This window comes from Pinus tabuliformis, chromosome 1_2 (assembly GCF_031772625.1).
Source record: "Pinus tabuliformis cultivar Carrire ecotype Pingquan chromosome 1_2, CPIR1, whole genome shotgun sequence".
NCBI lineage: Eukaryota > Viridiplantae > Streptophyta > Pinopsida > Pinales > Pinaceae > Pinus > Pinus tabuliformis.
This window is the reverse complement of record NC_142298.1, coordinates 627234044-627306132: the sequence shown is the minus strand read 5'-3', so window position 1 is coordinate 627306132 and position 72089 is coordinate 627234044. Positions and strand designations below refer to the sequence as shown.

The following is a 72089-nucleotide window of genomic DNA, read 5'->3' as shown; positions in this document are numbered from 1 at the left end:
TCACTTAATTTTATGTAGATAAAAGTTAATTATTTTTACTTAAATTACAGTGATCAACCTGAAAAGGATTTTTCCCTTTCCCCTCAATTTTGGGATTAGTTTCAATGTTTTTTAAATGGAATAATGATCTCTTCGTCAGTAAAATATTTCCATGTTTTATGTGGTGGGATATTATCAAGCTCCATGTGATAGGTGCTCCATGTGATAGGTTGTTTTGTATGGTTTGTTTTTTGTATTGTTTTTTTGTTTAATAATGGATTTCTTTTATGTTGAGATAAGTTTAAATTTTAAAATTTGTTGAATAGAAGAATGATTTGCTCATCAGTGAAACACTATCAAGTTTCATGTGATAGCTTCTTTTCTTTATAAATGCCTCTCACCTTATACCGTCCTTATTAAACTTTCACTTAAAAAAATGATAAATACTAAATTCCAGACAAATCAATTTATTTACATTCTATATATTTACATTCATAATCCTTATTAAACTTTCACTTAAAAAATAATAAATACTAAATTCCAGACAAATCAATTTATTTACACACTATATATTTAGATTCATAATTATTTTACCTTTTATAGTGAGCCACACAACCCAAAATATACTTCGAATTTTTATATATAAATATTTTTGTATGTAAATACAATTTTATGTTTATAAAAAAACCAATTCGCTTAATTATACGTGAATAATTTATACAAAAGAACAAATTCACTTAATTACATGCCGATAAAGATTAATTGTTTTTTACTTAAATTACAGCGATACGAAGCGTCGACAAGCCGAAAATGATTTTTCCGTTTCGCCTCAATTTTGGCACGTCCACATCTTTCTCTGTCCAAGAGGTTGCCAACTGTCTTTTTGTTCGTGTAGTCTTTATTTTGTTCCTATGTTAGTGCCACGTTGGTAATATGATACAGAGTAGCATTTATTCGATCATGTCAATTTTCATCGGAAACCTGGATCCGCTCTTTGTATTACCTGGCCTCTTCTTTACGTTTAAAGAGAATTAAAAAATGAACTTTCCACTCAGGTTTGAATGGTGACTCTTATTTCAAACCTTATAGCATTTTAAGAAGTTGTCTATAACGCGACTTTTTGAAAGCTTTTCCGGCGGGTTTTTCCGGTCAAAATCCGACAGGAATTTGACGGAATCACAAGTTTGATAGCTAGTTTCTGCACAATGAAAGCGTCCCAGGGGTTTTCGAGGGTGCTGAATCCAAATATGCAGTTAAAAAACCATTTTAACTGCAAGAAATCAAGATTTAACCTCAATTTCTTCCGCCGGATTCCGTCACCGGAATCTCCAAAAAGTCGCATTATAGACAACTCCGCATTTTAAATGCAGTCTGACATGGCCGCTACGCAGAGTATATTGATCTCTATTTTTTTCCAATGGCAGTGGCATGGCGGTGTGTTATATCGGGGTATCGAGTGACCATGTCAGACCGCATTTAAAATGCTATAAGGTCTAAATAAAAGTCGCGGGTTCGAATCACTATATTTAATCATCTGTAAAAGCAATTATGATATAATTATGATATCATGAAATATTAATAATGAAATATATATATTTTTCTGTCACACAATTTTCTGAAAAAACATGGAAAAACCATACATAAATAAATATATAAATATATATATATATATATATATATATAATATTTTCCGTTAATTCAATTTCGTGGATGACATTAAGAAACAGCAATCAATGAATTAAAATCATGCACCTATATATCCAAGAACATTACACTTTAAATTAAATTGTAAATTGCAGTGACTATAATAGTTTTTTCTTTAATCACTGGAAAACTCGAAAACTCGTTAGTTTTTTCTTTCTTGAGAAAAAAATTGCAGTGAACTAATTTACCGTACCGAACATATTATCTTTCCACCGTTGAATATATGAAAATGTATTTACTAGTTAAAAATATTTTAAGATTTTGAAAACGATCAATAAAAATATTTGAAGATTTTGAAAATTACCGATACAAATAGTTTAAAAAATCGAAAATGATCGATAAACAATACCATTCAATGCTACATCATTTCGACAAGGACTTCCACTTTGATACGTCCTTGTTTCGGTGAAAAAACGATAACCTCCGTAGTCCGATGCACGAAGCATATCTGCATAGATATTATTCAAATTAAAAATAATAATTACTTATCAGAATAACTAAATAATTTAGTGATTTGTTTGTTTTAATTTTTTCTAATTTTATATTATGTAAATATATCTGTACAAATTATGTTAAGTTTTTCATTTCTTTTACAACTCTCAGATATTAGTAAACTTTTAAACTATTATCATTGTTTTTTAATTTTTTGAGTGGTCTACGGGTGGATCTTAAAGGCAGTTATTCCGGGTGGTGGTCTAAGGGTGGATCCCACACGCAGTTATTCCAGGTGGTCTATTTGCAATGAGGGTGGTCTACTTGTAATGAGGTGAGTGTGAAAATCCAACACTCTCTCTCAAATGCAAATCGGAAAACCCGCAAGCTCCAATTGTTTCAGAGGTTAAATAGTGTTCATCAAATATCTTCATGAGACACCAACCAACAAGAAAGGTAATAGAAACTCTTCCAACTTCGCTCTCAGCGTTGCTTCAAGGATTGAACAATATTCATCAAATGTCTTCATCATACCACGACCAACTAGAGAGGTAATAGAAACTCTTCAACTTTGCTCTCCAGGGCTCCACGCTTTTGAAAGGAAAGTCTTAACCACGATTAATGCGTGGCCTTCCATTCAAAACTCTCAATTTTGTTTTGGCTCCTCCACTAAACATAGATTAGAGTTGATCTGATTGGTAAATAAAATTCAATGCTCGTAGAATATGAAATAGCTTCTTTAACACATAAAAACACATAAAAATAAATAAAAAAATTAACAAATAAAACACAGTCACTGTGTGAGCTCAAACGTGTTGTAAATCCCATATTAAATTAAATCATTAACTACATTTTTATATAGTAAAATTATTACTAATATAATTATCAATTAACTTTGAAACAAATCTACTGAAACTACCAATCTTCTGAAAGCTAATTTTGAGCGCTGACCTGCTTAATTATTTGTTTCCCTAATTTTGCACAGAGAACACGGAATCTGATGACTAATTTGTCAAGAATTTACATAACAAAATTAAGAATTATTCCCAACACTCCCCATTAATGATTAACGAGGATTTACTATCTTATCTCCTAGTGCCAAACTGAGCTTTTGCAACTGGTTTGATGAAGATATTAGCTAGTTGATCCTGAGTATTTATATGATTCAATTCAATATCCTTCTTCTGCACCAAATCTCGAATGAAGTGATATTTCATGTCAAAATGCTTTGTCCTACTGTGATGAACCAGAATCTTTGCTAACTTGATGGCACTTAAATTATCACAAAGATCACTGTAGGTTGAATTTGTTTTTCCCCAATTTCTTCCAAATTTTTTCTTAGCCAAAGAGCTTGTGTACCTGCTAAGGTAATTGCAACATACTCCGCTTCTGTGGATGAGAGGGAAACAATGCTTTGTTTTTTTGAGCTCCATGTAATCAATCCAGAAGCAAAAGAGAAACAATTTCCAGATGTGTACTTACGGTCATCAATACTACCTCCCCAATCTGAATCACTAAATCCAACAAGATTGAACTTTTCAAAAGAGTAGTAATGAATACCAAAATTTAGAGTGCCTTTCACATACCTTAAAATCCTCTTGGCTGCCTTCATATGTATTTTAGATGGATTTATCATATACCTTGAAACAAGTGTAACTAAATATGTAATATTAGGCCTTCTGTGGGTTAGAGATATCAAGCTCCCCACAATACTTTTGTAAGTTTTCTCATCAACTAAATCAACACCATCATCTCTACATAACACATCTACATGAGCACTTGGAGTAGGGGATGGATTACAATCAAGCATATCAAAGTTATTTAACATATCATGTGTATACTATGTCTGACAAATGAAAATCTCATCCTTACTTTGATAAACCTCCATTCCTAGAAAATATTTCATGATGCCTAGATCTTTCATCTCAAATTCATTCATCATAGAAACTTTAAATTTATCATTCATCTTAGAACTACTACCATATACAATAGACCATCAACATACAAACCTATGATTAGAATATCAATACCTTCTTTTTTGTAGTAAAAGGTAGGATCACTCTTACTTCTTTGGAAGCCATTTTCCTGAATGTATCCATCAATCCTAGCATACCACGCTCTTGGTGCTTGTTTGAGACCATACAAAGCCTTCTTCAACTTGTAGACATTATTCTCCTTTCCTTCCACTTCAAAACCTTGTGGCTACTCCACATATACTTCCTCTGATAAGTAACCATTGAAGAAGGCACTTTTCACGTCCATATGATGTATCTTCCGATTTTTCTGAGCTGGTAATGAAATCAACATTCTAATGGCCTCTTGTCTTGCTACTGGTGTAAATGTCTCTTCATAATCAATTCCATACTTCTGTGTGAATCCTTTAGCAACTAATCTTGCTTTGTGTCTTTCAACACTCCCATCACTATTAAATTTAGTCTTATAGACCCATTTGGTGCTAATCTTTTTCTTATCATGTGGAAGCTCTGTCAACTTCCAAGTGTCATTCCTTTGAATGGAAACCATCTCTTCTTAGATGGCTTTCATCCAAACCCCATTAGTACATGCATCTTCAAAAAATGATGGTTCAAAAGCAGCCTTGGCTAATAAAGCGAAATTGATTACCTCACCTATTGGGCTTTCTTCATGTGCTTGATTTTCACTCCTCTCATAAATATCACTCAATCTTCTTACCTTCATTGTAGAACTTGGAGAAGAAGTTGGACTTGAACTTGATATTGAAGAAATTGATGAAGTGCTACTTGATGGGGTTAACCCACTAGTTACAGAAACATTAGTGGGCTGCTCATGATTAATATCAACAATTATATCATCATTAAACCAAATTTTGTCTTCTCAACATGGCCTTTTTGATGACCATAAACTCTCCCTTCATAAAAAATTACATCTCTTGAGACAATAAGCTTGTTGGTTAGAGGATTATACAATTTGTAAGCCTTGCTTGTCTCACTATACCCAATAAAAATACATAACTCACTCTTTGCATCTAACTTTTTTCTATTATGATCAGGTACATGCACATAAACCAAAACCAAAAACTTTGCAATGATTAACATTATGCCTTTTTTCATACCAACCTTCATAAGGATTTATCTTTTCAAGTGCACTGGTGGGGCTATGGTTGAGGATGTACACTGTCGTAGCAATTGCATCTCCCCAATAAGAATTGCTCAATCCCTTAGTTTGTAACATGCATCTTGCCATTTTAACCATAGTACGATTCTTCCTTTCAGCTATGCCATTTTGTTGGGGTGTGTATGCCGTAGTATGCTGCATCCTAATGCCATTCATATCACAATAACTCTAGAAATATTTTGAGCAGAATTCTCCTCCACAGTCAGTCCACAAACATTTGATCTTGCACCCTTTCTCATTTTCTACAAGGGATTTGAACTTCTTGAATGTATCCAGGGCCTCATTTTTGGCCTTCGAAAAATATACCCAACAATTTCGTGAGTAATCATCAATAAAAGTGATGATATATGATGACTTACCCAAAATCTTAGTCTGCATAGGACAACATATGTCTGAATGAACAAACTAAAGTGGGTGATGAGCCCACCATGCAGTGCCCTTTGGAAACCTTTCCCTTGCATGCTTTCCTTTAGCGCATCCTTCACAAACCTCCTTATGCTCTTATACCTTGGGCAAACGAGAAACTAATGCATGTGAGGTTAGAGACTTCAAATTGTGAAAATTTAAATGCCCATACCTGAGATGCCATAACCAACTTGAATCCTCATAAGCCATATTTGCAAGATTATTGTTATGTTCATCAAACCTCAAGGGAAACATCCTATTTCTTGTCATAGGCACAAAAATGATCACCCTATTTCCCTTATTCTTGTCATAGATAGTACATGTCTTATTTTCAAGGACTACTTTATAATTTTTCTCACATAGCTACCCAACGCTCAACAAAATATGCTTCAATTATGGAGTATAATAAATGTCATGAATACTCTTTATATCTTCTTTTGTTTGGACCTCCATAACTCCTTTGGCAACAACCTTCAATGATTTATCATCACCAAGCTGAATCTTGGATTTGAAACTTCCATCGTTTGCTGAAAGCAATTTCTCATTCCCTATCACATGGTTAGAGCATCCAGAATCTAGGTACCAAACATCTTTACTAGTATTTTCACCTTTGGCATAGGATTAAAATAAGTGATCTAGAGGATACTCACCACTTTCTTGAGCATAGTTAGCATTTTTACTTTCATTCAATCTGCATTCTCTTTCAAAGTGGCCATACCCGTTACAATAGTAACATTGAACATTTCTCTTATCAAATATACCTCTACCTCTTCCTCTGAAACTACCTCTTCCTCTTGTGCCACTTCTTCCTCTACCTCTTGAAAATTTTTGGCTTTGCCATTTACTTTGACCTTGATTAGTTTTGGCACTATTGCCGCTTGCATCTTCATGATTTGTAATTTGTAATTTAGAGGAAAAAGCTTTCCCTACTGTTTCTGGGAAAACTAATGTCTATTCAGATCTGCTAGTCCCACTAAGACGGGTAGCTATCTTAGAAACAAGCAATTCAAAGTAACTTGTGTTTTCCTTTATGAGAGATAGATGAGAGAGAAGTAGAGAGTACCAACCTCAGTCTTTCGCTTGGCTCCTTGCTTGTTTCCTCTCTCCTTTGATAGAGCTTTCACCACTCCTTTCTCACTTGTCCCGCTTCAAAGAACAACTGTAGAGTCAAAGTAGAAAAATACCATCAAAGAATAGAGATCTATAACCATAAACAATGTAGAATCAGATGTACATTAACCATACAAATGCATACACAAATACAAGATTCAGAAATATACAAGTATATGGAGGAAAACTCAAATAACTTTATTGACAGAAGTAGTAGAAGAGAGGATTACAACCCAGCTGTCTGATCCAGCATCATCCTCCCAACATGAAAGCCCTCTTCACCTCATGAAAAGCAAGATCACCCAACAATACAATGTCTTCAAAGAGAAACCAACAACACTTCCTTACAAATTACAAAATTCCAGCCTTCGGATCTCTAGGATGAGGGATCCATATATAGATATTTGCAGGGGGGGTGAGTCATCTTCTGGGTTTTTGATTAGTGTCATTCATCTTATGGTTCTTGGTTCCACTTGGAGATTTCATGATCTCTTACTCATCCCTGGGCAAATTCAGAGAGGCAAGTGTCATATGAGCAGTTTCTAGAAGATTCTCTGGGTTTCCACCTAGCAAACTACCTCTACCATTTGTCTGCTCTCACTCATCGCACCCTACAGAAGGGATTTTCAGTATGCATCGCACCGTTTGTGTGTAGTAGGTGAGATGCATCGCACCCTCAGCATGGAGCAGTCTGTATGGTCCAGTTTTGACCAGTCCTGAGCAGTTTTTCAGGGAGAACTAGGAAATGATGTAATCAGTTGACCTTGATCCTTTAGGGTTTGAAACAACACTTTTAGGGGTTTATAAGCCCTTGGTTTATGGACATAATTGATTAGGGTTGTAGTGCCCAGATATGTCTATAACAGCTACACCTTCAAAAGTGTCCTTCAATATTTCTTCATGAGACATCAAGGATCCAACCAATTGATCAAACTGTAGTTTTGTCAAATGCTTACTTTCTTCCATGATTATGGCAACATGATTCCATCTATGTGTTAAAGATATCAATACTTTTTTAATTAAAACTTCATTACTTACAGTTTCTCCAAGTGTAGCCATTTTATTGACCACATCTTGACTCTCACACAATAGTCACTAACACTTTTAGCTTCTTGCATATTAAAATTCTTGAACTCTCACTTCAATGTTTGAATCTTGACCACCTTAACTTGATCACTACTTGGTAAGCTTCTTGTAGAGTCTCCCAAGCATCTTTAGCAGTTTTTTCTCCTGATATTCTAGGAAATAAGCTCTTATCAAGAGCTATCTGAATGTGAAACAAAGCTTGAGCATTCTTCTTCCTTGCTTCCTTTCTCGTTGTTCTTTCATTGGCTGTAAGGGCATTCTAATCAGCTAGCTCCTCATAACCTGATTCAACAATCTCCCATAAATATTTTCCAATTAAAAAGGTTAGCATCTTAATGCACCAATAATCATAATCGTTCCCCTCAAATTCTGGAATGGGCATCTAGTTAGAATTCGACATGATTAACTTTGGAGAAATTCCAATAATAAAACTTTAACCCAAAATAATTTTACCTTCTTTGATACCACTTGTAGAATATGAAATGGATTCTTTAAGCCAACTGATAAGCCAACATAATTATGAAGAAAATCACATAAAAAAAAAATTAACAAATAAAACACAGTCATTGTGTGAGATCAAACCTGTTGTAAATCTCCTATTAAATTAAACCATTAACTACATTGTTATATAGTAAAATTATTACATATATGATTATCAATCGACTCTTAAACAAATCTACTGACACTACCAATCTTTTGAAAACTAAATTTTGAGCACTGAACTCCCTAATAATTTACTGCCCTAATTTTGCACAGAGAACACAAAATCTGTTAACTAATTTGTTAGCGATATACATAACAAAATTAAGCATTATTCCCAACAATGCTTCTATTGTGCAGCAAAAATGATAGCAAATGTTAAATGCCACATAGAACCCAAACATATATAGTGTTTTGGGAAGTTTTAGTGTCTACAGATAAACATTTAAACCCCTAGAATAGTAGCTAAGTCTAGAACAACAGTGCAAAGCATTCTCTACCTTTTCTATAACCAATAGATTAAATAAGATAGTAAAGAAGCCTACCTGTAGCTTTCGCTTACTCCTTATCTCCCTTGACCAATTCTGTCACTCCTTTCCGTACTTAATCCGCTTGAAAAGTAGCTTCATAGAGACAAAAGACAAAAACCAATCAAAGCATATGATAATGATCTATTGATTAAACATGGAATGGAATCAAGTTCATAATACACATATGAAAGCATCAATGAACAATACAAACATATGGAAAAATATTTGAACACTTTATTAGTAAAAGGAAGAGTTACAATCCAATTTGCTTGATTTAGTGTCACTCCTCCAGTTCAATCCCATCCTCTCCTCACAACAAGCAAGACATTTTGACATCATTACAATACTTGAAACCAACTCAAGTCTCATACTAACAACATCTCCCTATAATTCAATGATTTCCAGCCCCTGATCACTTAGATGAATGTTCATTTTATAGGTGAATGTAGGAAGTTATGCCATAAATGGGGATAATGAATGCCCTCCCAAACTTAGGATTTAGTTCCATGGAGGAAGGGATAAAGGGATTGATGTTTCTTAACTCCCTCCCTCATCCAATTTTGAGCCCAAAGGAGTGGATAGCCTTGGGAAACTTCTAAAGGCATCCTATGGATAAGAATATTCCAAACCCCAATGCAGATTTCGCTCAAATTCGTCCAGCACCCTCGTAGTGTACTGGGCTGCACTGCAGTGCACCTTGGTAGTGTACTAGGCTACACTGCAGCGTACCCTAGTAGTGTATCTACCTGCGCTAATCCTCTTAGAGACAAGTTTTGGATGATTTCAGTCATAGAACTTCTTGGGAAGCTAGGCATTCTGATGGCTGACTTCTTTAGGGCATGTAACAACTGAATTAGGGTTTGTTGGGCCCTAAAGCATTGATCTATAAGATGGGAGTGATGTGCCCAAATGGATCTATAATAGTTGGCCCCTAAAGCATGAAGTCAAAAATATATATGTCGAGTGAAATCCTTTACCATGTGGAGAGGAGGTTGCGAAGTGGAAGGTGACTTGCATCAATTACAATACATATATCATGATAATTTTATTTTTTCTCATGAACTGCTGAGGGAAGGCGTACCCATGCTCAACTTATAAACTTTCATTACATGTACAAATATAGTCTTCTATAGATATAGACCCATGAATGGATGACCAGGAATGTAAGGCCATTGTATATTTGATTTAGTACTCTTGAAAATATCACATCGCAGATGGATGAAACTAGATTCGGGGTCTTCAATCTCGTTCAATCTTTCACTCAAGTACAAGTCTAACCATGTGAATAGATGATCTGAAGTCGAACATGGGAAGACATCATTTGATTACCAGCCAATAATGTAAGTCGTTAACAGATGCGAGAGGAATCCCCGATAATGATGATGACCCTGAAGGTAGAACAGTACATTTCGCATGGTGTGAATAAATGATTTGATGTCGAACACCATACAAAGTCTTTCGATCGAAGGCTAGTGATGTCAACCTTTCACCGGAAGCAAGAAACCTTCCATTGATGTATGCAAGCCTCAAGGTACTGAAGGGGTGTTTCTAAGTCAACTTCTTGGATAATGTGCTAATGTCGACAAGAAGCGACTCATCGTAGGAGGGCCTTGATGTATCCCACATCAATGACACAAAACGAGATAAATGATTTTGGAGATGAAAATCGACTAACGACAGAAGGTTCAAGAATGGTGGTCATGAAAATGAAGGTTTACGGTATTGCAAACGATGAAGTTTGAACTGAATGACTTCTCTTGAACATGTTGGCGACACTAAAATGAATTGGCAGCATTGACCCAAAACAAAGTAATGGATGGTATGATAAACCAACAGTGTGATAACCATCAAGTTGAATGACCCAACCCACATAGTCATGGTGATGAGGTGAAAGTGTCATGTTCAAGAGCGACTTGCTACATAAAGTGTTTGCCCCCTTTTCCAATTTTCCCTAGTCATTGTTGACCAACACCTCTTTATTTTTATCAATCTTGAGGAGGATAACCTATGCTTGTTGTATAATTTCACCCTTCAGGTGAATCCATCGCTATTTGATGCTTTAACGAGTCTAGTGAAGGTGAAACTCGGTCTTGTCTAAATGGACAAGTTTGTTGCTATTTAATGTTTTTAACGAGTTTAACGACAAAGATAACTTAGTCCTTTTCATGTTTAGAGAGTTTGAAAAGGGACGAAAAGGAAACTCCACAAGTTCTTTTTCGAAGATTTTTCTCTCAAGTCCGAAAAAGCATAAATCAATACGAGAGAGAACCTATTGATCCTATTTGATCAACGTATTCCTTTTTCATAGTTAATCTATCTCAGCCCGAAAAAGGGTTAAAATTATACTGAGTAGATATCAATTCCAATCGTTTAACGAGCTGGAAATGACAAGCACTCGGTAATCTTTTCATCTTTAGAGAGTCTGAAAAGAGCTTAAAGAGGACTCCATTTTCAAGAACGCGTGATGTCTAGGATAGCAACTACTTTCGGCGATGTTAGAACTTCTCAAAACATGTTGATTTATGTTAAGAGGTTGGCTAATAAGACCACTCATTGCAACTGTTCCTCAAAAATGGTAAAACAACCAAGTGAAAGTGTATGATCGGCGAAAGGGACAGTGGCGATGGAGGGAGAAAAAACCAAGGCTCATATGATGGAAGAAGCTGATAGAATGGCAATCACAAGGGTTAAAAATGGAAATCGGTTCATTTTTACACAAGCTTGAACCATAGGGAACTATGCTTGGGTTCAGTTTCATGTTTACACAAGCTTGAAACAAAAAACTATGCTTGGATTCAATTTTATTTTTACACAAGCTTAAAACAAAAAACTATGCTTGAGATTGGTTTACATGCCCCTAGCATGATGAAAGGGAGAGTCTCCTGTAAGCAGATGGAAGTCGTTGCGGTGAAGTAGGACGATTATCCGACACCTTTTTGGCTTCATCCAGATAGGGACAAAGGTGAATGGGGTGATTCCCTTCACATAACCTACAGGGAAACTTAGCTTTACCACTAGGTGCATGCCCCCCAAGATTCATTACATTCACCTAAGTAGACTACTCGTGGCTATTAAGTGGATGGAATGAAGGTTCCTTTACGAGATCAAGTGAAAGACTCGACTGGGATTTTACGAGATCTAATCAAAGACTCGAGTTGGAACTTGGGACCTTGTTTCATTTTTTAATGAGCTTGACACAAGACAAGGAACTCTGCTCGTACTCCTTGTTTCATTTTTTAATGAGGTTGACACAAGACCAGGATCTATCCTCATATTCTTTGTTTCATTTTTTAACGAGGTTGACACAAGACAAGGAACTATCCTCATGGGAGTTGTTTCATTTTTTAAATGAGGTTGACACAGTAAAAGAACTAACCTCATGGACTTGTTTCATTTTTTTTAATGAGGTTGACAGAGTAAAAGAACTATCATCATATTCCTTGGTTTCATTTTTTAACGAGGTTGACACAAGACAAGGAACTATCGTCGTATCCTTGGTTTCATTTTTTAACGAGGTTGACACAAGACAAGGAACTATCCTTATGGGCCTTGGTTTCACGACCCATACGAGGTCATGAAGGAGGGATCTGGTTCCAATGCCCCCAGTACATGATGTACAACATCACTGAATTGATCGTCAGTTGATGTAGGTATGGAACAGGTTGCCACATAATTAACCCGTGGCGGGGATGATACCATTGGTACAAAAGGACCAATTAGGGAAGATGGTTGACTAGAAGCCATATTTGGACCAGGAAATGAAAGCTGGTCAACGGTGACAATTCTGCCTTCATGCGGGAAACAAATCACTAGAAAGAGTGTTGAAACAATAGCTCCCATGTCATAAACATAGTCACGCCCAAGAAGTAATTTATAATCTAAAGGGCCTGGGACTACCATCACATTCAAATAAATGATTTTTCCTCCCAGTAATCGGTAACCGAGGGAGGATTCCTAATGGTTGACTGGTTCCTATGTTAAAATCCAATAGATTCTGGGTAATTGGCACAAGTGGTGGCGAACCGAGTGCTTGCCAAGTAGTTGAGGAAAGGATGCTCACTGATGTGCCTTCATCTATAATAGTACCAGATAAAATCATATTACAAACTTGTACTATGATATGGAAAGGCACATAAGAAGGAAGATGGAATCCTGTTAGTCAATTCCAATCAAAGGAACTGATTAGATTACTTGGTGGGGGTCCCATAGAAATGGGAGAATTAATCCCTTGAGTTACAAGAAATGGAGGATTTTCCTCCTGTCTTGATGGAATAGGAGGACTGCCCCCACGCTCATTAGAATATGAAGAAACAAAAAGACTTTGAGTGGTATCATATTCACTCTCTTCAGGAAAGGTATGATTAGCTGAAGGTGAAATCGGGTCAACTGTTACCTCAACCTTGTTGATTTTGGTTGGGTATAGACTCATAGGATTCACTTTCAGAGAGAGTGGGTTTGACCAATGGTTGATTTTGGTCAGTCAATTCATCAACTAGTGAAGGATTTAGGGAGAGTTTACTGTAACTAGATGGAAGTTTCTGCAGTGAAACAGGACAGTTATCCAACACTCTTTTGGCTTCGTCCAGATAGGGACAAAGGTGAATTGGGTGATTCCCTTCACATAACCTACATGGAAAATTAACTCTAGCCTTCTTTCCATGAACTTTACTACCACTAGTTGATGGTGTGTCACCAACATGATCTCGAGAATTTGACGACACAGGATGATGCGAATGGAAAGACCATTCTTCGAACATCCAAGGAATATCAGGACAATTTCGAAGAAGATGGTCTCCCGCACAAAGTTTGCATGGATATCGAACTTTGTGAGGCTTGATGGACGGTTTCTCATTAGATGTTTCATTCAAAGCAATGGTTGCTTGGTTGGCCCTCTGCTGAATTTGCTTCTTCTTCTTCTTCTTAGCCACCTAGTTACTAGTACCAATACTTTCATTAGGCGAAGAGGAAGAAGGGGAAGAAGAAACAACTGAGGAAGAAGGCAAAGGGTCAACATTAGGATCAACTGGAGGTTGATTTTGTCCGGTTAAAGGTGCACTCGATTGCGGAGAAATCTTGACATTTTGAACCAAGGAGGTTGAAAACAACCATACTAGCAAGCCAATGGTAAATCCCGGAAGGGACAATGTAGCCATATATGGAGCACCAATATTTTCGAAAGGAGGAAAAGGACTATGATTCCCATCAAAACGAATTCCTTGAGCGGTGGACTCCAGATTTGTTGCCATATGTTTCAACCTAAGATCAACTAAGGAGTAAGCATGGAGGATGTTATTTGTAGTCAATTAATTTTATTTTAATCAAAGTAACATAACACAACAAACGAGGGATAATCTAGGCAAAAGGTTTATCAAGCAACTGTGAACTGCAGAATACCTCCTGGCAAACCAAGAAGTATGGGCAAGCAATCTCCTCGAATGTTTTGTTCGGTGTATCACAGTTTACAAGGTGGCCGACTCGGTTACTTAAGGATGGATAACAACCTAGAGTTGTCCTCCCATATATACCCGAAGGTACGTGGAGGCCTAGTCAGTATAAGCACTGTCTAATGCAAAATTGCATAGTGAGAGCATTTCCATATACTTTACGTAATGTAACACCACCCTATATACCCGAAGGTACATGGACGAGCTATGATATACTCACTTACGTGGAATGAGGTATCACACTCGGGATGTATTGCAGACAAGTTAGCGACAACTGCTTTGTTTTACAATGTCGGAACACGTCTCTTGCCTAGACCTCTAAATGTTTTTCGTTAGGTGACAATGCTCCATTAGGTAAATTCAGATAAATTTTAAGTTGATCTTCTTTAGAATTTTCCTTTCAAGGTTCACCACGTGATGTATGTTGAAATTCCTAGGAATGTAACTATCATGATAAGCATTCTTTCCATTCAAGTTAACGATGAAAATCCTAGCTACTTAGGGACAGAGCAATCAGATTTCTTTTGATCAAAGAGCAAAGAGCACAATCTAAATGCAAATTCCCTACACTATTCCTATCAGCACACATAAGGATTTAGGGAGAGTTTCCTATAACTAGATGGAAGTCGTTGCGGTGAAGTAGGATAGTTATCCAACACTCTTTTGGCTTCGTTCGGATAGGGACAAAGGTGAATGGGGTGATTTCCTTCACATAACCTACATGGAAACTTAACTCTATGCTTCTTTCCATGAACTTTATTACCACTAGTTGATGGTGTGTCACCAACATGATCTCGAGAATTTGATGACACAGGATGATGTGAATGGGAAGACCATTCTTCTAAGATCTGAGGAATATCAGGACAATTTTGAAGAAGATGGTCTCCTGCACAATGTTTGCATGGATATCGAACTTTTTGAGGCTTGATGGGCGGTTTCTGATAAGATATTGCATTCAAAGCAATGGTTGCTTGGTTGGCCCTCTGCTGAATTTTCTTCTTCTTCTTCTTCTTCTTCTTCTTCCCTTTCTTCTTCTTCTTAGCCACCTTGTTATTAGTACCAATACTTTCACCAGACGAAGAGGAAGAAGGGGAAGAAGAAACAACCAAGGAAGAAGGAAAAGGGTCAACTTTAGGATCAATTGGAGGTTTTTCCCCAGCGGAGTCGCCAATTTGTTTTGGGAAGTTTTAGTGTCTACGGATAAACGCTTAAACCCCTAGACTAGTAGCTAAGTCTAGAACAATAGTGCAAAGCATTCTATAACCAGTAGATTAAATAAGATAGTAAAGAAGCCTACCTATAGCTTTCGCTTACTCCTTATCTCCCTTGACCAATTCTGTTGCTCCTTTCCATACTTAATCCGCTTGAAAAGTAGCTGCACAAAAACAGAAGACGAAAACCAATCAAAGCATATGATAATGATCTATTGATTAAACATAGAATGGAATCAAGTTCATAATACACATATGAAAGCATCAATGAACAATACAAACATATGGAAAAATCTTTGAACACTTTATTAGTAAAAGGAAGACTTACAACTCAATTTGCTTGATTAAGTTTCACTACTCCTGTTCAATCCCATCCTCTCCTCATAACAAGCAAGACATTTTGACATCATTACAATACTTGAAACCAACTCAAGTCTCACACTAACAACATCTCCCTATAATTCAATGATTTCTAGCCCCTGATCACTTAGATGAGTGCTCTTTTTATAGGTGAATGAAGGAAGTTATGCCATAAATGGTGATAATGAATGCTCTCCCAAACTTAGGATTTAGTTCCATGGAGGAAGGGATAAAGGGATTAATGTTCCCTAAATCCCTCCCTCATCCAATTTCGAGCCCAAAGGAGTGGATAGCCTTGAGAAACTTCTAGAGGCATCCTATGGATAAGAATATTCCAAGCCCCAATGCAGATTTCGCTCAAATTCGCCCATTGCACCCTGGTAGTGTACTGGGTTGCACTGCAGTACACCCTGGTAGTGTACTGGGCTGCACTACAGTACACCCTGGTAGTGTACTAGGCTACACTGCAGCACACTCTGGTAGTCTATCTACCTACACTGATCCTCTTAGAGACAATTTTTGGATGATTTCAGTCATAGAACTTCTTGGGAAGCTAAGCATTCTGATGATTGACTTCTTTAGGGCATACAACAACTAAATTAGGGTTTGATGGGCCCTAAATCACTGATCTATAAGATGGGAGTGATGTGCCCAAATGGATCTATAACATCTAGATCCAAAAATAGATCCGGAATAAAAAATTTGGAGAATACAATAAAATTGAAACCCATTTAGCTCATTACAAAATTAAAAAATTTCAAAAAAGAATTCAGTATGGAAAAAATCTAAGCAATGAACTTTTAACTAATTATACCCAAAAACCAAGCTCAAAAGATTGGTCATGGATCAAACTATAATGTCCAAAAGTCCATCGATTGAGTTGGTGGTATCCATGTCCATTGCAAAAGATGCGATCAACTAGCAGAGGCAAGACATGCAGGGTGTCTAGGATGTGGAAGATCTCTATCTTGGAGCGGTGTTGTTTCTAATCACTACAATCAACCATCCATGATTTGGTAAAGTAGGTGGAGCTCCTCCATGCAATGGAGGAACTCATTCGTACTCTCATTATGGTCAGACAAGACTTTCTCAACAAGTTTTCGATACGGTGGTATAAATCCACCATGTGTTGGTATTGATTGATTGGGACGAGCTCTTGGTGTGCCTAAATTGAAGACCCAATACTCCACATCCGCCATAAACTATGGCTCAAACATTTCATTGCTCTTGTCAACTAGTTTTTTCTCAATGTATGATAATTCATGTTAAACAACCAAAGAAGCATTCTCACAAAAATGGTCCGTTAATGCTCAAGCTTCAGACTGTGCTTGTGAGTTGTATGGAGGACCATAGCCCCCACCTCCTCTTCTGGAATAGGTTCTCTCCCTCGACAATGGAGAGAAAGAAGGGAAATTGCAAAGATAAGAACTAGAGCATAAGGTGGAAGGAGCCTTGGAGAGAGGTGAAGGAAACCAAGGGAATATGAGGTGAGAGTGCAAAAGAGAGCATGAACAAAAGGGAGATACATGAAGTGGGAATGAACTCTAAAATAGATATTGACTAGCTTGACATTATCAGACTCTAAGTAATAAAAACCAGATTTGATGGGGAATTGGAACCAGAGAAACCAAATGTTCTTTTCCAAATTAAAAAGCTAATCAACGGTTTAAACGCCAAGTATCCAATTCGTTAGCATTCAATCGCAAAAGAAACTTGTTACGATACATAAGAGACGTGCCATTAAATTTTAGTAATGTATAAACTCTTTTAACATCTAAATATACTATTATAACTATCTTAATATATTCAAATTATTATAATATATTAATATAATTATATAACTATTTATATTAACATTATTATAACTATTTTAATATATTAACATAATTATATAATTCAAATAGTTAGTAAAAATCAATAGATATAAAAAAATTAACATTATAGAATAACATTTTCAATATTATAAATAATGATAAAATTTAATTAAATTATAATTTTATTTTAATTTTTATTATTATCATCCATTATATATATATAATATTTTATGATATTATTTTAATAAATTAATTAAATTAAAGAAATATAAATAACATAATTAGTTTTGGAATAAATTTCAATGTTCAATCCTTAAGATATAATAATAAAATCAAATCTTACCATCCACTAGATAAATAACTGTCATAACTCAATTAAAATTCTAAAAATCCTAAACACCACTTAGTTACTTTTACAAAAATTTACTTCAATTTAAAATAATTTACTTTATCCGTAAAGGACTTTGGGCAGAATTAAAGTGCCCTCAATTTTTTACACTGAGCGTGGGATGGGTCGAAGAATTGTCGCCTCGATAGCAAATGACAGGATACGACCTAACGCGTACAAACTTGTAGGTTTCGAAAATTATGTCCAACCAAATACAATGTTGATGCGTCGCTCTCCTACTTTGCATGCTTCTGGTCCACCCACAGACAATGGAAGGGGGCCTACCACATAGTAATACGCCATATCCTCCCCTGCTCGTTTCTGCTGCACTAACAACCGAAATAATTACAATCTTTTAAAATATTCAATTATAAATTATTTACAAAATTCACATTTTTTAAAATTATGTATACAAAATCCTAACTTTATAAGGATATTTTTATATGTAAATACAATTTTATTTTTATAAAAGAACAAATTAACTAGCGTGTGAATAATTTATAGAAACTATCAAATTCACTTAATTAAATGCCAATAAAAGTTGATTGTCTTTTACTTAAATTACAGTGATCCGAAGCGGTCACAAGCAGAAAAGGATTTTTACCTTTCGCCTCAATTTTGGCAATTAATCTCTATACATTCGACCAAGTGGTATTCGACCAAGTGGTATTTTATTACTTGCTCACCCCCCTCAGCTTGCCCTTCCCATAAGAACTCCCTAATAATTTTGGCAATTTCACATAATATCCTTGTAGGATCAAGAAGGGCAGTAAACCCCCTCAGCCTGCCCTTCTCATAAGAACTCCCTAATAATTTTGGCAATTTCACATAATATCCTTGTAGGATCAAGAAGGGCAGTAAAAATATAATGAGAGAGTAGATAATACCCGCTTGATGAGACTCTTACATCCTATTGTGTTCATGAAATGACTCCCCATTGTTGTAACTTAGCTCTACATTTTGATATAACTCAAGACCATGCAAGGGAAGTTTGGAACTTTAAATATATTAGAGTCCCCATATAGTAAAACTTTTTCCAAAAACCTACGTGATTGAATCTATGAAGGAAAACTAGCTATTTTTATAAACGAGGAGTAATATTAAAAGAATGGATTTGCAACTTTTGATGATGAACAAGCCCACCGGAGGCTAAAATACACTGGTCCAAGACAAAGTTAAAGTGTTCAATAATAATTTTTTAGGCTTATGTCAAAAGGAGCGTAAAATTCACAAATTGAGAGTGATTTGTGCTTATTATGCATGAGACATATCTTATCCCCAGTAAGTTTCCATTTCTTCTCTCATGTTCAAGATTATTATGCATGAGACATATCTTATCCCCAGTAAGTTTCCATTTCTTCTCTCATGTTCAAGATTCCTACTCAAGGAGTCAACCATTGGAATATAAAGTAAAGGTGATAAAAGGCACCCTTGGCACAAGCCTCTAGTGGCTTTGAAAGATCCAGAGGAGCATCCATTCACCTTGAAGGTGGATATGCAAGCGAAAGAGATGAAAACCTCCACCCATTTTATGAATTTTCCATTAAAACCAAATTGAGAGAGAACCTTATCCACACGTGTCCTCCTTTTTTGTTGTTTCCATCGCTCTCTTTACCTTATCCACACGTGTCCTCCTTTTTTGTTGTTTCCATCGCTCTCTTTCTTTAGTTTTGTTTTCTGATCCTTTAACTTCTTCTTAGACTTCCTTGCAAAATGGTCATATTCATGGCATAATTTGTACTGAAATGAGAATTTATCATAGTCAATATCCTAAATATGAGACCAATTGTCATGGTTAAGATTTATCATTGTTGAAAGCCCTTTATCCAAATCCACCTCTATGCAAATCCTAGCACAAGCTTCAAGTCCTTCTTGGGGTTCCACCATATCAGTGTATTTTCCACGAGCATTCCCATTGTTGTGGACAGTCCCCTCATTCTAGAAGTGTAGAGAGGAAAAGGGAAGCTTGACCCAAACCAAAGCCGTAGATGAGAGATTGCATTATAGGTTAAAAATTATACTCCTAAGATCCACATATAACCCTTGGGCTCCCATGAAATAAAGGCCACTTTTGAATTTAAGGTCCAAGTTTGTTTTATCTTCACACAAAATTTGGTAAAAGCCTCACCAACATAAGGACATAGAGACCTTTTTTTAATCATGGGCCTCTATTTTTTTGTCAATCAGGCACACAGAGTCTTTGGTGACGGCCAAAGACCCATAAACTATTTGGTGACGGCCAAAGACCCATAAACTATCCTATTAATCCTATATATTCAAGCTTCATGGTAATAGGCCTAGATTGAGCAACGTTAACATACACCTTTGAAATATCATCAATCTTCTTTACGAATTTGCAAGTCTTGGCCTCTTGGAACTGTGGCCTTCCAACCACCAGCGAATGGAGCAAGAAGTGGGGGAAGGTGGAGGAGGGTCATCCCAAACACAATACCACAATCAGCGTGAGCACAAGTGAGAGACTCGGGCTGAGGCACACTGTTATTTTTTTTAATATATTTCTTTAAATTCTTTTCATTTTTCATTATTTTAAATATTTTGTTTTAATATATCTATATATATATATATAATTTTATTTTAATATGCGATTTTTTATTTGAATTTTTTGAACTTCAAAAAAAATGTTTTTCCTTTTGGTTAATTTTTTTCTTTTCAATTATGGTTTTTTAATCATTTTTTTTCTTTTTTTTACAAGTTAATTTTGTTTTTTTTGTTTTTTACATTTTTATGTGTTTTTTAATTTTATTTCTTTTTTATATATTTTTTTTACATTTGATTTTTTTTGCCATGTTTTTTATGGTTTTTTTTTTTCATTTCCTTAACGGTTCTTGTATAAGTTAGATTTTTAAATGTTTTTTTGTTTCTTATTTATTTCTTTTAAAGATTTTTATTTTATTTTTTTAATGGTTTTTATTGTGTTTTTTTTCCGTTTATTTATTTATTTTAATCCTTTTTTGTTTTTTAATTTATCTCATCAATATTATTTATGTTTTTTTTTTTTTATTTTTAAATTCTTTTCTTAAATTATGTTTTTTTTTAATATATATATATTTTTTTAATTTTTAAATTCTTTTCTTAAATTATGTTTTTTTTTTAATATTTTTTTTTATTCATTTATTTTTTATGTTTTGTTTTTATGTTTTTTATGTTTTATTTTAAATTTTTTGTCTTTTTATATATTTTTTAATATTGTATTTTTTTGGGTCATTTTTTTTTAAATATATATTTGTATTTACTTGTTATTTTTTTTTAAATTTCTTGTGCTTTTTAGTTTTATTTTTTCAATGTTTTAATATTCTCAACATATTTGAATGGACACATATGTCAAAATAAATTGTGTGTAGAACTAATAAGTCTAGGAGAACAACGTTTTGTTGATGGTGTACTTCGTTAGAGGTCGATAGGATTCTAGAAATGGCATTTCTTTTTGCATAATCTTCAATATGTTTGTTAGTTTCGATTTATTAAATTCAAAAGAAATATAATTTTAATATGAAATTATTATTATTATTATTATTATTGTTGTTGTTATAAAATGAAATATAGTTTTTAAAAAACAATTTGCAAATTTCAAAATCTTAAAATTATTTAAAAATAAACTATTTACAAAATTTCCAAAAAAATAAATGTTTTAATGTGGAGTGTATCAAAAACTCCAAAATCACATATAAATTCATTTGTTTTATAAAGATGTTCATTCATCATAACTGAAGTGTTTCCTATCCAGTGACTTCAATAGATTATATAAAAAAATATTATATTTAATAAATTGTTATTAATATGATAAACTTAAAGAAAAAATAAATTAATATAAATTAAATGACAATTATTTTTTTAAATCATATTAACACCATGAATGAAAATTGTTGGATTTTGAGGTTTTTCATAGAGGTGATATTTTATCATTAGTGTCATTCTTGGAATTTTAAGGCTTTTCAGAGACATGATATTTTATCTTTAATACTGTGCCTAAAAATCATTGGAATTTTAAGCAGATGTGATATTTTATCTTTAATGTCATGCCTACAGTGGGAATTTTAAGGCTCTTCAGAGTCATAATATTTAACATCATTACTAAAAAATGTTGACAATTTACCCAGGAAAAAAAAGACGTTATTCCAGCATAAAAAAAAATGGCTTTTACTTCCATGTTTAAAAAATGTTGAATATATATATATATATATATATATATATATACATATATTCTAGCATCAACACTTTTCGTTTTTAGGTTGTTTTTTCATTTTTTTTGGTTTTTTTATTATAGTTCTCCTTTTGAGGTAATAGTTTTCAGTTGATCAGTGACTTTGTTTTGCAAGGAGAAAGTTCTAATCAACCAAAAGGTGATGGTGGTAATGGGAGCAAGCCTCCACCTCCTCCTCCTCCTTCACCTCCATCTTCACCTCCTTCTTCACCTCCTTCTTCACATAGACCTACTCCTCCTACATCTCCAAGAGGACATGCTAAGTCTCCTTTGCTTAAGCTTTATGTCAAGTTTGAATTTCCAATATATAATGGAGAAGTAAATGCTGAAAAGTTGGATAATTGGTTTCGTCAAATTGAAGTTTATTGCAGGATTCAAAAGATTAATGATGATGTCACAAAAATCCAGCTTGGTTCTCTTCACTTCGAAGGTGCATCCCTCTTCTCGTGGGAAGCCAGAACTCAAGAAGATTTGAAGAAAAGTGGTAAAATTATCTCTTCTTGGAATGATTTTATAGCTGCATTAAGAATACAATTTTATCCATTAGCTTACATGCAAAAAGAAATTATGGATTAACAAAATTTTAGACAAGCTAAAGGTCAGAGTGTCCAATGTTACACACAAGAATTTAGAAAAATAACATTAATATTGGGTCTTGATTTGACCTCACAAGATACTCTCCTTAAGTATATAGGTGGATTTCATAGTTATTTGATTCATACCATATGTTTAATCCCAACAATCTAGATGAAATGTGTGTTCAGGCAACTCATTTAGAATCAAGAGGCAAGAATGTTCCTCAAGAGTCAAGCAAGAAACCCTTTAAATATGGAGATAAAGGAAAGGGGAAACTTAAAGGAAAACTTAAGAAGAATGCTACAACCAAGAAAGAGGGAGACAAACTTACTTGTAAACATTTTTCAAAACATGGCCATGATGAAGACCGTTTTTGAAATTACATCTAAAAATAAGACCAAGGAAGTTCAATAACGAAGGGAAACAAAAGTATGTTGCTAAAACTCAACAAGATCTAAGATCTAATTCAGGTGATGAAACCAAAATCACAACCATGGGAATGAAAGGTATAAATTCTAACGCAAGTATTAGTTCTTCTAACGAGCATGTTGAACCTCAAAATGGTAAAGAGATAAGTGATATTTTTCATATCAAGGTCACTACGGAACATACAAATATTAATAGATTATTTGATAGTGGATTTCAAGTCAATCTTATCTCTGAAGCAATTGTCAAGAAAATTAACTTGGAAACTACACCTCATACAAAACCTTACTCTTTGGTTTGTGTATGTCATGATGCCAACTTGCAAGTGACAAGAAAATGTAAACTAAAATTTTCCATCACTATTAATTTTATAGATGGCATAGAGCTTGATGTTGTACCACTTGATATTTGTGGGATTTCCTTAGGGAGTCCATATTTGTATGGAAAAAAACCATATTCCATCGTCATCAGAACAAATATCATATTTTCAAAGATGGAGTTAAGTATCTTGTTAGAGAACATCGCAAGAGTATGAACTTATCTCTTGTTAGTGTAGGTCAAATTAAAAGGCTTGTGAATGCTAGTAAGAATTTTGTGTTGTTGATGATTAAAGCTAAAGATACAACTAAATCTGAAGCTTTCTCAGGATGTGATTCTAAACTCAAGCATGTATTGGTTGAAATTGTTAATACTTATGACAAGATGTTTCAGGAACTTGAAGGGTTACCTCCAAAAACAGGAATCCAACATCAGATACAATTGCAGGAGGATGCACCACTTTCCAATATTGGCATGTATAGAATGTTAATTTTAGAGAATGCACAAATTAAGAAGCAAATTCAAGAGCTTCTTGACAAAGGGGTCATCAAACCCAACACATAACATTGTTGGTCTTTCATTGTTTTGGTTCTGAAGAAAGATGGTACATGGTGCACGTGTGTGGATTTCTAAGCTTTGAAAAATATCATAGTAAAGAATCATTATCCTCTTCCTTGCATTGATGATTTTCTATATCAGTTCAAGTATGTTGTTTATTTTACTAAGTTATACTTAAGAAGCAGTTATCATCAGACAAGGATTGTTGAAGGTGATATTTGGAAAATTGCTTTTAAGACAAAACAAGGTATGTTTTAATGGTTAGTTATGTTGTTTGGGCTTTGTAATTCACCTACCACATTCATGAGAGTTATTAATGATGTATTACAATCATTCCTTGATGATGTTGTCATAGTCTACTTAGATGATATTTTTACTTTTAGTAAGACTCATGAAGAGCATGTCAAACATGTAAAGCAAGTTATAGATGTCTTGAAAAAGGAAAAGTTGTATTTGAAGATGTCTAAATGAGAATTTGGGAAAAACTCTTTGGTTTACTTGGGTGATATTGTAGGAAGTGGTGAATTGAAGATTAATCTCTCCAAAGTTGATGTTATTTTTAATTGGCCTAAACCCAACAATGTAATAGAAGTTAGGAGATTTTTGGGAGCGACACAATATTGGAGAAAAATTATTACAAACTTCTCATTCATTGCAACACCATTACATGCTTTGATAAGTGTGAGGTAGGGATTTCAGTGCGGAGGAAAGCAACAAAAATCCTTTGACTCTTTGAAAGAGAAAATCAGTGTAACACCATTTCTAACACTTCCAGTTCTTAATCAAGCATTTAAAATTCAAACTGATGCAAGCGAATATGCTATGGGAGTAGTTTTTATGCAACATGGTAAGCCAATATGTTATCATTATGAAACCTTTTCCAATGCAGTGATTAACTATCTAACTTATGATAAAGAGTTGTACCCTTTGGTACAAAGCATGAAGAAATGGAACCACTATTTGATGGGTAAGGAAACAATTATTTGTACTGACCATCAACCTTTGCAATATTTACAATCACAATCTAAGCTACAACAAGCTAGACATTTCAGATGGATGGGATTTCCACAACAAATTCTTTTGGTTATCAGGTATAAGAAAGGTATATACAACAAATTTGTTGATATGCTATCAAGGCCTGTTGTTAATGCATCTATCATTCTTAAGCATATCTCAAACATGCATGAAAGTTATATTGAACAATATGCATAAGATGAAGATTTTAAATATGTTTATGCAACTTGAGTCAAGGAAATCATGTTGAAGTGTTAGATTATCATGTTCATAACAAGTTGTTGTATCATCTTGGCAAGTTGTGTATTCCACACGGTCAAAGAGTTAGTGTCATAAGGGAAGCCCATAATTATCTTATTGTTGGCCACATTGCTGTAGGCAAAATATTTTCTAAGTTACAGAGGTATTATTATTGGCCTCGTATGAATGAAACTGTATCAAGTTATGTAAAAGGATGTTCTACGTGCACTACTAGAAAACCAAATAATAAGAAATTAGATTTGTGCACTCCACTTCATATCCCTTCTCGTCCTTGGGAAAGTATTTTTATGGATTTTGTTAGGGGACTACAAATGTCTAGGAAAGGTCATGATTATTTATATGTTGTAATGGATCATTTCAACAAAATGTGTGTGTTGATGCCTTGTAAGAAACATGTTACAACTAAAAAGACTACAAAGATGTTCTTCCAAAATGTATGGGTTCATTTTGGGTTACATAATTTGATTATTTCTTATCAATATTCACGATTTATTGGGATTTTTTTTTTAAGTTTATAGAAACTCGTGGACAAAAAGTTGAAGAAGAGCACAAAATTTCATCCACAAACTGATGTCTAGACGGGAGTAGTGAACAAAACAGTAGTGCATGTCCTTCGAGGATACTGTGGTAAGCATCCTAAGCTTTGGGATCAGAATTTGCATTACATCAAACATGCCTACAATCGTGCCAAGAATTCCTCTACACAAGTATCTCTATTTGAAGCTTGTTTGGATTATTTTCCAAAGTCTTCTTTGGATTTCATCTTTGGAAAAGATATTGCAATATATGGGCATAGTTATGTGGACAAAGACAAGCATTTCATTGAAAAAATACAATAAGTCCATCACAGGGTACAAGAATAGTTGGATAGATGTCAAGCCAAGTACAAAGAAAGATATGATAAGCATTAGGTTGATCATGATTTCCAAGTGGGAGATCAAGTTTGGTTGTACATCAATAAGGAAATATTACAAGGTGAAGATAAAAAGCTCCAGTCAATCAAATATGGTCCTTTCAAAATATTAGAGAAGATTGGTAACAATGCTTTCTGATTAGGTTTACCACCTTAAATGAAAATTTATTATGTTGTGAATGTGGAAAATTTGATATTGTATGAGACTCCTATGATGGTTGATCAAGAAGGGAATGTTAAAATTCCATCTATAGAATATTTTGGTCTTGAATATTTAAATGAGTTGTAGGAAGACTCTATTATTGATAGGAGAATAAGAACTTCACACAAAGGCAATGTGGAGTATCTTCATGTGGGGCTCAAAGGTACCAATCCAAAAACATCAAGGTGAACAAAGATCGGGAAAGTGAGGGAGTTGTACCCTCACTTTCCTATTAAGTAAAAATAGACTTTTAGTGGTCCAAAAACTTCCAATGGGGAGGAGTGATCCCAGGGGATAAAAAACATGCACAAAAATTAAACTTACCAAAATCCCTCAAAACTAGCACCAAATCATAAATCTTGTCATTTTGATTCCAATGACGCTTAAATCGCCTCGATCCGACATCATATGAGGAAGTTATCGTGTTCCGAAGTTTTTGGAAAACAACAAAAAAATCAAAGTGCAGGGTTGATTGTCCATGTACAGACACCATGTGGTAGTATGTATGATGATGTAATGTTGATGTCATCCATTGACTGGGCAGTACAGGACAAAATCAAATACTAAACGTGGCATGTGTGTGAGGCAAAATTTGGGTTTTTTTGTTGGTTGATTCGAGACCAATCTTCTTGTTCCATGTGGCCCAATCATAGGGCACCACATGGCCCAATCAGGGAAGGACATATGGCCATGTGGCCCTCTATCTCTCATCAAAATTTTGGTTGGTTGCACTCCGCAAGGTTCAAACCCCTTACCTACCATCGACGAAGTCAACGTCGCACCATTGGACCAAACATGTTTCTCGTTATATGTTATTCGATGGTTTATATTTAAATTAATATGTTGGAGAGGTTGAGGGGATGGGAAGGTTGGTGAGATTGCTCGACTAGCCGAGACCATAGTTTTTGATAATGCAATGTAATCATCGGTGTAATGTCCGGGGGAGGGGTGTTGGGCACGTTTCCCATGCCGAAGGCCCAGGGCATATCATATGCACAAGATCGGGAGAGAGACTAGGGGAAAGCATGTGGCCTTTGACCCGTGCCCCTCGGTCCCATGTATCCATATGACTAGGCACGCAGTATTCAGAGGGTGCTTTGACAAAAAAGTTTTTAATTTTTAAATAATATTTAATAACCAATCAACATAATTACCGGTTGGAGGTGGGGTTGAACCCATGACCTCCGCCCAACTAATTTTGGGCACCACCAATATACCACAGGGACTTTTGTTGCAATAATAGAAGGGAAGAAACAATTTGCGGAGTAGTTTGCATACCAGATTGGAAAAATGACCATATTTTACTCATTTTTCAACCTTTTTCACCTCAAGAAGAGCCTAGGCAGGGGTTTTTGAGCATTTTGGACATGATGGAAATGTTTTTTTTTGCATATTGAAGCTTGGATGTGGATGGATTGAGCATTTGACAATATAATAAAGAGGTCACACTCGAAGTTGGACCTGAAAATGTAGCCGAAGAGGGGTGAACTTCGTTATCAATTTTTCTATGTTTGATGTTCCATGTTTCTCTGCTTTTAACTATTAAAATTATGAAAATACTTAAGTTTGTGTGCTTTTGCAATCATAATCCATTTCCTAAAAGACACAAGCTAGCTTGCAAATTATTGAAACCTTTACTTTTTATTTTTGGATCAGGCATCTTTGCAATCATCAAAAGAGTTTTTACGTGAAGAAACCCACCAAACATTAATGTTGTGATCTAGGTTGTCATTGTAGATGTGACACCCCATCATGAGATCTAAAAATAATGAAATGGATTTAATAAGAACTCTCTGAACTTCCAAAATCGCCTTACATTAATGCACGTTACCTTTTCCTCTTTTCCACACTCTCCTAATATTAACTGCAGATCCACTACATACAAGTTCAACAACTATCACCAAGCATAGAATTGTGTGATTGTGGCCGCTCAAGGACCCTGATATGACCATGTGTCGCTTGCCTTCCTCTCTTTCCTAAACAATGATGGATTTTTTTGAATTAAGACTTCTGTGATCCATAATAGTTATAACAAAATCTTTCAGTAAAAATCACATCAGAGATATTCTCATTGACATGTTTCGAACCAGCCAGTGTGATTCATCTTTAGGACAAGACGAGGAACCAAATCTAGGCAATGAGATAAATAGATGTAGAGAGTTGTTAACTAGCAGTTAGCAGGTAAAAACTAGTTTGACTAAGGCTAGAGTATCTACATCTCTTGAGGAACACCAGATCTAATTTCATCTTTGATACCTGCAAACATGCCTTTTCGAAAAGATTAACCTTGATAATAGTGGCCCTCTCGTGCAAGGTTGAAATTTTTGTATTAAGACTTCTGTGATCCATAATAGTTATAACAAAATCTTTTGGTAAAAATCACATTAGAGATATTCTCATCGATGCGTTTTGAACCAGCCAGTGTGGTTCATCTTCAAGACAAAATGAGGAACCAAATCCAGGCAATGAGATAAATAGATTTAGAGAGCTACTAACTAGTCATTAGCCGGTAACATCTAGTTTGACTAAGGGAAGAGTCTCTACATCTCTTGAGGAACACCAGATCTGATTTCATCTTGATATCTGCAAATGTGCCTTTTCAAAAAGATTAACCTTGATAACAATGGCCCTCTTGTGCAAGGTTAAAAATTTGCAATTAAGACTTCTGTGACCCATAATAGTTATAACAAAATCTTTCGGTAAAAATCACATCAGAGATATTCTTGTTGACGCGTTTCGAACCAGCCAGTGTGGTTCATCTTAAGGACAAGATGAGGAACTAGATCCAGACAATGAGATAAATAGATGTAGAGAGATGCTAACTAGTAATTAGCGGGTAACAACTAGTTTGACTAAGGGAAGAGTCTCTACATATGTTGAGGAACACCAGATCTGATTTCATCTTTGATACCTGCAAACGTGCCTTTTCAAAAAGATTAACCTTGATAACAGTGGCCCTCCCATGCAGGGTTGAAATTTTTGAGTTAAGACTTCTGTGATCCATAATAGTTACAACAAAATATTTCCGTAAAAAACACATCAGAGATATTCTCGTCAACGTGTTTCGAACCAGCCAGTGTGGTTCATCTTCAGGACAAGATGAGGAACCAAATCTAGGCAATGAGATAAATAGATGTAGAGAGCTGTTAACTAGCCATTAGCGGGTAACAGCTAGTCTGACTAAGGGAAGAGCCTCTACATATCTTGAGGAACAACAGATCTGATTTCATCTTTGATAATTGCAAACGTGCCTTTTCGAAAAGATTAACCTTGATAACACTAGCCCTCCCGTGAAGGGTTGAAATTTTTGAATTAAGACTTTTGTGATCCATAAGATTGTAACAAAATATTTTGGTAAAAATCACATCAGATATATTCTCGTTGACGTGTTTTGAACCAGCCAGTGTGGTTCATCTTCAGGACAAGATGAGGAACTAGATCCAGGCAATGAGATAAATAGATGTAGAGAGCTACTAACTAGCCGTTAGCTAGTAACAACTAGTTTGACTAAGGGCAGAGTCTATACATCTCTTGAGGAACACCAGATGGATTTGTCACAACCTCCAGAGTAAAGAATGGAGTCGTTGGTGCTAAGATATAGTGCATTGATGGAATATTTGTATTGTTGATTCATTGCAACTAGAGGATGTTTTCAATCTCCTGAGGCCTTTATCCAGATTTTGATTCTAGAGTCTACAAATCCTGTGTAAAAAAACCATCTATTGAAACCATAAGTGCATTAATGACATCGTTATGTTGTGTGAAAGATTCAACACATCTCATGTCGGAAGGTCTCCAGGTCTTCACCATCCTGTCCCAGGAAGTCGAATGAAAAAACCCATTTCTATCAGCGAGCAAAGCAATATAGTATCAAAATGTTTAATCTAGAGTACCTTCTTGTGCCTCCTGAAAATACTTCTTAGGTGGTATGACATTTATCACATAATCCTTCAAGGTTGGCATGGTGACCACCAACTTATATCCCAAGGGTTGTATATTCTCAGCATGTTTCCAAACTCTGATTTTATGATCTTGATGCATGTTGTATATCCTATAGCTAGAAACCAAAATACACTTGATAGCTCCATCACCATGACCAAACTTACAGTGTTCAATTAGCTTGGGATGTCTTCATACCCTTATGTCATTTCTAGAGGATCCACTGTAGAGGAGGTTGTGCACCATTGCTAGAGAAAACACACACCCACCATGACCTCTCAATGTACCTATGCATTGATAAACATTGTCTTCGAGGTTGCTCCCTAGAGGTCGATCTATTCCTACATAGGGGACCGAGCATATGCTACCTTGTGAAGAAAGACTCTATTGTGATTGGATGCTTAGCGTAAAAGAAATGTTTAATTCTGATATCAGGCTTGTTGTATTTAGACTGTCTTCAACCTTGCGATATGAGAAAACTCACTGGAGATGGAAGAGCCTCCTGTGATTTAGTTTTCATCTTTGTACCATTGAGGTTTATATTTGAAGAATCACTAGTGTTCCATAATAGTAAGGAGCTTTCTATAAAGGAAGAGGACATATTGTCAAATTGAAATTGAAAACCTATCATGCCGAGATAAAGAGAAGAAGTTGATCAAAGTTGAGTAATCCTCTTGTTTCTCGATGCATTTCCTTTCTCATTAAGTTTCTTAATGAAACTTGCAAAATGCATAGAATAATGTGTCAGATGTTGGACCACGGGTAGTGAACGAGAAAGCATGGGCCATGTGACAACATTATTTACTAGCACAACCATATAATTTAAATGGTTGGCAAACACCCATGAACATCAAAAAAATTACCATAAATAAAATAACCATTTCATATTAATTAATGCAATATCAATAAATTACTACAAATAATATCTAAATATTTAATAAATAATTATTTTTCTTTACTATATATTTCATTTAAATTTATTGATTTTAGGCTAGCCAAAAAAATAGAAATTTAAGAGAAAAATACTTAATACAACAAATTATCTCACCATAAATATATTTTTATTTTATTAATTATTTATTATTTTTCTAAGTCTGATCATAATTGTTAATTAATTATTTATTGTTTTTCTGAGTCTAATCATAAAATTATACCGTTATGAAAGAAATAAATTTTTAATAAATCTTATTAGTCATATTACTTCATCTATAACATAATTTAATATTCTATCTTAATAAGTAAAATTCAAATGGTAATCAGTTGAGTGCTTGGCAATAACTGTTAAAAAGACTATCAAATATGAAACTTCAAATTTAATCTCATAACTTTGCTTTCCAATAACTTGTAATTTGGTGTCACATGTTATTGGTGTCTTCCATCTATGAGTATATTTGGTGTCAAATGCTATTGGTGTCTTCTATCTATATGTATATGAAAGATATTCTTTATGAACTCCAAATTTGTTTTTACATTTTAATCTCATAATAAAAATTGTTTCCCATCTACAAAGATACTAACATAGATTCCATGTATGTTAGATTGCCATTGATACTAATATAGATTCCAGGTATGTTAGATTGCCATTGGTACTAACAAAAATTCCATCTATGATTATGTCATACACCTCATGGTAAAAAAAAATTTTGACCGAATAATTAACATCTGCCAATTCCTAACCACTATAATTAAGGGAATGTTTGGCAGTTTTAGGCTTGTGATGTGTTGCCCGAATGACCTTGGCATACACCATTATTGCGTACAGATGATGGCTGACCGTTTACACTCCTACGTACCTTAGCATAGTGGACTGCATCTAAGGCAGGCCCAAAGCCTGCACCTACCACCCATCTGTTTGACATGTATTCCTTATCTATTTCTATCAGTACCGAAAATTATGCTGTTTAATGTTTGCATATGAGATTGGGCGGCGTTTACATGGCTAGGCATTTACTTACTTGTACCACCCTGGTACGTGGCGTGGGCAGCACCCAGCTGCCATCTCGGGATCCTCAGGACATCGACGGCTTGTATTTCGGCAGTTGATCCGATGGTCGCTATGGCTAGTCACCGCTTTACTCTACCCTTGGCACCGTTTGGGAGACTCATTTCTCGTGGTAAGTTCTGGAACCTGCTCCTCCCTCTGCCTGGGCGGTGGACTCGGCCCCTGGAGAGTTCGGGGTTTGAACATAGCAAACCCTCGTCCGAGGCTTCCAACGTTGTTATCTCCAGATCCCATTGTCAGGTATTACCACACAACTCCTATCTGCACTCGCTGAAGGTTATAATTGTTTTTGTTCCAGTTTTTTTTTTTTTTTACAAATTCGCATATCTGTACAGACAGATATTATAGTCTTCAGTTTTACAATTCTCACAGCTGTTCAGATAGATTTTATAGATTTTAATATGGTGCATGTCTTGCTCGCAGATACCCTTGCTTCGACTATCAGGATTGCAGATGGATTCGACAGCGAGATGGGCACTTAACATTTCCATCGTTTCCGAGTATGATGATATTTCATGTGCTAAGGAGAATTGAAGTTAATCCGTCTCTAGGTCTATAGTTCTGGTCTATTTGGTTATGAGGCTACGACCCTCGAGGTTACTTCTCTGAGCCTACTTGGCTGGGGTTTACATGGGTGGCCTGAGTTAAAACCCAGGACCCGTTTTGTCTTTCAAAATTTAGACATCCGGAAGTGTCGTGCTTCCATGCACTTTGTTTATTTGCTTGCCAGATTTACGTCTGAGCATGGACATTCATTTTGAATTCTTATGTGTATTTCGGCTTCCATACATGATTCATTGTTCGGGTTTTTCTAGATTTTGACTGTTTATTAAAGGGAAGAAATTAATGGCACCAAACAGTCTTTTGTCCAGAAATATGGGTTTCGTTTCCTGGTGGAATGTTTTAATACACACACACACATATATGCATGCTTCTTTCTTCTGGTTAATGGTTATCCTCGTTTTCATGTATAGCTGTGTACAAGCTTTGGTTTAACGCCTCTCATGGGTTTATACATATATATGTGCATATTGACTCTTGTTTTAATGTTTGCATCCAGTATCTTGATTTACGGTCATGGCTATATTCTAATTAATCTACCAGGTTTATTATGGACCTTTTTCGCTTGTTCACTTGAGGATTTTTCAAAGTTAATTCTCGACCCTTGCCACTCTGTAACTCACCTTACATCCAAGCGACCATGGTCGACCCGTCCCATGGGCCAACCGAGACCTCCACTGCCCGGGTGGTATACAATACCTCCACTAAATTGGTAACCCTCTTATGTCGGGTATCAAAATCTCTCAGGCGATGATAAACTGTCTCTGTTCACATTCTTCCTACAGGAAGTGCTACTAATTTCACTCACCGTTCCATTATCCAAGTACACATATTTGCCATCTGCCCTCACATGCAAATTCCCACGCTCTCACTGTCAAACCCTTGAGACAAGGGCTTAGCCTCTTATGGCCTATGGCAGAGATTATTGTTGTTCTACGAGCTCTATGATCACTACTAGGTGTTAATTTTATTCCTTGCTAGAGCTTATATGCTACGGGTGCGTACAGGACCAAAATCACCTATTCCCTCCGTTAGCCTATCCTACGTTTATGGACAGTCTGGTTACAGTCGATTACTGTTTGTGTGTTGTAGAAACCCCAGCCTCATTTTATCTTCCTGTGGACTCTGAGATTCCTAACCCGTTGTATATATATATTTGTAAGACAAATTACCATTAATCACAACAGGGAATTAATTCCAAAAAAAAGAAACAGTGAATCAATGATAACCAACAGGAAAGCACATCATATAAATATTTGTATTTTCTATCCTCGCACTGTGGCAATAACAGTAATCCCTGGATTCTTTTCTTTCCTTTTGACAGTAAGTTATTAACTCTACCAGTACATCTACTTTGCATGATTTACCTATGAACATTCACACACTTACCTGCGCCGGTGTAACTTACAAATGCTCCAGAAGTTGAGCCTGCACTGCTCTCCCGCTTCCAATGTTCCTCCCAACCTTGAGATTTGTCCTACGGGACCAAAATCTCCCCCGAGCTCTCGCCGGGTCACTACCCTCAGCAAGACACTGCACTCTCGTGCTGGGCTATCTGATCATAACCAGACTTAGCCTTTTTCGTTTCTGTGTGTTCTTTTCTTTTCCACTGCCTGTTTCCCCACAGTGCAACAAAAAAAAAACCCTTCCAACCTTTTTTCCCTCCAAGGAAAGCAGTTAGGGCCTTTTGACACACACCGCAACCACCTTTTGGTAGTTGCCCATTTCAAGAAGCATTTCTCTTTTTTTTTTAAATAAATAACACAGGAAATATTATTAATTCCAAAGTGATAGTAACAGTCATTTCAGTTTACCATTTACCATAGTAACATAAAATATTTACATTTTTGACACACACCGCAACTACCTTTTGGTAGTTGCCCATTTCAAGAAGCATTTCTCTTTTTTTTAAATAAATAACACAGGAAATATTATTAAATCCAAACTGATAGTAACTGTCATTTCAGTTTACCATTTACTGTAGTAACATAAAATATTTACATTAAACCTGGGGCATCACAGATTATGCGAAAGATATTCTATACCAACTCTACATGTAAACCTCATTACAAATTTACTATCAAATCATAAATCAGGAATTCAAATAATCATTTTAATTAAAAATGTTATATGAATATAAGTTATAATTTTTTTAAACATGTGATATTAATACGTCATACTATTAAAACACGATTTATTTACTTATTAAAAATTTCTATTATAAAATAGAAGCGAATTTCTATAATTAAAATTTTTATTACATGTTTTATAATTACTAATAATAAAAATAAAATTATATTTAAATTAATTATATATATATATATATATATATATATATATTTTAATTTTACCAATATAAAATGTGAAACGAAATAAATATTTAAATTTTAATATAAATACATTACTTTTAATAAATAAAATTAAATATTAAATCAATATAAACATTAAAGTGATTTACTTTTAAAGACGTCCCTGTCAATTTTATGCATAATGGTCAAAGTTAAAATGGCCGTCAGCTTTATTGTCTGCTGCGTCCACAAAGTATTCTCATTCTTTGCGCGTTTCTGGTGCAGCAATAGCCCAACAGCATTTACGACCATGCAGGACGAAAGTCGATGAGGCAAGTGGCGATCATGATTTTCAATTAAAATTAAAATTAAAATTAAAATTAAAATTAAAATTATATATATATATATATAGACATACATTATTTTGGGAGAGTTTTTTGAATGATTGTGAGTGGAATTTGTTTAAGGTGGGACAGCTTTCATGTAGGTTTGAACGGAATAAAGATATGCAGATCTGCTTTTCAGTGGAATACTGTCATGTTTAATGCGATGGGACACTGTCATGTTCTTTGGTTGGGACACTGTCATGTTCTATAGTTTCTTTTTTTATAGTGGATTTTTGTTGAGGTTATGGATAATTTTAAAGATTCTTAAAAGAAAGAACGATCTATATATTGGTGAAATATTGTCCTGTCTCATGTAATGGTTTGTGTTTTTTAGGTGGTTTTTATTTGGTTTGTGGTTTTTTTATAAGTGGTTTTTATTTTTAAATCATTATTTTTATAGGTAGTTCCTATTTTCACTCTTTTCACTCTTAAACCATCATGAAGATGTTTGACTGTGAATTTGATACTGACTAAACTTCATATAAACTTATTAATTTAAGCTTCATAAATTTATATCTGTAAGTATTTAATTTAGTTATTAATACATATTCTAATTCTTTTAAATTTTAGTTGTTTCTAGAAGATATTTTAAACTATATTTAAAATTAGGAAAAAAAATTTATAAAATATATTTATTTAAGAAATAAAAAATATTATTAATAAAAATAACTCAAACACTCGCGCCATTGATTTTTTTTTTTTAAAAAGCATAATTTTCACCCAAAAATTTATCATCCAACAACAATTTGAAAATTTGTAAATTATCTATAAAATGTTTTTTGTTGAGGTTATGGATAATTTTAAAGATTCTTAGATGAAAGAATGATCTATATATTGGTGAAATATTGTCCTGTCTCATGTAATGGTTTGTGTTTTTTAGGTGGTTTTTATTTGATTTGTGGTTTTTTTATAAGTGGTTTTTATTTTTAAATCATTATTTTTATAGGTGGTTCCTATTCTCACTCTTAAACCATCATGAAGATGTTTGACTGTGAATTTGATATTGACTAAACTCCATATAAACTTATTAATTTAAGCTTCATAAATTTATATCTGTAAATATTTTATTTAGTTATTAATACATATTCTAATTCTTTTAAATTTTAGTTGTTTCTAGAAGATATTTTAAACTATATTTAAAATTAGGAATTTTTTTTTATAAAATATATTTATTTAAAAAATAAAAAATATTATTCATAAAAATAATTCAAACGCTCTCACTATTGATTTTTTGAAAGAAAAGCATAATTTTCACCCAAAAATTTATCATCCAACAACATTTTGAAAATTTGTAAATTATCTATAAAATGTTTTTTTTTTTAATTAAAAAAAAAATGATAAACAATACCACGGAATGCTACATCATTTCAACGTGGACTTCTACATCATTTCAACATGGACTTGCCAGTTTAATACGCCATTGTTTTCATTAAAAACCTATAAATTCCTTGACCCATGCCTAAAACATTTTGCATCTATACCTTTTCTCCTTTTCTTTTTATTGAAGAGAAAAGTATACAAGATCATTCAAACTTGAAATAAGTATTCAACAGAAATGAGTAAATAATTTGATATTCATTATTATTGGCATGATTAATTTCTAATGTTTATTTTATGTTTAAGTTGTTTACCTTCAAATGTCTAGACCATCGGGTTTGAAAAGTTTAAGTGATTTACCTTTAAATTTTGTGTGCGGGAAAATTTGGTTTTATGGTTATTCTATGTAAAAATAAAAACAATTGTTTTATTAAGAAATATTATTGTTAAGATAATAATAATGTGTTATTATTATTATGTTAATGAGATATTTTTAAGTTTAAGTTCAAATGTTTTAACTTTTACAAGGTGATTTAGTTTTAGGTATGTTTTTAAATGTTGTTTGTTATAATGATATTTGTTATATTTTAAGAGACATCACATTATGATCATCCCTTGATTGTAAATTTGGTCATTAAAGGGTCTAGTTGCAAAGTCAATAATTGATGTTATAATGATCTTTTAGATGACTCAAATTCATAATTGGGTTAATTGTAAATGATTTTCTTCCAAATCTACCTTGGTGGTGGGTTTTCCTATGTACCTAAAAATCCTATGATAATGAACACGGATGACTCTTCTCTTTTTGAATAAATTGAAATGGATATTGAGTCTATGTGGTTGGTCAAAATGAACAAGGAAATAATGATCTCTTCTCCTATGTGGGTGGATCACCCCACTGGAGATCATATCCCCCTTCCGTGGGAATAGTATTACAAAAATATGATGGACCATTCATCTCACTTGGATGGATTTTAGACACAAAACAAATTCAATAATTTAACCCTTTATTTTCCCTTGGAATAAACATCTCTTTATTTTCACGGAATGTGTGTAAGATGACACTTTTAGTGGGAATATTTTATTGCACAGTGCATTGTAGTGTGTTCACAAGATGTACTATTTTCATAAAGTTAATTTTGTTGGTTATGAGTTTCATAACATAATGAACTATTGTTGGAATGGCCCTTTTGTGTTCACAAGATGTATTCTTTTCATAAAGTTAATTTTGTTGGTTATGAGTTACATGACATAATTATCTATAGTTGGAATGACTATTTTTGAGCTTTAGAGCATTTTCAAGGGAGTAGAGGTGTTATGATAGTTATCTCTTCCTTTTGTAGAGTTCTGTAGTTGTATCTAGTTTGAACATTGATGATTAGTTTGCATGGATCATACTTTTGATTCTAAATTGGATGGTTGATTTCTATGTCAATTATACCCATAATTTCAAAGTGAATTGGCACAAGCCTCGGTGCTAGATGGATTCATTCATTTATTTCAGTTATGGAGTGGACTTTTGGGGGATGTAAATATGGTTGAATGGAAAGGGGTAGTTGTGGGCTTGTAGATTTTATGGTTAGTGGTTCAAATAAGCATGCTTGGTGTCATTGTAAAGGTATTAGTCATATTTTGCATCCCAATTAGAAGAAAAAGAACTAGGTTAGTGTGGTTGGTATACTTGGTTTAACTATCGATAAGGAAATGAAAGGGTCTAAACTCCATGAGAACCATTTTATGGGCCTAAGGAAGATTTGACTTTTTTTAGTTAGCTTCATCTTATTGATGTGCTCTTAGAAGTGATTATTTCAGACCATTTGCTAATCCGAACTATAATTCCCTCCAGACAACCTGTTAATTGACAAATTGAATGCAAAGTTCTCTTGTTGAGGTTGTCGAGGATCTTTGTAAGGTTAGAGGTATGTTTAGCTCCCATTCTCATAATATTTTCTCTTATTATACTATGTATGATGGGGATGTTGCATATCCATAAGGTTTTTTTCTTAGTGAATCTCCAAGTATCACTAGGATGCATTATGACTCATAAGGATTTAAGCCATTTATTATGACTTCTACAACCATTTATGAGATTCTATTACTCAAGATTTTTGTTCTTTTGCCTTTGAAGTTTTTCTACTAGTCAACAATTTGATTTTATCAACAAGGAAAGGTTAAGCTAGTTGAATTGTAACTAGCATGACCATATAAACTAAATGGTTGGTAGACCTAAATTATAATTTTATTTTAAATTATTATTATTACTAATTATAAAAATAATTAAACAAGATTTCTTAACCATAGAAATTCACCCCCACTCTACCATGGAGATTCTCAACCTAAAAATAGTTTTTGTTAAATACCATGGGCCAATGTCATGGCTTATTAATACCACATTCCTAAAAAACCATAACTCATATTCATATAAAAAATGTTCATATGAAATTTTTTTGTTTAATAAATCAATTTAATTGAATAAAGTAAATAAGTGATAAAAGCCAACAATACACCATATTTATGTGGAAAATCCAACAATAGGAAAAAATAGTAAAATAAATTGAATAAAATAAAAGTTACCAACAACATGCCAAATTTATGTAGTAAACTCAGCCATATGGAAATTATTAGTATTTTATATTTACTAGAAAATTAAATATATATAATCTTCCTCATCATTCTCACTTAATCAATTTTCACCCATTCAATTATAGCTTATTTTCGTATTATGATACAAATCACACATTGTATCTTTTATTGATGTCAATGGTTACATATTTATAGTATATAGATCATTGATTATGACAAATCTAGATCTTAAGAAAGTAGATCTAAATAACTAATACAACTCACACATAGGAAAATAGCTCCTTCTAGATTGACATCTAGGGGCTCACACAACAATCTAAAACACATGGAAACATTAGTAACTTCCAACAAACTCCCTTAATGCTTACATGTAACAAATATAGAAAACACACATTACAATAACAATATGAATCTCTATCACATTTGTCTAATATGGTCATCAATAGCACTCACATCCACTCTAAAATTTCATGGTTTCTTCTCTTTATTTCACCACACTTTAGAGATTTCCACTAGATCCATTTAAGACATAACCATTTCAAACAATCATTTATGGTAATCAATAGCACTCACATCCACTCTAAAATTTCAAGTTTCTTCTCTTTATTTCACCACACTTTAGATATTTCCACTAGATCCATTTAAGACATAACCACTTCAAACAATCATTGATGCTACTCTCCTGAAGAACAATCTTGTTACTAAACTACCCAATGGATCAACTCCTATCTATCAAAATGTATCGAACTACATTTTTGATAGTTGTATAGGTGAGTTGGTACTAAGTTTATCTGGCTTTCAATTATGCAACTGACCTTTCTACATACAAGGATCTCATAAAATAACTTGTAATTGATGCTCTTGAAACTCAAAGAACAACAAGATCCATCAACATATATCAACATATTCATATAATCAAATTAGAGATATATTCTCTTTGCATCCAAAAACATTGAAAACTACTAATTTAATTATATTCCTTTATTCATTAATTAATTATGGACTTTATTTTTTACCAAAAATAATATACATAACTAAAATGTAACATATATGACTAATAGCTATAAAATGTATCATAGGCTTCGTCACGACCGTAAACGAAAGTGAACCTTTGAATCGTTCTGTTACAATTCGCATAATAATTACTCTCACAGCGCACATCTGTATTGCACTTCTTGAAGGGTGCGTTGAACCAGTAGGTATCCAACCCTCCGCTTGTCGCCCAGCGAAAACACGTATGTTTTCTGCTCCTTTGCACGAGAACCTTTGATTATGATCACTCTGGTGTTGACCTTCTAACTTAACTCCCCACTGATTGGACTCGATCATTCCTCGTCGATGGTATACTGTTCAAACCAAGACTGACTAATTAGAGTACATCACCCATGGTTTTGATTTAACTGGTCTTTATTTGGAGCCAAACTTGACTTCTCGTTTAGTTTCTCTATATTTTGAGCCAATCGTATCTCAATTCAATTGACAGAAACAATTTCAAATCGTTGCAAAATATGCGTAACGATAGGAAGACTTGCACTATCCCAGATTGTCTCTCCTATATCCCAGAAGACTTGCACTATCCCAGATTGTCTCTCCTAGATTGTCTCTCGCACACATCTTCTTCAAGATGATGAGAAACGATAGCGTTAACCCAGTCGACATGTGTTCCTTCTAACTGACCAGGTGAAATTACGTCAGCAGAATTTGTCACCTGGTTTTCTGTTGCAAAACCCAGTTTACGTTCCTTCTAAATGACCAGGTGAAATTACGTCAGCAGAATTTGTCACCTGGTTTTCTGTTGCCAAACCCAGTTTACGTAGATCATAGCAAAGGTACTAGTTATTCTACAAATGAACTTGCCTCCTTTAGCTAAAGCCTTCGTGAATGGAACCTAATCCATTCAGACGATAAATGTCGCAGCTCCTCCTTAGAGTTAGCATTCGCCCATGGAGCATTGCAACGGATGATGATTCATGCTTTGATCTGCACTGACACCCTCGCACTCACAACTAAGAAACATTATAACAGTTAGACAATTCTGGGACGCAATCACACCCAACAAACCACACAAGAAATTATCAAACTCAACACTCCAATAATCAGAAAATAAACAATCTCACACACTAAATAATCTAGGTACAAAATATAATAACTTTCAAGTCCCTCTCATTTTCGTGGTCTTCCCATCAGGGAGTCAGGCGAAAATAGGAGCTGATATCATGATAGAAATTGAGAGATGGGAAGAGAGCAAGAGTGTTTACAATACAAATCACACCTTCTATTTTTTATTAATTTCAATGGTTATATATTTATAGTATATAAATTATTGACTATGATAAATTTATATCTTAAGAAAGTAAATTTAGATAGCTAATACAATTCACGCATAGGAAACAATTACCTCTAGATTAACACTTAAAACTTAAACAACAACCTAAAACACATGGAAGAATTACTTCCAACATATTATACTAGGGTAGTCATATAAATTAAATGGATAATAAAGTCTCAAAACATTTACTTCATTATACATCTCATATGGCTAAAATTAAAATAATCCTAAAAACTAACTAATTTATAACTTTATTTTAAAACAACTTAAATCCATCTTAACTTTGAACCTATTTATGGGTCAAATCTCTTGTGATGCAAAAAATTCCTCAAAGTTTACAAAATTTGACTTTAAAAATTTAAATTTTAAATATTGGATAATCATAATTTGAATCAAACTATTAAAAAATTATTAATTTACATATTTAATTACAAAATAAATTATTTTTAAAAAAAATTGTCATCTAAATTATATAAACTCTAATAATTAATATCCAATTTTCTGATATTTTAGTTTAATTAAAAAAAACTGCATATCTGAAGTACAAACTTTAAAATTTCAAAATTAACACTGATAATTGTCCTTTCACTTTAACAAACCAAATATCCTCGTCTAAAAGGAGATTTTTAAAACTCCAAAATGTGAGTAAAACACACATGAAATGTGACAAAAATAAATAAAAATGTGCAGTCATTTTCAATACTATACCCAAGTTGGCCTATCTGCCATTTCCTTAATGTCCGCAGTTTTTATCTCTTGGAAATAGCCCCAATGCAGTCTGCAAACAGCCTTATCCGGATTTTTTCTCATTCGTGGCTGAACGCGGTTATCTGCTGTAGCTCAAGACGAAGCTAATTAATACTGGGGTTTACATCTGGTACTGATAGACCAAGCTAATTAATACTGGGGTTTACATCTGGTACTGATAAGCATTTTCTCTGTAAACCTTTTCCACATACAATTGTATTAAAAAAAAATTATGGATGATTCAAGAAAAATTGCATATTTAAAAAGAAAATAAAAATTAACACTAAGTACTCTTTTTTCACCCCAACAACCAAATATTATCTTCTAGAAGGAAATTTTAAAAACTCCAAAACGTGAGTAAAACACACATAAAATGTCATGACAAAAATAAGTAAAAACTTGTAATAATTTTCAACCCTATCCATGTTGGGCTATCTCTCATTTCCTCAATTTTTGTAGTTTTTATCTCTTGGAAATAATGAATTCAATTCAGTTTGCAAACAACATTATCCAGAAGTTTTTCTCATTCTTGGTCAAAGGCGGCTATCTGTTGTGGCTCCAAACCAAATTCATCTTTAGTAAGGTTTACATCCAATATTGATAAGCATTTTCTCTGTTAATCCATTACACATTAAATTGTATTATTTTTTAAAATTTTACGAAAGATTGTTTTTTCTTCTTTTGCAGTTTGTAAAACGCTATGTAGGCGTTCTCAAAATACCCAATTGGCTTGCATTAATTTTTTTCATCACAAAATTCAGGAGACAACCTACATTCAGTTGGTTTCCAGTCAAAATTCCATCTTATCCATGGACATTGATGGGGTCTTTGAGCAACAGGAAATCCCCTAAGTTAGATTGGAAACGTGTGAATTCTGATATCATGGACGTTGTACTGTTTCGACTACCCATGAGATCCATAGTTAGGTCTATCATGGAGGAGGTTGTACTGTTTCGACTACCCATGAGATCCACAGTTAGGTCTTAGTTCATGTATCGTCTACCAGCATTACAATGCTGGGCATTTGTGCTGGGCTTCCACCCTAATCAAATTCTTTTTTTGGGATAAAAAAAAAATCATTAGAATTTTATGGTTTTAAATAACAGTTATAGCAAGAACCATGGGTTTTAAAAATAACTTACATGACATAACAACATGCTTTTCATAATGTGCAAGAGCACTTCTTAATGTAATTATTATTATTATTAATTAAAAAAATAATATATAAGTTAAGTATATATATATATGAAACAAGATTTTTAACCATTGAGATTTACTCTTATTTTACCGTACCAACTACTAATATCATGGCTTGTCAATACGATATACCAAAGAAAACATAACTCACTTCATATCAGGTTTGTTAATATGATTTTTTTTAATTAATCAATTTAATTAAAAGAGTATAACTACTTTGGTGATAAATATCAAACACTAGCTCAACCATATAAATTAAATGTATATTCTAGAATATTGTGTGGAAGTTAAATATCTACCATCCATTTAATAATTACTGATAATTAAATTAAAATTCTAAAAACCCTATTCCAAAATAGACACACCATAATTATTGGTCAATAGCACGGATCACCAATACCATGAGCCAAAAACCATGACCCATTTAACTCCTTCCATCCACAATCATGAAAAAGTCAAGAAAACATTATATTTATTTATTTCATTTCATTTGGTGTCACAACCAAAGTTATGCAATGTTCTTGGTCATCCTTTAGCAATTTTTTTGTTAATATGTTAACTAGATTATATTCATTGTGTATTTTTGCCAAATATAGCAACCCATCATTTAGCAATTGCTGAATCCAACAATATTTGACATCAATGTGCCTTATCTAGAATGATATGCTAGGCTTTTTCTAAATGAATGATGCTTCAATGTGCCTTATCATAGAATGATATGCTAGGTTTTTTCTAAATGAATGAGGCTTTGACTGTCACACTGTAACACATATTTGTCTTGTTTTATTCCTAGCTCTCCTAGGAATTGTTGCACCCAAAATATCTCTTTGCAAGCTTATGTTTCAACTATGTAATATGCCTCTACTATTGAGAGGGATCTTATTATTGTAGTCTAGAGACTTGAGACACTACTACACTTGTAAAAGGAGATAAATAACTAGTGGTGTACTTTCTAGTGTCCACATATCTAGCCATATTTTCATTTATATAACTTTAAAGTATGAAATTATTATTACCAAAACAAAAACAATGATTAGTCCCTTTGAGATACCTCAAAATCCACGTCACCACTTGCCAATGTTGTTTGCCTATATTTGTAAGCAACCCACCCAACACTCCCAATGAATGTGAAATATTTTGCTAGGTACATAACACTACATACATCAAGTTTCCAATGTTAAAGCATTAGGAATTTTACTCATTAAAACATAATTGTGAATATATAAAGGCAACAACACATGAACACCATAAATTGTCTTGGAAACACTTGAGGAAAACCAATTTCGAATAAAAAACTATTATTATTTGACAAATAACAAAACATAAAAACAACAACACATGACCATAAATTATCTTTAAAACCCTTATGGAAAGCCAAGGGATTCTTACATATGATGCCCTTAAATAGGCTACATTACATGAAAATACCATGGGTTACCAAAACCTTGAGCCCATTAACTACCAATAGTAAAATGTATATGGCCATAGCAAATTGACTCTATCACCAAGACAATTTTACCCTAAATACCCTGAAATTCCCCCTCTTAAGCTTCACTTTTGGAGAATCAGTTGGTCTAGATATCTTTCATGAAGTCCATCTAAAATAGTTTCCATCCACTTGAGTATATGGAAAACTAGCCATTACAACTTCTAATTTCATAAGACATGTTTTCTTTTAGATGAATCATCAACCATCTCATATCCTAAGATGGCACATTTCCCATTCAAGTTAGCATATCAGTGAACTTTCCACCCTTGTACCTGTTCAAGTGGTTTATTTCATAGCTTGATTAAATACTTAACTCCATGTGAAACTAAACTACAAGATGCATTTTTTAATAACAGATCTTACAACAAACTAACCTCAAGCTAGAAAATGGGTACACTTTCCACTCTCATACTTATTCAAGTAATTCATTCCACAACTTGATCCTTGATCCTCTCCTTGATTCATTCCACAACTTGATCCTTGATCCTCTCCTTGCACAAAAGAGATGACATCATGTGCTACTGCGCTACAACATGTTTACCTAAATAATAGGTCTTACGACAACCTTAGGAAATACATATAGCTTACAGATAGGCTTTAGAACTTAGACCAAACAGTCCTGAGTATTCGTGCAATATTGTGGCTCTCCATAACATATTGGCTCCTTCACTGAGCATTGACCCTATGACTCCATCTATGTCCTCTTGTCCATGTAGCTACACACCTTTCTCTTTATATATCTCCAACATATGTTGATTGATATTTTCTATGTACTCCCTAACCTTCACTCAACAATCATCTATTGTACTTGTATCATCTTGACCTAGCCTTCTTACTGTAGCTTAACTATCTTTAACATGGCCTGCATTTTCTAAACCCATCTCTCCTTGGCCATGTACAACCACATATCTTGTGCTACATTTCCTTCAACTTTGATACCAAGATTATACCAGAATAAACACATAATAAAAACATATAAAAACAAAAATACATTAACACCATAAATTATCTTGAAAACCCTTACAACAAAAACAACTCCTAATGATAGATCTATTATTCTTTGACCGAAAAACGTCATAGCGCTGAGCCATTATAAGCTTTTTTTTTCAGAGGAAAAAATCTGTATATGTTATATTGAGATCATATAAACTATTTGATAATTACATGATTACATGGATCGATTAGATGCCATGCTGAGCCATTATAAGCTACCTCATATAAAAATATCATGGACAAAACTACCCTAAAAAGGTTTCACGTATTTCGCTCACTTGATTTACCACCAGATTTTACTCCGCGAATATCTTGAAGAAACTCAAGTTGGCTCGACCAATGAGAGAGGAGTTTTACGCCCATTTTTCATTTTGTTTCCAAACCAATAATGCAGGCTTCATACTCCGATACATTATTAGTAGAATCAAACTAAAGCTTGAAACCAAGCTGATGGTAGTTTACTTTGTTCATAATTACATATAAATTATAGCTAAAACTATATTAATGTAAATTCAATCAATGATAAAATACGTGACTCTCGAAGAACAAATAGAACTTGTCCCTGCCGTCTTTATTTTGTTATCGCAATCATCGCCCCCTTCGTAAAAAATATAAATTTCGAGATTTTCTTAACATTTATTTTATCTAAGTTTTTCCATCCAAAGGCTCTCTGTTTTTTAGATCATTTTGACTCTTCTTAATGTTTAAAGAGAATTCAAAAAATCATGAGAAATACGCGAAAATATATTATTTCTTTCATTTATTTTTTGAAAAATGTAGTTTAAAAATAAAAAAAATATGAAATTGCGACTTGATTCGTAAAGATGGTAATAAATAACTATTAATTATAGAAAATAATATATAGATTATTATTTTGTAGATGTTTTTATTAATTAAATATTTTATTTTTTTTGTTTTGTTTGTCAAGTTGTTTGTGATTGTCTACACTTGACTTGTAGCTTGAGAAGCCATGACCTAAGGGAATCTAAGCTAACAAAGTCATCTGAGGATCACACCAGTCCTTAGTTGACTGGATTTTTTAGCATGTCTCCTCCCCCTAGCATAGGGTACAACCACCCCCCATGAGGTTTGATCCTAGGTCGCCTTGTTGACGAGCCTCATCCTAAAAAATATTGTGTTAGTAAGACTTGACAATTAAATATTTTTTTAATATATATAATAATAATTTGATTTTAAAATTATAAATAAATTTATTAAAGTGTACATCTTTCATTTTTTTAATTTAAAACTATATTTAAAAAACACATATTCTTAATTATTAAATTTAAAAGATAATTATATCAAATTATAAAAAAAAATTGCTCACGGGGCATAGAATAGACAGTGATGGGGTGTACTGTTAAGTCACTCGGTGATGTGAAGGTTACTAGTTCAAAATTTTGTGGGAAAGAAACCAATCACATTAAGGGTTGGCGTGGCGAAGGCTAGGTGCGATCCCTGGTGATTTTGATGACTTACATGACCCTGAGACACAATTTCTCAAGCCAAAGGTTAAGCTTGCAATCATCTCGAGACTCAAACAACTTGACGAACAAAAAATTTAATATTTTTTTTAATAATTACATGGCGAGGTCAAATAACATGGATGACATGGGTGAGGTCAATTATTTGACCTCGCCATGTCTGTCGAATCCAGAAATATTCTAGGAATTCAAAATCGACTTAAGCTCAGGGCATAATGCATTTGTTCTTCAAAATAATTCTCATTGAAAATAAAACTCACAAATAGCTAATGAAGCTTCCAAATGTGACAAAAAATAGTAAATAAATGAATATGTGGATTTTCATGTATTTCTAAGAGTTGCTTGACCTAGCTTCATCACAATATGATATAATGTCACTCACTTTTTTTTGCATCATGATCGATTGTCCTCAATTTACATTTAGAGTAACTTATGTTAAAAATGGATTAGTAACATATTTTCACTTCATTTATGTTAAAACATTTTCAAATAACATTAATGAACTTTAAAAACTTTTTGTAACACCCCACCCCACATTTACCCACTTTCACCTACTTACCATGGTAACTATGAGCTGACAATTACTATGCATGACACAAAATCCAAGATCGAGTTATAGAAATGGGGTCCACTTAGCCAAACCTTTTGTAACACCTAGAGACACATGATCATACTAGCATCAACCTATCTTTTCAAGTGATCACTGTCTTTGAACTAGAACCTTTCTTCAACCTTGCTTTACATCCCAACCGCACACATGGATACCTATCCATGCGGCCAGAGGCCTCCAGTCGCACACACAACCCAACCTCAATGCAACTACAACCAAACTTTCCCATTTCTATGCCTGTGTTGAGGGACTCTGTTCTATATTCTAAGGCCTAACCTACAAGCCAACTACCCAAAAATGCCTAGAACTTCCCAACAAGGTTCCATAATCTTCTCATCCTGTTTTTAGGCTCTTATATTATTCAAGCATGCTAAGCACATATTAATCATTTAGACACACATAATGTAAACATAGTATCGGTGGAGTAGTAATGCATATCTATTCACTGATTCACTAGTTTTATCATAGGCTCATCAAGAAGGCTTATTTCCCTCTCAATCTAGCTACAACAAACACTTATTAGCTCATGCATTCATAAAGTTATTCAATAAGTTGTCAAAACATGCACAAGATCAATAACAAGAGCAGCTCATATAATAGGAGATATACCATGCCTGTAACCAACATTCAACCAAAGTCAAACCATGACAAACCAGTAATCACACATTAAACCAAAACATGTGCTCATTGATCTCAATAAGAAATAACACATAATAGGATATGCATAGTACCAACCAAGGTAGGGAATTCCACGTACCATCTGACCATATATTAGGACTAAAGAAATTCTTTCTTCTGGCCCAATCACTCTCGTGTCATATTTCAAGCATGAATGTGGGATCACATGGGATAAACCAAACGTAACCAAATATGGAATTCAAATATTAAACCACCTCCACCTTCAAGCCACAATTATTTCACCTAAACTGGTCCAAAAATCACCAAAACCAATACAAGTTTCGATGCCTTCGGATTTCTTCACCATACCTAGAGAAACTTTTGTATCTCCACCCATCTATCAAGAGCTTCTTGGAGAAAACCATCTCCACCCAAACCCTAGGTATTTTCTTAATGCCACCTCGATCGGTAATCCAAAGCTCAACCAAAATGAAAAACCACTATATAATGGTTATCGAGGAAATGGGAAAGGAAAGGTTGTACATCACTATCAATATAGGAAAATTCCATGCTAATAACAACAAACATGACCAATAAAATAATGCACAAACTATGCACTCAATCCCAAGAAGATAATCAAACATGCAACCTATTACCTGCAAAATCCTCTTGTTGGTTGCTCTTTATCTGCTTTATTTTTTCCCTTTCTTACTACTATCCAATCTTCTTCTTGGCTACTATTAGCACTCTTTGAATTCCCTAGGATGAGGAGAGAAAATGAAGACGTAACCAAAAACCACTTCTAGGTCCGAATCTAGCCCTTCTTGCCTTGGAGAGGGCTCTCTCACTTAGGTTACTCAACAAATATGATATTAGTCTAGATAATAAGCTCAAAAACGTTTGATTTTTTAAAGGTATATTGAGGATAAAAGAGACAGATCCACTGGGTATGGAGTCATATCAAATCAATTTTTTGTCTAGTGATATGAGGGGAAAGAGAGGGTTTCTCGATAGGGCAAGGTAGGCAGCTTTGGTGGTGGGAATTAGGTAAAATCGTTGTAGGGGGTGAATGTAGAAAAGGTGAAAGACAACACATTAGAGCATCAAATCATGGATGAATTCTAAAACGATGCTTTAAGCTGAAAACATTGATAACTTGCAAAAACTAAAATAGAGCACCATTAAGACGAATTTTGAATCAAACATATGGTTTTTTTTTCCAAACAATAAGATACAAATTTAAGGGATGTAAACACAGAAGATAACTTAAAAGGGTAAAGGAGCACAAACCACCAAAACAATGACAGAGGAATCCATCCAAATCACCTTCTATTTCATTCATTCACTAGCAAAGCTTTCAGAAAAATATAGTGCACAAGAGTATTTCTTCTCTAATCTAACCAACAAAATGACTTACAATGATTTTTATCTCTTTATACATCATGAAGGATTTAATCTGCTACCCTAGGTGGTCGAAATAATTGACCAAAACAAACTTCTAACTAGATACATAAAAAATATGGTGCATATATTGAAAAATAGGAGTAGTTTTCCTTACAACCAATCCAAGTTTAAAACATCACTAACTTGGAATATTGACAAATAAACATTAAATGCAGCTCCTAAAATAATTTTCCACCTATCTACATGATCGAAACCACTTCTAGAAGTAAAAAATTTGAAATTTGAAATGAAAAGTTCTAACTGTCCAAACTTGCAGTGCATTAGCCAATTTCACAACAAAATGAAGTAGCCTCCATGTTATGTACAATTGCATCCCCTTCTAAAAAAATGAAGCAAATGGGTATGCCTCAAATACCTCTATGATTGTGTTGAACCTCTTAAGTAAGATTCAAAATGCCTGTAGACGTCCTTTTGACTTGTTTCCCACTTTTGCAGTAAGACTGTCTACTTTCGCAACACCTCCAAAAACTGAACATATGGTGACTCTTTTATTAATATAAAGTGTTGGAAGCATCAATGTGGATGTTGTAACCTTCATATAACTCTCCTAATGACAAAAAAACTTCCAACTTCACTATCTCACCATTAACAAAATTTATATAAAAAGTGCAACAAGCCACTTGCTGCGTTTTTGCAAATTTCATCAAAATTTACCTTTTACTTATCTCTTGAGCCAAACAAAACTTCAGAGCTTAGTTGAGATTTCCTACTGGATATTATCCTTTGTACTAACCTCTGCATGCATGTCCAACTTACCTCTCTTTCTAATTCTTTCATATTCCTTGACTTCAGCGAGCTTCTTCTACACCAACTTGAGTCTTCCTTTTAGGAGCAAGTTCTGTGTATATATATTTTTCACCTGCCTATGCCGAGGCAAGGTCCACTTCAATTTGTATTTTTCCTTGTCAAGGAAAGGCTCAACAACTTCCAACTTCCTAAACAAATACAACTTATCCATGTGATCCTTTTCTTCAAGCTGATCCACCTATTGTTGAACTCCATAAAGTTGTTATAATAGTTTTTGAAATTATTTTTTCTCATCAAAAACAATCTTTTGTTCAAGTTGAACAATCTCCACTACTTGCATTTTCACCTTGGTAGTGGACCTAGTTCTAGGTCTCCTTGACTGCTCAACTGCCTCCTTCAACTCTTCTACATCAATTACCATTTTTCCTTTGCCTTTGGCAACATGTGCCAATCTTTCCTTTGATGGATCTCCTTCACTAGGCTGAATAGTTTCTTGTGATATTTTATGCCTAAGTTCCCTATTCTCCTATTGCAATTATGCTATTGTCAAATGGGCCTTGTCCAACTGATTTTGTAACTCTCCAATTTTCTCGTTCCTTTCATCAATTTCCACTTCCTTTTGTATGCTCTTTGATTCCATAACTTGAATAGGTGAAGATGGAGGATGTATGGGCAATTTCTTGGCTACAACTCTTGTTGTTGGTACCCTTGCCACCTTTTCTACCTCAAGTGATAAATGCATCTTCTTAGCACTTTTATTATCAACTGGTTTGTTTTTAGTTAAAGGATTTTTTTACTGAGGTTACTATTGGGTGAAGATTCTTTAATCACAACTGATGGGGTGCTTTTCTTGGTTTTCTGGTTGTTTGCATGTTGTGCTACCCATCCTAAATGTAGGTTTTAACCCTATAGAGAGATTACCTGCATACGAATTCTACAACATAGAAAATAAACAATGCGAGAGCATAACACATAAAACACATATACACGGAGATTTTCCCCTGGATCCCAAAACTGGGACTACCAGCTTGATTCTTCATTATGTTCCTTTCAATGTTATAATACATATTTATACATGACGAAGCATCCAATACCATGGACCGAAAACCATCGCATCCAATACCATGGACCGGAAACCATCGTGTCCAAAAAACTTGTCCAAAAATCATGCACAAAACCATAGGTGGGTCCGCCCAACCTAACATAGGTTCCAAAACCAAAATTTTCCGAGGCGCTGCCCCAGACCCCATAAAGTGGGGTTACAGGTACACCTCAAACCCCCCATGACTCCACCCCCGCTACACAATCGATGCAATGAAGGGGGCTCCCCCCCCCCCCCCTCTCTAACCCCACGGTTAACTATGTGGTCTAGTCGTGGAAAGAATATAACACAATCCAACATTCTCCCACTTGTTGTTTTCTTTCCACAAGGGGCCACAAGAGAGCTTAGTCATTTTTCCAGCCCTGAAATGCCCATTGTCTCTCTACACCAAGAGAACTTCTTAGAGCTCACAGATTTTGTCAATGCATCTATAGTATTCTTCAAAGTGTCCACCTTTACCAGCAAGACCCTTTTGTCTTCTATCATATCTCTCACAAAGTGATACTGAACATCAATGTGCTTTGTCTTTAAATGATATGTGGGGTTCTTTGCCAAGAAAATTGCACTTTGGCTGTCACAGTCTATCCTTATAGATCCCTGTACTAACCCCATACTTGAACACAATCTTTGCAACCAAACGGCTTCCTTGCTTGCATGAGTGGTTGCCATGTATTCTGCCTCTGTAGGTGATAGTGCCACTACAGATTGTTTCTTACTCATCCAACAGACTGCACCTCCAAATAGGTTAAACACATACCCACTTGTAGATCTTCTCTGATCCACATCTCCAGCCCAGTCTGCATCAACAAAGCCACGAATATCCAACATTTTGTCCAACCCTAATCTTCCTTGGTAGCACAAACCATAATCATTAGTGCTAAGCAAATACCTGAAAACCCACTTCACTATTGTCTAATGCTCCTTCCCTGGTTTTGACATAAACCTGCTCAATACTCCCATTGCATGTGAAATGTCTGGTCTAGTACAGACCATTGCATACATCAAGCTACTGACTGCACTTGCATATGGAACATAGGACATGTCCTCTTCCTCTTCTTGTGTCTTGGGACACTGTTCAACAGATAACCTCACACCTACAGGAATATGAATCTTCACCAGTTTACTATCCTGCATATTAAACCTCTGCAGTGTTGTCTTGACATACTTCCTCTAGTTCAACCAGAGCTTCCTCTTTGCTCGATCTCTTTTAATTTCCATGCCCAAAATATAATTTGCAGCACCAAGATCTTTCATGTCGAATTTGGAGGACAATTGGGTCTTCAAATCCTAGATAATTTCTTTGTCATTTCCAACCAGCAACATATCATCCACATATATGACCAGATAAATAACATGGTCACCAAATAATTTAAAATACACACACTGATCTGCTTTGCTTCTGGTGAAGCTAAGTCCCCGTATAAATGTATCAAATTTATGATACCACATCCTTGATGGTTGTTTTAACCCATATAGAGAATTCTTTAACTTGCATACCAGTTCTTTCTTACCCTTCACCACAAAGCCTTCAAGTTCCTTCATGTATATTTCCTCTTCCAAATCCCCATGAAAAAATGTTGTCTTCAAATCCATCTGTTCTACCTCAAAATCAAAAGCAACAACAATAGATAAAAGTAATCTAATAGAAGTTACCTTGGCAACAAGAGAAAAAATATCACCAAAATCAATTCCCAACACCTGGGAATAGCTTTTTGCTACCAACCGAGCTTTGTATTTCTCCACCTTTCCTTCTGCATTTGTCTTCTTCTTGAACACCCATTTGCTGCCAATGGGTTTCCTTCCAGCCGGCAACTCCACCACATCCCAAGCCTCATTTTTGTGCAAAGATGCCATTTCATCAACCATGGCCTCTTTCCAAAGTTTGCCATCCTGTTATGAAGGAGAGGGGCATGTTAGGCCCCTATACTACTAGTGTAACCCCTTATTGTTATTAGTACAACCCACTTATTATATTGATGTACCCATGTAGTGCCCATATTATTACTAATGTGCCCCATAGAAGCCCACTATTGTTATTATTGTGCCCTTACATTATTATTGTTATGTCGGCTCTGATTATGTTAAGACCCCTTAGACTCCTATATATAGAAAGGAGGCCTTTTCATTTGTATCATCCAAGAATTGTTCATTTATGTAATGTAAAGGAGGTTGCCCCCTCAAAGATGATACTAATGAAAAGGCCTCCTTTCTATATATAGGAGTCTAAGGGGTCTTAACATAATCAGAGCCGACATAACAATAATAATGTAAGGGCACAATAATAACAATAGTGGGCTTCTGTGGGGCACATTAGTAACAATATGGGCACTACATGGGTACATCAATATAATAAGTGGGTTGTACTATTAACAATAAGGGGTTACACTAGTAGTATAGGGGCCTAACATGCCCCTCTCCTTCAAAAAGAGTTGTCCTCAACGCTTGAGTAGTTCTTGATGCTTATGTATAAAATTCTTGTCCTCCCATGTGGAATCTTCAGCGGGTAAGTTCTTCCACTTGATGAGATACTCTGAAATTGATTGATTTCGTAGCTGTCGGGTTCTTGTTTCTGTGACTGCTCCAGGTTCCAATATGATTTTTCCTTACTTTTCAATATCTGGAAATATTGTTTGAATTGGGATCTTTTGCAACTTTTGAATAAGTGGCCATACTTCTTTGTCCTTCTTCCATTCATCCCTTGCTTCGTTTATCCAATATGGTTGGATAATAGAAATAGCACAAAACAATGCTTCCACATCCTCATCCTTGAAGAGTCTTCCCATTCGGTAAGGTCGCCATTTTTTAAGTGCATGTAGTATTGCCAACATTTCCTTTTGTTTCATTTGATTTTGCACCAAAGTGGCGCTATCCTTTAAAAGTTGGAGAACTTGTTGTTGATGCTCGATGTGATCTTTCACTGCTTGAACCTTTTTCTTCTTGATATGTCCTTCTATCTTTAGAGTTTGAGGAGTGGTAATTTCTTCCAATCCTTTACAAGATATGGTCGGATTCATTTCTCGACGCTCGATGTGATCTTTCACTTCTTGAACATTTTTCTTCTTGATATGTCCTTCTGTCTTGCTAGTTTGAGGAGTAGTAATTCCGACCAGTGAAGTACAATATATGGTTGGATTCATTTCTTCTTTCTTGATGTAATCTTTCACTTCTTGCACCTTTTTCTTCTTGATATTTCCTTCTATCTTGAGAGTTTGAGGAGTGGTCATTCTTGCCAATAGTTTACAAGATATGTTCTGATTCATTTCTTCTTTCTCTGGGGTCAGGTCCTTGCATATATCATCTTCTTTTGATGTTTCTTGGTCCTTTTCTTCCTCCTCTTCATACTCTATGTAAAATAATTTCTTCTCAGCACACTTATGACCTTTAGTGCATTTGCTATCACAATTGTAGCAAAGCCCTTTTTCTCTTTTTTCTTCCAATTGCTGTGGTGTAACCCTTGTAGGTTGTGGAAGGCTAGGAGGAACAACACATCCATCTTTATAGTTGTGAGGAGTAGACTTCCTTGTTGCCATAATTTTACTTTCAAATGTGTCACAAAGTCCTTTTACTCTTTCCAATTGTTGTGGTGTTACTCTAAAGAAGGGGTTGCTCTTTGTATCCTCATAATGTGCTATCATTTCCTCCATGAGAATTGACCATGTAACAAGTTTTTTACGAGAACAAAGCCCTTTATACCATAAAAATTGATCCGGTTCTAAATATGAAGATGCAATACATACCTTTTATAACAATGGTACACCATGTAGATCAAAATATTGCTCCATCTGAAGTATCCATTTTACCGGATCCTTGCCATCAAACTTCCTCATCTTGCTTTTTCTTGATTTTAGGACCTTGAACTTGAAACGACTGTAACTCTGTACTTGCGGATATTTAAGTTCTGAAATTGCTACCTGTAGTCACCCTCTGTGTCCTCTTTCCAATGCCACCAATCTGATCCAAATTGGATTCTCCAAAAAAGAGTTATGCACAATCTCCCAAGATGACCTGATTATAGACCTTTCCAGAAGAGCGAACTTGTATGAAGGGCCACGTGTCAATTTTTCGACCTTTGGCTCTGAAAACGATATACAAGCAACTAAAGTCCGTCCTATTTTTGTACCTTCTTACGAAATTTCAATCCAATGCTCAGAGAGAAAGTTATGACGATTTTCCCCAGGTCACCTGTTTTGAATGTAATTCAGGAGTCTGCAAAAAGACCAACTTCCTCAGATCATATCTCCGCAAATATCAGGAAAAAAGCTCTGAAATTCGGACCCACAGTTCAGTGCAATTGCTTCTCAAATGGGTTTTTTTTGCGGCTTCTAAAACGTTACAGAAAGAAAGTTATAGCGAAAATGCCACGATGACCTGTTTGGAGCAGCGAAACCCTAGAATCCAAAGCTCTGATACCAAATGTTATGAAACCAGCTCAAGAAAAGATAGAAAAGATAGATCAACGCCTTAAGCCTCTTCGAGGGGGAAACCTCCTTTACATTACATAAATGAACAATTCTTGGATGATACAAATGAAAAGGCCTCCTTTCTATATATAGGAGTCTAAGGGGTCTTAACATAATCAGAGCCGACATAACAATAATAATGTAAGGGCACAATAATAACAATAGTGGGCTTCTATGGGGCACATTAGTAACAATATGGGCACTACATGGGTACATCAATATAATAAGTGGGTTGTACTAATAACAATAAGGGGTTACACTAGTAGTATAGGGGCCTAACACATCCTTTGAATCTACTGCTTCCTTCATAGTTCTGGGATCATCGTCAGTAATAGATAAAGCAAAATTTGAACAGAAAGCAAATGGACTATACCTCTCTAGTTGCCTTCTTTCTCGAACTGATATTCTCACACCTGGAGTTTGTGGCTCTTCATCTTCTGATTCGTCCTCTGCTGTAGATTCTGATTCTTCCTCCTTAAGCTCAAACTCTATCTTTTCAAGCTCCTTTGGTTGGACTTCATGTTTAATAACATCTTGTACCTCTCTGAACACCACATCTCGGCTGTACACAACCTTCCGTGTGACTGGGTTCCAAAACTTATAACCCTTTAAACCATCCTTATACCTAATAAAGATGCACTTTTCAGATTTATTGTCCAAATTGGTTTGTTTCTCCTTTGGAACATGTACATATGCATCACATCCAAATACACTCAGATGTGAAAGAGAGGGTTTCTTACCAGTCCATACCTCTTGTGGAGTCTTATCCTCCAATGCTGATGAAGGTGACTTGTTGACCAGGTAACATGCAGTATCCACTGCCTCTGCCCAGAATTCCTGTCCTAACCTGGCACCACTGAGCATGCTTCTTGCCCTTTCCATCAATGTCTTATTCATTCTTTCTACAACTCCATTTTGTTGAGGTGTATATGGAGTAGTCCTTTGTTGTGCTATACCACACTTCTTATATAATTCTTCAAATTCCTTGTTGCAAAACTCTCCACCATTACCTGTCCTCAGCATCTTTATCTTCTTCTCTATCTGATTTTCCATGAGAGCCTTAAATTATTTAAACCTATTAAAGACTTTAGATTTCTTCTTAAGGAAATATATCCATGTATTCCTTGAGAAATCATCTATAAATGATACATAGTACATAGACTTACCTAGTAATGGAACCTTCATAGGTCCAAACACATCACTGTGCACAAGCTCTAATATATGTTTCGCCCTCTTACCACCAGAGGGGGAACTCACCCGATATTGCTTCCGATATACACAATTTTCACAGAAATCAAAGTCCAGAGAACTATTACTCATACCTTCTACCATAACTTTATCATGAAGTATTCGAAGGCCCTTCTCTCCAATATGTCCAAGCCTTTGATGCCACAACATGTTCTTCTCTCCAGAGACCACTAGATTTTCTGCTCCACTTTCAGGAACCACAGAACAGTTGCACCCATCAACAACAGTGCTACCTTGTAGCTTATACAGAGTTCCAATCCAAACTCCCTGCATCAATGCCAGTGCTCCCCAAACCATCTTGCAGGTATCTTTCTCAAACACTGTCTTTACACCTGCATCATCCAGCTTGCTTAAAGAAATCATATTTCTACCAAATGCAGGAATATGTAAAACACTCGGAAGTGTTCTAAACCTTCCACCTTGCAACTTCAACTTTACTTTTCCGCGACCAATGATTCTAGCCTTCCTGTCATCCCCCAAGAAGACATCACCACCATCGTATTTCTCATACTCGCAGAACCACTCTCTATGGGGAGTGAAGTGAAAGGATGCACCTGAGTCAATCAACCATGCCTCATGATCTACATGTGTACTTGAAGAAGCTAAGTACACATCCCCACCTTCATCTGAGGTGTTTTTCGCCTTTGCAGAAGGAGCATCATTAGATCCCTTTCCTTTATCAGGAGCTTTAGATTTACAGTCCCTTTTGTAGTGCCCTTTCTTTCCACATTTCCAGCACACCACCTTTACAGTTTTTCCTGGAGATTTAGATCTCCCAATAGATTTAGATCTCCCACTCGATGACTTATTTTTACTTCTGTTCTAGGATCATCCTCGTATAGACAAGGCATCGCCATTCTGGCTCTCCATATTTTTCGTCTCATCTCCTCCGTCAGCAAGGATGAGACTATTTCATCAAACTACAAGGCAGTTGCATTGCTACCTATTGCAATAACTAGACTATCCCATGAATCTGGTAGAGAACACAATAAACTGATGCACTTATCTTCATCTGAAATTTTAATATCAACAGATGCTAATTGACTTACCACAGTATTAAATGTGTTTAGATGTTCTGTCACCGAGTCTCCATCTTTCATCCTCAGGTTATATAGCTTTTTCCACAGGAACAATTTATTCACTGGAGACTTAGACTAGTAGAAAGTCCCTAACTTGTCCCATAAAGCCTTCACCGTAGCTTCCCCTGATACATTCAGCAATACTGAATCTGAGACACACAATTGTACTATGCTCTTTGCCTTTTGATCCAACTTCTTCCATTCTTCATTAGATACTCCCGTTGGTTTAGTACCCGGATCTACCGCGATCTACTGATCTTTATCACCCAATAGATCCTCCATCTTGAGTTTCCATAACTCAAAACTTTGACCATTAAATTTCTCGATCTCTATCTTTCCACTACTCGCCATCTTCTTTCGCCACCAAAATCGATCTCGCAGATCTCCCACTAAACAGGGTCTACCACAGGCCCGAGTGAAAACCCCTCAGCAACAAAGGCGTCCCCTTGAATCCAAAACAACTCTGATACCAAATGTAGGTTTTAACCCTGTACAGAGATTACCTGCATATGAATTCTAAAACACAGAAAATAAACAATGTGAGAGCATAACACATAAAACACATATACACAGAGATTTTCCCCTGGATCCCAAAACTGGGACTACCAGCTTGATTTTTCATTATGTTCCTTTCAATGTTATAATACATATTTATACATGCCGAAGCATCCAATACCATGGACAGAAAACCATCGCGTCCAATACCATGGACCGAAAATCATCGTGTTCAAAAAACATGTGCGAAAATCATGCACAAAACTAAAGGTGGGTCCACCCAACCTAACATAGGGTCCAAAACCAAAATTCTCTGGGGCGCTGCCTCGGACCCCATAAAGTGGTGTTATGGGTACACCTCAAACCCCCTATGACCCACCCCCGCTACATAATCTGTGCAACGAAGGGGGGCTTTGCGCCCCCTCTAACCCCCTCGGTTAACTATGTGGGCTAGTCGTGGAAAGAATATAACACAAGCCAACACTGAAGAAACCAAAAACTCCTATCATGACAACTCCTTTTTCTATAGCTCCTTCATTACCAGCAATTGAGTCAATGAAAAATGAAACAAACTAGCTTCAACTTGACTTCCTTTTGTTTGAACTCAGTCAACCATCTTACATAGACTCCTAAATAAATAATAAGGAATATTCAAAGATTTCTTGCTAGTAAAATGCATTAAAAGCCTAATATGATAGTGATGCACCTTACTAAATGTCCCTTCACATGTGAAGTACCTTTGGATCACCTCCAATATTTTATTATGGTGATCTTGTAAATAACTCATTGTAACAGTAGAAACCATACCCTTTCCGTTGTTTTGGCTTGAGAAAGTCCTTGAACTCAACCAAATCAAAATTTGTACCTTTGAACCATTCCTCTCCACTCAAAGGAATATCAATGGCCTCAGCTATTGATTGAGCTAAGAATGGAAAAGTTATACTTCCCGTCTTTCCTTGCACACCATCAAAACCCTTAGAAAATTCCTTTGTCAACTGTAAATGATACCCCTAAATTTTCTCACAGAATCTCATACACCCTGCTTGCTCAAAATCCATTATGATGGTTGGATCTGCATTGATGGTTTTGATCTCATGTGGTTCAAAATGTACAATGGCTCCCTCTTTCTACATTTTGTCTTCTAGAGTTGACATAGTTTCTCTTTTGCAACAATCAATAGTTTTAGGGTTGTGCGCAACTTGTTTGTGTAACAATGGAGATGTTATGGTATTTAAATATTCTGACAATGACTTAAGATATAATCCAGCAATTACACCAAAAATTACAATTACATACTTTCTTAGGAAAACACTATAGAACTTGGAATTTAATAACCGTTGGGAAGAATTTAAACTAGGGACAGTTGCAACACACAAGGCATAAATGTAGCGCTAAAGAAAATTGATTTTTTTAAAACACTTTTGAGCATAAACTTTAAGGGAAACAACTTTGTTATATTTTTAAGACCAAGGGACCTATTTCATGTAAGGGCTCACATAACGAAAAGGGGAAATGACAGTGAGAAAAAGGGATATGACCCACTATGTGGAATCACAACAGATTAGGATAAAACACAATGCAAAGGAAGAAAACACAATGAATTTCAAAAGATAAGCAGCGTTAATTTTATCCCTTTTGTAGGCTTTAAATAGTTTATGCTGGCTTCTATATAGAATTTTGGAGTTCTTTCAAGATTGAAGGATAAAGATAGATCTATATTTTCACCTTTGAAGGAATTTTGATCATCGACATGCAAGAATTTGAGAACTGTGTGAACTCATAGTGCCCCTACCTCCCTTTCACAACAACTGAAATGAGCAACCCAAGCTTTCTGATGTACATGATGAAGAGTTGAATGATATAGGATGAAGAGCAAACTTCAAATGATCATATTGAATGGCTTGGAGCGTAAATGAAGGGGTTGATTGTGATTTAGAAAGAAAATCATGAATGTGCAACACTTTCTGAAAACACAATGCATTGGCAAAAGGAAGGACTGTCCTTCTGACCATTATTCCCTACTAAGATCATGAGTTGTGATTTTGAAATGACATTCAAACTGATATCAAAGAGCCTCCTAATCTATGCTGAAATCATTTCTTGATTTATTTTGATTTAGACATAGCCTCTAGACTTAGGTGACCCACTAACAATGACTTAGAGGGTGACCAACTTACAATAACCAAGGATATGCATAACATGATTTTTGTAACCTGGCAAAATAATTCCCATGATTACCCTTTGTAAGGAAAAAACATGACTTGGGGACATTGGACTCTTAAGAAAATAAACACCTTTACATGACACCCAATCCAAACCTAGACCTATTTGAACAATATTAGTGAGGTGATCATGACTAATATTTACAAATTTGATGTTAGATCATAACAAGACTAACATGAGAAAGATTCCTAGATATAGGACCCTAACAGCTACCACATAAATTCCTATTATGCTCCTTGCTTTCCTTGCTTGTGTTCAAGTGTTGTAGCTTCACTCTTGTTATTTTTCCAAAAATGAACCCCTACTATAATGAACTCACTCCCCTTTTCTTTTCTTTCCCTTTCCTTTTTCTTCAATTTCCCTTGTATTCATATTCTTGTCTCTTCGTCTTCCTTTTCTCTTATTTTCCTTTATTCCTTGAATTAATTGTCATTTATTGTCTTTTTCCTCTTTGCAATGCTAATGCCAATTTCTGTTGATAAGTGGTTGTCATTGATGTAAACCCAAGCAGCACCACGGCCTACCCCGATCTTGCATGGGAATTTTGACTTGAAACTCATCCTATTTTGATTCAAGGATCTTCTAGATGTATTCTACTCGTCGAGATGTTTCTATGGCACACCACGTAGTTCTTCATGATTTGAGATTTATTTGTGTTTGAAGTTAGTAACCCTAGTTAGTGGGCTAAAACCCCATGGGGTTGTGGCATGGAATTCATCATTGGTTTTGGGCATTGAGTAGTCAATAATTAATAATCTTTTATGCTCCTAAAATCCCTCCAACGTTCACTTGTTGAGGATACTCTCAACTCAAGACATTTCTATAAATAGTGATCCTCATATCCTTCTCTAGCAAGCACTTTTCAACGAACTATCTTGTGAGAAGACCTCTATAATTTTGCAGCCCTCATGAGATTCTAATGTAGGATTTGTTGTAGGGATTTTAAGATTTTGTTGACGTCTAGTTAGGGCACAAAATTATGATCAATTTTGAAGGTTTATTTTGAAGCAAACTTAGAGCCTTGGATTCTTGGATTTCGCTGCTTCAAACAGGTCCTCGTGGCATTTTCACTATATTTTTTTCTACGAATATCCAGAAGCTAAAATTAAAACAAAGATTAAGTTGAAATCTTGATGAACCTCATGATCCAATTTCATATCTTAGTGTGCTATATTTTCGGAGATATGATCTGAGGAATTTAGGGTTTTTGGAGTCTCTCGAATTCCATGTCAAATAGGTTACCTCGAGAAAAACGACATAAATTTCTATCTGCGCATCAGATTCAAATTTCGTAAAAATTGACAGAAAGAGGATAGACTCTAGTTTGTTAGGTATCATTTTCAGGGCTGAAGGCCGAAACAATGACATGTGGCACTTCATACAAGTTCTCTATACTAAACGAGTGTATAATCAGGTCATCATGGGAGATTGGGCATAACACTTTCTTGAAGAATCCAATATCAATCATACCTGTGGGGTTGGAAAGAGGACTCAGGGGGGTACCACAAGACTAAATTTCGAACCTTGGAGATTCGAAATTACATAGATAAAACATATCCAATATCGAATTCCTATAAGGCAAGAAAAAATATGCATTCAACTTAGGATCACTGCAGTAAGGACCACACATCAACTGTCAAGGGTAAGTCTCCTACAACAAGGTATGTATGATTAGTGTTTGCATTTGAATTTTGAGTATCATCTCTGACAAAATTTTTTTGTAGGACAAGGTAAGTCTATTGTTTTGTATTTGTTTGGATCTTTCTAATGCATGTGCAGGAAGGATGGCTCTTTAGAAAAACTCGGACACATGCTAGAAGGACATGCAATGCCAAAGTACCATTACTTGAGGCAATCACAATAGTACCTCAGTAGCTGCAAGTGATCCAAGAAGAAATGTCGATTCAAGTGTCACGTCTTGTCAAAAATCCAGTGTTGTAAAAGAGTTATCATTGTAAATTTTTAAAAGAGACATCATTAAAAGATTCATTATTGTAAAAGAGTCAATCTGCCTAGAGTCAAAGAGGCATTGTTGGGAGGTATAAGAGTCACTTTTGGGATGATGTCATGGTTGGGTTGCAGGTCATAGTGTGATTGGGTGTTTGGTCCAATACAAGAAAATCATTGTAAATAATATTGTATCGTGGATCATTGCCCCTGGTATGAGAGTGCACACTCTTGTATCACTTCTGATCATTATAGGGTGCTAGGGAGGTTCTAGACAGGTGCATGAAGTCGCCTACAGGTTGGAGACTATGAACACTTCAGGGTGGTAGGTTGGTCTAGGCTGCGGGTGCATCCATTCAGTTGACTACTGAATAAACCAGGGCGTTGGGGCGTCCTTCCAATGATTTTATAGAATTCTGGGAAGTTGTAACTTTCATTTCAGTTGGGACCGAAGATTAAAGAATTTATTAGAAAAGTGTTCAATGGTTTTTGACTCAGAGGGGGTTTTCCACCTAATATTCTTGTGCCTATTGTGTTCTTTTGTTTCATGTTGTTAATGGATAAACATTAATAATAATTGAATATTAACTAATGCTCTGAAAAGATTTAAAAGTGTTAATTACTAAGGGATATTGATTCACCCCCCCTCTTAGTATTTCCAGTAATTTGCATAGCCAATAAATAATTAATTAAGCGCATTTGGATCCCAATATAATGTTTTTCCTATCATTTAGCTTGGAATACGTGTCACATGGCCTTGATATTATTTTTTCTTTTACAGTGCCCATTTAATACATGGAAAGTTAAGTTGAGGTTGCTACAAAACCCTCCCCCTTGGGGGAACACCATCCTTGCTATTATTATGGCACTAACAAAACTATTGAAAAACATGACAACATACTACTTATGGAGCTTTATAAACATAGATCGATGCAATATTTACAATGAAATACTGCTTATTGGAGCTTTATAAACATAGCTCAATGCAGTATCTATAATGTGACACACACACACACACACACAAACATAGATATACCAAAACACATTTACTTCAACCAATAAATAAAGAAGGATGTACTACCTGCATCTGATTAGTCATCTCGCATGTAGCTTCATCGGGCCCAAAGTGCTACCACTGCACTTTAACTTGCTCTATTTCTCAGTTCTGGAGCATGAACTTCTTCCGCTATAGGATTCATTGAGGCTCTAGCTAAAACTCTCCTTCTAGTTCCACGAACAATACAGACCAATCAATCACGCGATCAACATCCTATATATATATATATATATATATATATATATTTAAATTAATGAAACATGCAAAATGTAGGAATTTACAGGGTAAGTTCCTCAGAAAGAATACCAAAAGGACACCGCTCACAACCAGATCTCAAATCAATACAGCAGTATTTTTGACGTGGTTAAAACCCTCAAAGTGCAAGGAGGGAAACAGTCCACGGCCTGTCCCAACGTGGGTACTACAGGCAATTTATTAATCAAAGAATGAAAATTTACATAAGCTTCTCTCATGCACGGATTACCCGAACAATGACCCTCCATGCGCTTTAAATAGAACTCATGGACCAATCGGGTGTCAAGCCACGGATCAAGTGTCGGTAATACCGAGGTGAGAGTGAACCGTCGGATCACTACATATCGTGACCGTCGGATTGTAAGTTACAAAATGTACAACGGTAAAGAAACACACTTTACCTAACTCTATACCTAACTCTAAACTAGACCAAGTTGAACTTAACTATATCCTATGTGTCGGAATATCCTAACATCCCCCCTTAAGAACAACTTGGGATAGGATTGAAGGATTTACAAATATGACACAATAGGAGAAGGAAGGAGGCACTAGAGCCTATCCCCCCTTAGTGACAACTTCCTGAACTCCAAGCATATATCGAAGTTTAGTGAACTTCGCCTCTGTGAGAGCCTTTGTGAAGATGTCTGCAACCTGATCATCTGTTGGACAATATTGCACTTCAAGAACATGGTCATGAATGAGCTTTCTGATGAAGTGCATGTGTAGTTCAATGTGTTTGCTGCGCTGATGCTGGACTGGATCTTTGCATAGCTGAATGGCACTTTGATTATCACACCAAAGTGTGGTTGGATGCTGCTGCTCAAAGCCAAACTCTGATAGGATCTGACGAAGCCACAAGGCTTCCTTACTAGCTTCCACGGCACCACGATACTCTGCTTCTGCTGACGAAAGAGAAATGGCAGCCTGTTTCTTACAAGCCCATGTAATAGGTCCTGAACCAAGAGTGAAGACATAACCGGCAGTAGACTTCCGATCATCAGGGTCACCAGCCCAATCAGAATCAGTGAAACCAACTAACAGAGGAGCTGCTTTGGCACTGTAATGAATCCCAAACTGTACTGTACCTCGAACATAACGAAGTATTCTTTTAGCTGCTTTCCAATGACTTTCACGGGGGTTTTGCATAAAACGAGCAACAAGGCCAACAGCAAAGGAAAGATCAGGACGAGTATGGGTTAAATACAAGAGTTTTCCGACAAGTTGACGGTATAAGGTAGCATCAACTTCAGGAGAAGTACAAGAGACTGAAAGTTTGACTCCAGACTGAAAGGGAGAAGGGGCTGGCTTACAGTCTTCCATGTGAAAATGACGAAGAATATCACAAGCATACTTGGACTGGGAAAGGAAAATACCCTCCTGGGATTGCAAGACTTGAAGACCGAGAAAATAGTGTAAGTGTCCTAAGTCTGTCATTTCAAATTTCTTTTTAAGGCTGGACTTCACATGGTTTATAAGGTTGGGATCACTACCAGTAAGAATAAGATCATCAACATAAAGAACAAGGATGATAAGAGAGTTGCCCACTTTCTTGGTGTAGACAGTATTGTCAGAATGACACCTAGAAAAGCCAGATTCTAAAAGAAAGCTATCCATTTTGGCATACCAAGCCCGAGGAGCTTGCTTGAGGCCATAAAGGGATTTCTTAAGTCGACAAACAAGGCTGGAGTCTGTTTGTATGAAGCCAATGGGTTGTTCCATATAGATTTCTTCCTGCAAGTCCCCATGCAAGAAGGCAGATTTAACATCCATCTGATGGACTTCCCATTTTAAAGAGGCAGCAAGGGAAAGAACAAGGCGGATAGAGTTCATTTTGGCAACAGGGGAGAAGGTTTCAGTGTAGTCAATGCCTTCAACCTGTGAAAAGCCCTTAGCAACGAGACGAGCTTTATGTTTATCAACTTTCCCATCTGGTCCATACTTGGTTCTGTAAACCCATTTACATCTAACAAGTTTGCGTCCCTTTGGTAGAGGAACAAGATCCCATGTATCATTTGTCATCAATGAATGATATTCTTCATTCATAGCTGCTTCCCAATGTGGATGGCCTGAAGCTTCTGCAAAAGTGTCAGGATCATGATTTACTGGAGCTTGAGCCAGTAAAGAAGAGGCTCTTTCAAACTGAGAACGTGTACGTCGCTGATCTGTAGGATCACCGGCAAGATCACCTGCTGCATCCCGAGTAGCACGGACCCATCTTGGAAGTTGAGGATCCTGAGAAGGTGGGGGAGGATTATCATCCTCGCTTTCATCATCTGAAGAAGAAATGTTTTCAAAAGTAGAAGAGATAGAAAGAGGTGGCACATCCGCCGGACTAGGCTCGCAGGCCGATTTATTTTCATCAAATTTTACATCTCTTCTAATGATAACATTTTTGGACTTAAATGGAATAAGTCTATAACCTTTTACATCTTCAGAATATCCAACAAAAGTACATTTCTCACTCTTAGGTTCTAAAGCTTTATGCTTTTCATCTGGAATATGGGCCCATGCTTCACTTCCAAACACACGAAAGTGACTTACATCTGGTTTAATGGAACTCCAAGCTTCTTCTGGAGTGATATTCTCTAGAACCTTAGTAGGAGTGCGATTGATTATATAATTTGCACAATTAATTGCTTCGGCCCAAAAACTAAGACTGAGTCCTTTAGATTGCAGCATACAATTAGCCATTTCCTTTAAGGTGCGATTTTTCCTTTCAGCTACACCATTTTGTTGTGGAGTGTATGGAACAGTATGTTGCATTTGAATTCCATTTTCGGTGCAAAAGTTGATGAATGTGTTTTTAACATATTCTCCACCATTATCAGTTCTTAGCTTAAGAATTTGATGTCCAGATTGTTTTTCAACAAAGGCTTTGAAGGCCAAAAAGGTGTTAAATACTTCGCTCTTGAGTTTTAAGAAGTATACCCAAGTGCGTCTGGAGAAATCATCAATGAAAGTTAAGAAGTACTTGCAGCCAGAGAATGAAGCAACAGGAAGAGGACCACATAAATCACTGTGCACAAGCTGTAAAGGGGCTGAGGCGTGCCAAGAGGCACGTTTGTCAAAACTGTCCCGATGATGTTTTCCGAGTACACATCCGGAACAAACACCATCTTTGCAAGATACCATAGGAAGACCTGTCACCATATTTTCTTTACATAGATGCTGAAGGGAGCGATAGTTTAAGTGACCAAATCGCTCATGCCAAAGTTTGCTCACTTCATCATTATGAGCAACAAATACTGAGGGAAGATTTGATGACCCAAAGTTGTGAAACTTATACAACCTTTTGGAATCATCAGCAAGACCAGTAGCTAGAATCTGTTTAGGATCTTTTAGATCCTTGATTACAACATCATGAGGTGAAAATTCAACAATTTTACCTTCACCTGAATGAGTTATCTGATAGACAGATAGAAGGTTGCAGGATAAAGTTGGAACACATAATACATCATTAAACTGACCATTGTCTAGATGAACAGTTCCAGTCCCTACAACATTAAGAGATCTATCATCACCAACATATATATTTTTGGTGTTACAATCATTTAAAGAAGAAAACATGGCTTGGTTTTTGGCCATGTGACAAGAGGCTCCAGAATCAATGAGCCACTCATGAGAATGAGAAGAAGAAGAAGATACATTTAATGCATAACCAGACTGAGATGATTGACAATGACATGCAGAAAGTGCCATTCCGGAAGTTGAAGTTGAAGTAGGCTCCACATGGATGTTATGTTTCTTCATTGCGGCTTCCAAGGCTTCCATCTTCTTAAAGCATTTAGATTCTAAGTGGCCATCTCGATTACAAAAGTTACAATGTCTATCAGTCTTCTTCCATTTGTTTTTATTGGTCTTATCATTTTGCTGAAATGATCTTTCATTTTGAGGCTGAGATGGTTTAGGACCATTCTTTTGAGGATATGACTTCTTAGGATTCTTTGAATTTGGTTGCTGCTGGGCGGCTAACGCTTTCGTGGAAGAGTTTCCAAGATTAAGAAGACCAAGGTGTAAGAGTTTTTCTTGTTCTCTTATTAAGGAATCACAAAAGGAGTCAAAGGAAGGGGCCTTGTAGTCTTTTCCTTGACAAATGAAAGCTTCCCTTGTAGAATGGAAAGTGGAAACAAATACAGAGTAGGCTGGTCCCAACTTAGTAAGGATGGAATAAATAAGGTTACCATCTTCTTTCTTAACTTTAACACCTTCCAAGAGATATCTAAGGTTCTTGAATTTGGACAAGAAATCTTCAATGCAAGAAAAATTATTAGGATCCAAAGTAAGCAACTCATTTTCAAGTTGATGGGCTCTAATTTCATTTTTAATCCCAAAAACTTTAGCGAGTTTTTCTAATGCTTCATGAGGAGTCTCAAGTTCTGCAATGTGGAATCTAAGATCAGGAGAAATAGACATCCCTATCAAACCACGTGCTTGATCTTGTCTATTTTCCCATTTTGCAGCCTTGTCTTCATCTTTTGGTTTCTTCTCTTGGTCTGTGGCTATTCTGAAGAGACCTTTACTTCTAAGTAAATCTTCCATGTAGGCTACCCATTGGAAGTAGTTAGTGCTGTCAAGAATGACTTGGCATGGACTTTCCATTTTTAAAAAAAACTGAAGCTGAAGATGCTGAAAGTAAGTGTTCCAATGGATAGATCTCGAAAAAATAGGCGGTTTTAAAAAAAAACGGCTCTGAAAAAGGCTTCCGGATGAAGAAGTTATGGCTTTTTGAAAAAAAAATTGTTGACGTTGCCGGCAAAGTGCGCGAATGTGCGGGAATGAAAAAAATCCGCCCCCACAAAATGGAGACTTGAACCCAAGACCTCTACTCTCTTAAAATAGCTTTGAACCAATTGATCTATACAAAAAATTTGAGAGAGAGAGAGAGAGGGGGGGGGGGCCTTGGTTTGCGTGCTTGCCTTGAGAAAGCTCTTTTTCCCTACAAAACACAAAACACAAAACCCAACACGAATATGCAAAGAAAAACGAACCTTGCGGCTCGAAGTTAGCTTTAGCCAAAAAACTAGAAATTTAAAAAAAATCTCAAAGTTAGCTTTAGCCGAAAAACTAAATATTTTTCTCAATGTTTCTGATTTTCCGAGATCACACTAAGGTGCAGGGAAAAGAGCATACGCATGAGAAAAATCCTTCCTTTCTGTTTCTGATTTCCCAGATCGCACAGAGTCGCAGGGCAAAGAGCATACGCAGAAATGAAAGGTATAGATCCGGTTAAAAAAAAGGATAAATAAACTGAGACCGAAATAAGCAGAGAGAAAATAACAGTAAACTGCAAAAACACTGTATACCTCCCGATCTGAAAAATGACGCAGCTAGGGCTACCGGAAACCTTTTCGCGTGAAACGAAAGGGGTTCCTCACTGGAACAGATGCTCCGAACGCAACAGAGCAGTCCTCTCGGCCCGAAAGCAGTCAGAAACAGCAGATCTAGGAAACGACAGCCGCATGCAGTTCTACCGGCTTCAGATTTGGATCACCAACGGACGCGGCCCTCAAATAGCTCCGATACCATGTAGGAATTTACAGGGTAAGTTCCTCAGAAAGAATACCAAAAGGACACCGCTCACAACCAGATCTCAAATCAATACACCAATATTTTTGACGTGGTTAAAACCCTCAAAGTGCAAGGAGGGAAACAATCCACGGCCTGTCCCAACGTGGGTACTACAGGCAATTTATTAATCAAAGAATGAAAATTTACATAAGCTTCTCTCATGCACGGATTACTCGAACAATGACCCTCCATGCGCTTTAAATAGAACTCATGGACCAATCGGGTGTCAAGCCACGGATCAAGTGTCAGTAATACCGAGGTGATAGTGAACCGTCGGATCACTACATATCGTGACCGTCGGATTGTAAGTTACAAAATGTACAACGGTAAAGAAACACACTTTACCTAACTCTATACCTAACTCTAAACTAGACCAAGTTGAACTTAACTATATCCTATGTGTCGGAATATCCTAACACAAAACACCATGGAATTTCACTGATGGAGGCAAACCAAGTCTATAGGCCACTCGTCCAACCATCTCAAGGATATCAAAAGGTTCACAATGTTAAGGTGCTAACTTGGCATATGATCTAACCTTCAAGGAGATCTTCTTGGGATTGATACGAAAGTACACCTGCTCTCCAACCTGAAACTCCATTAATACCTTATGCTTATCTGCATAGCTCTTCTTCATATCCAACATTGCCTTAAAATTCTTTTTAATGACCCACATCTCCTTCTTTATCTCTCTCAACATATTTGGTTCAATCAACACCTTTCTTAGTGGATCACTCTAGATAATAGGATTATTACAACTCCTCCCATAAGAGACTCAAATGGACTCATCTTCAAGGATTCATGAAACCCATTATTGCAAGAAAATGCCACCATTCGAAGAGATTCATCTTACTTCCTTTGTTGATGCATGACATACATTCTCAACATATCATCAAGGATCTTGTTAATCCTCTCTATATTCGCATATGTCTTCGGATGATAAGTTAGATTGAAGGCTAACTTTGTCCCCAAGCCTACAAAAAACTCCTTCAAAAACCTAGAAGTTAACTTGGTATCTTTATCTAATATAATCCTCTTGGGAACTCCATGTAACATGTCTATCTCCTTAATGAATATTTGAGCCACTTCGCTACCCGAGTTAGTGGAATTAACTATAATTAAGTGAGATACCTTACTCAATCTGTCAACCAAAACCATGATGGAGTCATGTTTCCTTGATGCCCTTGGTAATCCTATAATTAAATCCATGGAAATGACCTCCCATTTCCATTTCATAATCAAAATACGTTGCCACAAACCAGATGGATCCCACATATGTCTTCAAGTGAGGCCAATAGTAGAATTTTTTTATAGC

General features: G+C 35.4%; 1 protein-coding gene across 1 annotated transcript; it reads left to right on the top strand.

Annotated features, from left to right (window-relative positions):
- Positions 1–16238: 16238 nt before the first annotated feature.
- LOC149207194 (uncharacterized) lies at positions 16239–33369 on the top strand. Its single transcript, XM_089397958.1, has 3 exons — positions 16239–16340; positions 32469–32767; positions 32951–33369. The coding sequence occupies exons 1-3, from the start codon at positions 16239–16241 to the stop codon at positions 33084–33086; spliced, it is 537 nt and encodes a 178-aa protein (XP_089254084.1). The 3' UTR covers positions 33087–33369.
- Positions 33370–72089: the final 38720 nt, after the last annotated feature.

Bases quoted from the DNA above. Each gene is read 5' to 3' on its own strand.
- LOC149207194 (XM_089397958.1), top strand. From the start codon at position 16,239: ATGCAGATTTCGCTCAAATTCGCCCATTGCACCCTGGTAGTGTACTGG. The intron at 16,341-32,468 runs GTAGTGTACTAG...TTACATGGCTAG, and splicing joins CTGCACTACAGTACACCCTG to GCATTTACTTACTTGTACCA. The intron at 32,768-32,950 runs GTATTACCACAC...TCTTGCTCGCAG, and splicing joins TCTCCAGATCCCATTGTCAG to ATACCCTTGCTTCGACTATC.